The sequence below is a fragment of the Phyllobates terribilis genome, unplaced genomic scaffold (genome assembly GCF_046119375.1).
Source record: "Phyllobates terribilis strain yellow unplaced genomic scaffold, ASM4611937v1 Scaffold_1__5_contigs__length_1240528914, whole genome shotgun sequence".
NCBI classification, from domain to species: Eukaryota; Metazoa; Chordata; class Amphibia; order Anura; family Dendrobatidae; genus Phyllobates; species Phyllobates terribilis.
Genome location: NW_027362761.1, coordinates 41,234,499 through 41,306,587, shown reverse-complemented (window position 1 = coordinate 41,306,587; position 72,089 = coordinate 41,234,499).

Below are 72,089 nucleotides of genomic sequence, written 5' to 3'. Positions count from 1 at the left end.
GTTTTTGTATGTTTTATTGTGAGTCATTAAAAGTGGCGTAATACCTCTGACAATGTTGTTAATGTTGACAGAATTAACCTGGGAGTCAGAAATGCTTCCAGGGGTCTTCCCCATGCTGTTCCCATGTCATTTGAACACTGTTACCATCGATTTGGGCAATTTTTAGGCCCTCTGCAGACCGCCGGGGGGGAGCCGTCTGAAAAATGCTCGAGTTTCCCATAGATTTACATTGGGCTCGTCGCTCGGGTCGAGCACCCGAGTAGTCCAATGTGCTCGACCCGAGCATTTTAGTGCTCGCCCATCACTAGTGGTGAGTTCTTCTTCAATGGAAGTCTTCAAACAGAGGCTGGACTGACATCTGTCTGAGATGGTCTAGTGAATCCTTTAGTGAATCCATTGAGCAGGGGGTTGGACACGATGACTCTGGAGGTCTCTTCCAACTCTAACATTCTATGATTCTACTCAAACGCTTGCTGCTTAAAGAGGGAGTGTCACGCAAGGTGTGGGAAAGACTTAGTGCAACACAAAGGGAAGAGGGAAAGGGAGCCCAGATTCTAGGGAAAGGGAGAGTGGAGACCTCCTAGGCTGATCTACTATCTGTTAGAACCCTCCTGTTTGTTTTTTCCATATTGCGTTTTGCGGTCACGTGACCATCTGCCTTTATATTCCAGCTCCGCCTTTTGGCTGTGCTGGACTTCAATGTTGTTTGACTGTTTTGCTAGCCAGGTGCTTCTGTGCCTATATCTCTCAGTTCGCTTGGTCCTTTTGGGACCTCTAGTACCCTTTTGTCAGTTTATCTTCTAGTGTTCTACAACAACTTTCTCTGTTCAGGAGGTGTCCCATTTTGTTGCAGTCCTTAGTTCTTTAGGGACCCCTTCCCTTTATTCTGTAGGTCTTCGTTCAGACTAGCCTAGGACTAAGGTGGGTCTGTTCGCTAGGAACAGGCAGCCCGCTACATCGTAGGCATTCAGCTTAGTCTTACGGTAGGGAAAGCTTTCTCCTTCTTTCCTTAGTACTTGTTTTCAGATCATAACACTATCACCCTGTCTCACTAACGTCCCTATATTGGCTCTTCACCAATCACCGCACGCGAACCTTGCCCTGTCTTTCCCTGGCGTTTGGCCCTGGCTAGGGAAGGGAGGGAGATGAGCGCTAGTTGATCCCCACTGACAACTAAAGACAACATGGGGGAACAAAGACCGGAAGATAGCTTAGCTTTTAGTTGACTTCAGAGAGATGAACACCTGTCCTCATAGCTCCAGAGAGGATGAAGTAATGCACTTGCTCCGAGCCTTCACAAAGGGTAATGTGAGTATCGCTGACACCTCCCTCTAGCAGACAGCAGATATGTATGCACCCAGACCAGGGTGTTAATTAGCCAGAGGAAGGTAGCCGCTGGGTCCTAGAGAGACAGTCTCTAAGAAGGTGTCTGCAATGCCAAACGTAGAGATCTCCTGCAACCAACTGCAGGGCGACTGTCTGTCACTTCTGACACACCCGTGACAGATGCTTTGCATTCAGACCAGGTGGAGATGGAGGAAGAAAGTACACAGGGTGATACTACCCAGCCCAGCCTCAACTCATCTTCTCAGCACGTATTGGGTGATCATGATGAGGAGGTTGAGTAGGAGGAGGACAGGAGATGGTTGCCTGCGCCACAGAGGGTACTACCAACATCAGCTCCTTGTATATTTGGCGTGGATGGCCGAAGAGGAGGAGCAGGAGGAGGAAAGGGAGGAGGAGATGGAGAGTCGTGCTCCTGGTGGGGACAGGGAAGTCTTGCCTGTTGGGAGTCTGGCACACATGGCTGACTTTATGTCCTGCTGACTTTCCTATGACCCTCTCATTATACACATTTTGGCCAACACTGATTACTGGTTGTTCACCCTTCTCGACCCACGCTACAAGAAGACTTTCCATCTCTCCTTCCTGCTTTGGAGAGGGCTAGTAAAATGATGCTATACTAGAAGGCCATAGTTGAACAATTAGTCTTAAAATTCCCATCTGACAATGCTGGCGGCAGAGGTCAGAGTTCTTTGGACAACCAAGGATTAGAGACGAGAGAGACACACACCAGGTCTAACAGAGGCAGGGGAACACTGTCAAAGGTCTGGGACAGGTTCAATAAACCCTCCTAGTGCCCAGGCCCTGATGCGCAGGGTACTCTGTTAAGGAGGAAAAGGTTTTGGAAGATGGTGAAGGAGTATCTAGCTGACCCTACCAGTGTTCTCCGTGATTCCTCTGTGCCGTACAACTATTGGGTATCCAAGCTGCACACGTGGCATGAACTATCCCTCTATGCCTTCGAGGTGTTGGCCTGCCCTGCCGCCAGCGTTTTGGCTGAGCAGGTTTTTAGTGCCGCCGGGGGCTATAATTAATTTTTCCAGGGTGTATGATGCCCTACTACATCATTTTTACCAGATGTGTGTATGAGGCCTACCTCTACAATTCTCTTACTTATATATGTATACCCCCAGGGGTAAACGTCTTTCAGCCCTTGCACATAGTGCATACTCTTTACCAGTTTAGGAGTCCCACTCCTTAATAATGGGAAAAAAATGTTTTCTGAGGCCCTCCTATACGTGTCTTCCAGGGGGGTATTGCAATCCCTCCTAATTTTTGGCTGCTAACCTTCAAATCACCTTTAAACTGGACTATTTATAAAATTCCTGACAATATAGAGGACAATTATTCATGAACATCTCTGGATAATACTCTCAGATGCAATTATATGGTAATATCAAAGATTTACTGTCTTTCTGCGATCTACCATTGCTAGACATATCAGTTAATTTCTATATACACTGTGTTCCAAATTATTATGCAAATAATATTTTCTCAGATTTTCCCAAATTACCTATATGAATTGCAGTCATTGTAATTTTCCAGTCAAATAACTATTAGAGTACAATTGAAAGGTTTTTGTACAAACTGCCTATGATAACAGTATATTTTTAAAAAAAATAAAAAACTCAAACTGCACTCAAAATGCATGTTCCAAATTATTGTTGCTTAGATGTGAACTGCCTCCCGCAGTCATAGACACTCCTTTTGATGATGCTTTTTTTTTGATGATTTTTTCCAAATAATACCATTAAATTTGAAGGCATTTATTATCTAACTAATTTAAAATGCACAAGGCGTGTGGTAAGGGGAAGTGGATGTCCTTGCTCATGGTGGTGCACGCAGAGGGCCTGCTGTGGAAGCTGGTCTAGGAGTCCAACTCTTTTTAAAATTGTCAAAAAGTTTTCTGAGGCCCTCCTCTACATCTCTTCCAGGGTGTATTACAATACCTCCTTTAAATGTTTGATAGGCCTTGCACTGAGTGTATAGGCTTTAGCAGTGTAGGAGTCCCATTATTTTTAAAATTATCTCTCTGGACATGAGTCTCTGAGAAAATGGCCACAGACAGTGACTCACCACGCACTTTCTGCATAGATACTCTTCTTCCGGGGACGGTCCACTGATGCGCTGCCAGTCACTCTCTTCAACAGAACTGCTCTGGCTCTCTGCTCTTCACTAATTACAGTGAATGCAGCCTTCTCCATCCCATTGTTGTTTTGGGGTGCTTGTTCAATTTTTAATACAGCAATGGCGGTAAGATCTTCACTTTCCACGTAGTCTTCATTCATCACGTCAACAGCTTTAGTTTCATTCAAGTCAAGTTCTTGCTTTTTCCCATTTTGTTCTATTTCTCGTTGTCTCATGTCAGTATAATCTGATGGAAATGAGTGTTCCTTCTGGTCACATAAATCTGTTCCACAGTTCATAACATGATAGCTTCTTTCCATGAATTCATTCACAAATTCTGTCTCTTTGTACAATCTTTTTAAAATTCTAAAAAAATGTATTCTGAGGCCATCCTCTACGTGTCTTCCAGGGAGTATTGCAGCCCCTCCTTAATTTTTTTTCTAGGCCTTGCACTTAGCGCATAGGCTTTACCAGTGTAGCAGTCCCACTCTTTTTAAAATTCTAACAAAATTTATTCTGAGGCCATCCTCTACATGTTTTCCAGGATGTATTGAAATCCCTCCTTTAAAGTTTTGCTAGGCCTTGCACTTAGTGCATAGGCTTTACCAGTCTAAGAGTCCCACTCCTTAATAATGGGAAAAAAAGGTTTTCTGAGGCCCTCCCCTATGTGTCTTCCAGGGTGTATTGGAGTCTCTCCTTCAAATTTTTGGCAGCCCTTGCACTTAGTTACTTAGTTCATATGCTTTATGAGTCTAAGAGTCCCACTACCAAACAATTTTAACAGAATGTATATGAGGCTCTCCTTTATGTCTAATACAGAGTGTATCAGAGTTCCTCTTTCTTCTAATTTTTGGCAGTTGTTGCATTATCTACATGGGCTTTGTGAGTTTCAGAGTCCCTCCTTCATAAATTAAATAGGATGTGTCTGACCGAGTCCCACACATCACATGCCCAGATTAGGTAGTAAAATGTTAAAATTACATTTACCGGTGAATAGTTTTTAACCATTGAAAGCAATGAGAAAGTGCAAAAATGCTACTGTCACGCAAGGTGTGTGAAAGACTTAGTGCAACACAGAGGGAAGAGGGAAAGGGAGCCCAGACTCTAGGGAAAGGGGGGAGTGGAGACCTCCTAGTCTGGTTTAGTGTCATCCTGTCTCAACTACCGTCCCTATATTGGCTCTTCACCAATTGCTGCACGCGTGCCTTGCCCTGACTTTCTCTGGCGTATGGCTATGGCTAGGGAAGGAAGGAGATGAGCACTAGTCGATCTCCACTAAACTCTATAGACAACAAGGGTAGACAAACAGGGGGGAAATGCTTAGCTTTAGATGACTCCAAACAAATGCGCACATGTCCTCAAGCTCCAGAGAGGACAAAGTACTGCTCTTGCTTAAGCCTCACAAATAGTAATGAATATCGCCGGCACCTCCCTCTCAGACACAACAGGTATTTATACACCCAGGCCAGGGAGCTAATTAGCCAGAGGGAGGTAGCCACTGGGTCATAGAGACAGCCAGCCTCTAAGAAGATGTCTGTAATGCCAAATGTAGAGATCTCCTGCAACCTACTGCAGGGCGACTGTCTGTCACTTCTGACACATCCGTGACAGCTACGTATGAACATAGCCTAAGGGGTAGAGGAGGCATTTTTTTTCTCTTTTTAATTTTGCCTTATATACAAGTTGTTATACAGGACAGAATGTTTTCTTGTAAAATCCATTTTAACTTCGGTTTTGGATGTTTTATTGTCACTCCGTAAAAGTGGCATAATACTCTGACAACATTGTTCCAAGCAGAGACCTGGGAGTCAGAGATGTGTCCAGGCATATTCCCCATGCTGTTCCCATTCCATTTGAGCGTTGATTCTATCCATGTCAGCAATTTTCCTGCCCCCCAGACCTCCTGGGAGGGTCTGTCTGAAAAATGCTCAAGTTTCCCATTGACTTCTATTATACTCATTACTCAAGTCAAGCCCATCTGTGTGACCGACCTGCTCGATTCGAGTAATGAGCACTCAAGCATTTTAGTGCTTGCTCATCACTAGTGCTCAGCTTCTGTTGTGTGAAGTTGGTATAATCTCTCAGTATGAATGGTAGGTGCCACAGGTATCATTTCACAAGCTTCAAAGGTCCAGGGTGCAGGGAAAATAATCATGAATAATATGGAAAACACTAGATATTAGCATGAAAGGTTTTTTTTTGTTTGTTATTAAATAAAGTACACAAATTAGTACAAGTGATTGAAGATTGATCCACGTGTTGGCGGCCTACAATATTTATAGTTCCTAAATAGTGTTGGGCGAGTATGTTCTATTAACCCTTTCACCGAGTACGCTCGGGCCGAGCTCCGAGTATTTATAGCTGCTCGGTGATAAGGTTAAATTGCTCCCGTGTGCATTATTTGCAACTGTTTGACAGCTTTATTACATGTGAGGAATGTCTATTTCTTACACATTCCTCACATGTAATAAAGCTGTCAAACAGTCGCAAATCATGCACACGGGAGCGATTCAACCATATCACCGAGCAGCTGTAAATACTCGAAGCTCGGCCCGAGCATATGTGGCACCCCAGGGATCTGGTTTCCACAGTAACAGCAATGTTATGTCTGAGAGCAGGTGGGAGGTCTCTTGGTCAGGAATCCTGTGCATGCCACACCTCCTGCCCAGTCCTGGGAGGGGAAGAACTTCCCCTATATAAACCTAGGGCTGAGTCAGGGTTAGTGAGTAGAGAAGAAGCAGAGGAAAGAAGCAAATATAGGAACAAAACAACAGGGGCTCTGTGGGAGCAGTGTTACAAGGAGTCAGGGGCTGGCAGCTGCAGAGCTCGCCCTGACTGAGAAGTGATCACCGGACCCGGAGTCCGAGGCTGTGGGGACTAACTCCTATCCAGCAGCAGAAACCGACCGGCAGGGGATTGCAGGTCCTCTGGCCCAGAAACCCGAAGGCCCCGAGTCACCGGCCATACGGGTGAGCACCACACGGTACACTCAGGGACATGGGCTACTTATACCTGCCTCTAGCAAGGTAGCCAGAAGAGTATCGTTAGTTTGGGAGGCCTACAACTCCGCCTGGCCAGGGGAGATCCCATCTGCTCAAGGACTGACCAGGCCCCAATCGCTAGCCAGTACTCCGGGAGGGTCTATCTTTGTGACCAGTAAAGACCCTGAACTACACAGTACCGTCTCCGAGTGGTTCCTGCTACCCCCATCATCCACGTCGGCTGCCCTGAGGCCATACCCCTCCCGTTGGGGGTTATACTATCACGCTGCACAATCCTACCACCGGCCTCAGCGGTCTGCCCTGCAGCAGCAGCTCCCTGGCTGCACTCAACGGGTGGCGTAGTCGTCCAACATCTACCGCTAAAACAGCGCCACTTAGTCTGACTCCCTGGGCACGGACCGGATCACCGCCACGAGACTACAACCCTCAACAGATCCGGCTCCGGGTAAGCTCCCGCGTGCGCAACGCAGCGCGACACAGGCCCAGGGGCGCGTCAACTTTTGGCGTAGTCGGCAGGATTTCGTGCCCGCAACCACCGGGTACTGCGTGCCTGAAAAAGAGACTTTTAAAACTTACCTGTGGTGAAGATTTCCGCCATCCGGCGCCATCTTCAGCCTTCTTCCCGCCATCGGTGAAGATTCCCGCCATCCGGCGCCATCTTCAGCCTTCTTCCCGCCATCCGTGGAGTTTTCCCGCCGTTGGACGCCATCTTGGGGACGCCGCGCGGGAAGAAGAGGGGCGTGGACTCCGAAAACGCGCGAGAACTGAAGCCCCGCCTCACGTCCGGACGTTGCGTAAGGTCCTGGAAGGAGCCCAGCAGACGCCGACGTCACAGGAGCGCGACGGAAGGTCCTCAACCCTGACGATCCACTGCGGAGCCGCGGCCTACGGAAGAGGATCATCGCAAGGTAGGCCACGGTCCACTAGGGGGGAGAAGGATGTCGGATACGGAGGAGAGCTTCACCGCTCCAACCCCCGCCAGCGCCACCGCTGTTGCGGTCATGCCTTTCACCATGCCCTATATCCCGGGAGCAGCCTGGCTACCCCAGTACTCAGGGGAGTCACATACCCTGCAGGACTTTAGAGAAAAACTGGATAGCCTCTTCCAGGTGTACCCCCTCACAGAAGAGCAAAAAGTAAGCATCCTGGTGGCCCAATTAACCGGGGCAGCCCAAAGGGAGGTAAAGTCCTGGCCACCTGGGGGGAGGACTGTCGCAGGGATACTAACCCGGCTGAGGGACACCTTTGATACCCGCACCTCAGCCGAGATCAAGCTTAGATTCTACGGGTGCAAACAGCGGGCACATGAGAGTATAAGGGACTATGCCCTGAACCTACAAGAGGCCCTGAGAGCCATTAAGCAGACCGACCCTGATGGCGTGGGAGACGAGGACAGGCTGTTAACTGAACAATTTATAGAGGGTTTATATTGCAATGCCCACCGAACCCAGTTGCGGGCAATGGCCTTACAGGACCCTCATCTGGGATTTGCACAGTTCAAGGACAGAGCCATCCGGGTGCTCCGAGAACCGGCACCAGGTGGCGTTGTGACCCACAGATGCCCCACTACCACCTACCACCAGGAGGCGGCGCCCTTGTCGGCAGGGCCTGTGGGAGCTGATGCGCAGGCTTTGAACAATGACTCGGCTCCAGACCTGCACCATCAGGTCCAAGAGCTAGCTAAAAGCGTTGCTGCGCTAACCCGAACTGTGCAGTCTTTACAGGTTTCCACTCCAGGGAAGATCCAGCTGGCATCCGGACCGGAGGACATCCCGTGGCGTCGACCAAGGAGGACCCCACCGGCCAGAGGAAGACCCAGCGACCGATACAACGAGGACGGGCAACCCATCTGCCGCCGCTGCAATCAACCCGGACATATGGCAAGGTACTGTCCTTTAAACTGGCACAACCTAGGGTAGAGGGCCAACCCCTAGGAAAAAGATCATCAGGCCCATCGAACTGGCGCGACAAATATGTGGGAGGACGTCCAGTCTTACCAGTGGTACTGGATGGCATTCCTATGAGTGCACTACTGGACACCGGGTCACAGGTCACCACCATCCCGTACGTGCTCTTCAAGCAGTACTGGAATGACTCGGATATTACCCGCTACCCTGACGATGACTTGAGTATCATCGCCAGCAATGGTCAGCCCGTGCCACAGATCGGATTTAAAGAGGTGACCATTAAAATTGGTAGAGTTGAACTGGCAGCACAGGGACTGATCATTGTAGACATTGACAAACACGAGAGTCACCCAAAGATAACTCTAGGAACTAATGTAATTGAAAATTGTCTTGCAGAGGTGATTTTCCTTTTACAGCAGGTTGCCAAGAACGCCAGCTCCGGCGAGCAGCGAGTGCTCCAAAAAGAGATCCGGGCACTGATGCGACGGCAACAGGTGGAACTCTCCGGCGGTGAGATTGGTAGCGTGAGAATGTGTGACCCTTTCCCTATTGCCATGCCCCCAAAAAGTGAAATGATGATTTGGTGCCGGGCAGCTATTGGTCTGAGAGGTAGAGATTACCAGGCAATGGTAGAACCAGTTTACTCAGACAGTAGGCCCACCATCTTGACAGCACGGGGGGTGGTTAATGTACGCCATGGGAGGGTGCCCGTTCGCATAATCAATATCGGGAAGAGGGAAGTGTACCTGCCCCGGTATGCCACGCTAGCCAAATTATATACCATTAACCAAAATTCTATACAATCTGTGGAACCCTTGCCTCCATCTCACCCGGAGGAAGGTAACGGCTCTAAGAAAACAATGGAGGACTGGTGTCAGCAACTATATTTGGGTACTGACTCCACTCCCTCACACCAGAAACAGGGAGTCTATCGGGTGGTTCAAGAGTACGAGAGAGTGTTTAGTAAACACCCGATAGACTTCGGGCGAGTCAGGGGGGTAGAACACCACATCCCCACGGGAGACCATCCTCCCATAAAAGAGAGGTATCGACCCGTACCCCCTGCACACTACCAACACGCCAAGGGGATGCTTAGAGACATGAAGGAGGCTGGGGTGATCAGGGATAGCTGTAGCCCCTGGGCAGCTCCACTAGTCTTAGTCAAAAAGAAAGACAACACCATGAGGATGTGTGTAGATTACCGGAAAATCAACCGTATCACACACAAGGATGCGTACCACTTACCAAGGATAGAGGAGTCTTTGGCTGCTTTAAGATCTGCTAACTTCTTCTCTACCTTGGATCTCACTAGTGGGTACTGGCAGGTTCCTGTAGCAGAGGCGGACCGGGAGAAGACCGCATTCACCACCCCGATGGGACTTAGCGAGTTTACCTGCATGCCGTTCGGACTCTGAAACGCACCAGGAACCTTCCAACGATTAATGGAGTGCTGTCTGGGCCACAGAAACTTCGAAACGGTCCTGTTGTACCTGGACGATGTCATCGTATATTCTAAGACTTATGAGGACCACCTGAAACACCTGGCGGAAGTGTTCGAAGCTCTGGCAAGCTACGGCCTAAAGGTGAAACCCTCCAAGTGTCACCTCCTGAAACCAAAGGTGCAGTACCTGGGACACGTGGTGAGCGCTGACGGAGTGGCTCCCGACCCTGATAAGATCACCGCAATTAAGGAATGGCCAAGTCCCTCCAGTGTAAAGGAAGTGCGTCAGTTCCTCGGGTTGGTAGGCTACTACCGCAGGTTCATCCCCGGTTTCACCAAAAAGGCAGCTCCTATGCAGGACCTCCTGATAGGCCAGTCCCGGAAGGCCAAGAACCAGAAGCCGCCCTTCAGATGGGAGAAGTTGGAAGAAGAGTCCTTCCGCCAGCTGAAGATGGCCCTCACGGGGGATGAAATCCTGGCGTACCCGGATTACAACCAGCCCTTTATCCTCTACACTGACGCAAGTAACATCGGGCTAGGAGCCGTGCTGTCCCAGATCCAGCAGGGGAAAGAACGAGTAATCGCTTACGCCAGCCGAAAACTGCGACCCACCGAGAGAAACCCTGAGAATTACAGCTCATTTAAGCTAGAGTTCCTGGCAGTGGTGTGGGCAGTCACCGAACGCTTTAAGCACTACCTCGCTTCTTCCCGGTTCGTCGTGTACACGGATAACAACCCGTTGACACACCTGGACACGGCAAGACTTGGTGCCCTAGAGCAGAGATGGATGGCCCGCCTGTCCAAATACGAGTTCACCATCAAATACCGGGCAGGATGCTCCAATACCAACGCGGACGCCCTGTCCAGGATGCCAAACCTACCGGACGTAGGAGAAGATCCAGAGGGACTGGAAGAAGTCGAACTCCCCGCGTTTCACCGTCATGGGACTATCCAGTATTCCCATCGGGTAAGGAGTAAGCAAGGCGCTACGCTTAACCCCTTACCTCACTACAACTGGGCGGAAACGCAAGACAGTGACCCTGCCGTCCGGCTGGTGAAGGAGATGCTGACTCGGCCAGAGGCTCGCCTTGACCCAGACGCTCCGGAGGAAGCCAAGCAACTGTGGGCTGAGAAGAGTCGACTGTTCCTTTACAAGGGGAAGTTGTGCCGCAGAATGGTTAACTCCCGGACGCATGAACTAATCTGGCAAGTAGTGGTGCCACGAAGAGACGCAGCCATGGTGATGGAGGCATACCACGACGGGGCTGGACACTTCGGATGGAAGAAGCTGGAGTTCCTGCTGCGCGAGCGGTTCCACTGGGTAGGCATGAGGGGAACCATCGAGAGGTGGTGCAGAGACTGTGGCCCGTGCAACCTAAGAAGGAAGGACCGTGCCAGCCAGAAGACTCCCCTGCAGTCCATCGTCACCCGGCAGCCGTTGGAACTGGTAGCCTTGGATCATGTAAAACTGACCCCAAGCAGAAGTGGCTACGTCTACGCACTAACCATCGTGGATCACTACTCCCGGTTCTTGGTTGTCGTCCCCGTCAAGGACTTAACAGCTCGAACAGCAGCGAGAGCCTTCCAGCAGCATTTCTGCCGTCCACACGGGTACCCGGACCAAGTGTTGACAGACCAGGGACCTGCCTTTGAAGCGGAGGTCTTCCAAGAATTCTGCACTCTGTATGGCTGCCGGAAGATAAGGACGACACCCTATCATCCGCAAACTAATGGACTTTGTGAGAAAATGAACCAGGTGGTAATGGATCTTCTGAAAACGTTGCCCCTGGAAGAACGCGGTCTGTGGCCTGAGAAGCTGCCCAATCTGGTGGACCTATACAACCACATCCCGGTAGGTTCCACCAACTGTACCCCGGCTTACCTAATGAGGGCGAGACCTGGTAAGTTACCTGTTGACCTGGAAATGGGAGTCCTGACACCCGAGGACACTTCACCAGAAGCAGACTGGGACACAGAGAGGCAGCAGCAGTACCGGAGAGTACAGGAGAGCGTGGAGCGAAGTCTCTGTCAGGCTAGGGAAAGACAAGAGAAAACTTACAACCAGTATGCTCCCGCTGTTCCCCTGGTACCCGGAGAGCAGGTCTTGAAGAGAAAAAGACGGCTCCACAAGTTGGACGACCAGTGGGAGAAGGACCCGTACACCGTACTGCCCTCAAGCCACGACAACCCAAAGGTCTGTACCATCAGTAAAGACGGAGGGGAAACCACAACCATTGTATCCCGGGATCACTTGAAGAAGTGTCCCGAACAGCTACGGAACCCTGAAGAGGAACAAGAAGACCCTCGACCCGTAGAGGAAAGGGAAGACATGGTTAGTACTGTGCTCGGAGACTTCCCTCGGTCTTGGACTCAAGTCAATGGCGCAGTTGTGGTACCCGTACTCACCTTCCTCCAACCAGCATCCCAAGCACCTACGGAGCGACAGGTAGAGCTGGAAGAGCAGCCGGTCCAGGAGGCAGAAGACTCCACACAAGCAGAACAGGAGGATCAACCCTCTGCTTATAGTGAGCCTGCCGTACCCCTAGTGAGCCAAAGAGCCGGTAGACAGCTGCCCAGTTTACCCTTGACAGCTCCTACACCCTGTAGTTCAGGGCTAGACAGTCAGCTCCGTAGGTCCACTAGGGCCACTAGAGGCCAGTTACCCGCACGTTGGAGGATTTGAAATGTATAAATTGTTTTATTTGTGGTTACCTGTTTTTCTTGTTACTTGTAAATAATTATGTGTTTCTAGTTATTTTTAGGAGTCCTTGGTGGATTTACCGGGAATCCTTGTACAATTAGTTGGAGCGTAACCCAGGATGGACTAAAAGACTGTTAAGGACTCGGGGCAGGACAGACCCCTACCTGGTTACGTCTCCCTGTTTTGGTGAAATGGACACCTTTGTTTTCTTCAAAGACTGCACCCGGTTGCGGACACGCCGTAACCATCTTTATGTGTTTTTCTGATTGTATTATTATTGTTTTTACCTTGTTATGTTTTTCTAAAATATGTTTAGTCCCGGAGTACTAAATTTCACTAGGGGGGAATGTGGCACCCCAGGGATCTGGTTTCCACAGTAACAGCAATGTTATGTCTGAGAGCAGGTGGGAGGTCTCTTGGTCAGGAATCCTGTGCATGCCACACCTCCTGCCCAGTCCTGGGAGGGGAAGAACTTCCCCTATATAAACCTAGGGCTGAGTCAGGGTTAGTGAGTAGAGAAGAAGCAGAGGAAAGAAGCAAATATAGGAACAAAACAACAGGAGCTCTGTGGGAGCAGTGTTACAAGGAGTCAGGGGCTGGCAGCTGCAGAGCTCGCCCTGACTGAGAAGTGATCACCGGACCCGGAGTCCGAGGCTGTGGGGACTAACTCCTATCCAGCAGCAGAAACCGACCGGCAGGGGATTGCAGGTCCTCTGGCCCAGAAACCCGAAGGCCCAGAGTCACCGGCCATACGGGTGAGCACCACACGGTACACTCAGGGACATGGGCTACTTATACCTGCCTCTAGCAAGGTAGCCAGAAGAGTATCGTTAGTTTGGGAGGCCTACAACTCCGCCTGGCCAGGGGAGATCCCATCTGCTCAAGGACTGACCAGGCCCCAATCGCTAGCCAGTACTCCGGGAGGGTCTATCTTTGTGACCAGTAAAGACCCTGAACTACACAGTACCGTCTCCGAGTGGTTCCTGCTACCCCCATCATCCACGTCGGCTGCCCTGAGGCCATACCCCTCCCGTTGGGGGTTATACTATCACGCTGCACAATCCTACCACCGGCCTCAGCGGTCTGCCCTGCAGCAGCAGCTCCCTGGCTGCACTCAACGGGTGGCGTAGTCGTCCAACATCTACCGCTAAAACAGCGCCACTTAGTCTGACTCCCTGGGCACGGACCGGATCACCGCCACGAGACTACAACCCTCAACAGATCCGGCTCCGGGTAAGCTCCCGCGTGCGCAACGCAGCGCGACACAGGCCCAGGGGCGCGTCACATACTCTGACAGAACATACTCGCTCAACACTATTCCTAAACCAAATTACCAGTCATTTTATTTCTATTGGTAACTAATGGAAATGTACCATTATCATTGTCAGAAAGACTGAGGAAGGTGGCGGTATACATACAGTTCCAAATGCCAATGCCAGGGTGGCAGACACAATATATACATACATAATTTTTCTTAGGATCAGATAACATTCTTAACACACTCAAATCCTTCCTTCCTCTGACAGATAAGCACTTCCAGAGGTGTCTTAGGAGCAGTTTATCTCCTCTCTATATGGTAGCATAGTCTTGTGCGTTTATACAGTTACAGGGACAAATTTAATACTCTGAAATTTTAAAAACTTAGAAAAAGACTATTGGTGCCACATTTCACAGTTGCTCACAATACATGATAAATCTCCGGCATCTTTAGACACTATTGCCTAAGGACTAGTTTAAACTGCCAGATGGCAGGTGTTAAATGACAGCCAATCAGCTTCTTTGTTTGTGTGTTTTTACCAGTGGATGTTTAATTGCCTCTTTAGACAGACAGATCGACCTCACTTTCATTCTATTACCCATCATTCTATGCGGTCATTGTTTGCAACAGCACATGTCCTTTTTACATAGGACGTGCTGCCGAGAACAATGATCTTTAGCCCTTTCCTGACATTTGATGCATATGTAAGTCATGATTGGGTAGGTGTTTATGCAGATTATCTTACAGTTATGTCAGGTGATTATTTCGGCACAAGAGCTGTGCCCTCATGATCACTGCTGGGAGCTCAGCTTAACTGACAGATGAGCCCCTGCAGTAACAGCCTTGGCCAGTGCAGGCACCATACCTGGCTGTCTAACTCTCTAAATGCTGCAGTCAATAGCGATTGTGGCATCCGGTGGACTCTGAAAAGGCTCCTTTTCACCACATCCTCCCTCCCTTCCCACAATGTGATGACTATGAGCTTATGGTTGTAATGACACTTGGAAGTAAAAGAATAGTCTGTGGGTCTGCCAGGTGGCCAGTTAAGCCCTGCCATAAGCAGAGACTCACAGGCATCCTTTAAGTGTAACACTGACATAAGGTTTCCAGGGTATTAGACCACTGAACAAACAATTAAAAGTATAAATGTAAAAGAAAGGTGTAAAAAGAAAAAAGAAACACAAATAAAGAACAAAAAAATGAAAAAATGTTTCGCCAATTACATCACATGTTTAATGTAAAAACAGAAGTCAACAAAAGAAATTACACATGAAGAAATAAAGCTGTTACAAAATTAAAAAAAGGCTGTTTCTTAATTATACTGACACACAAACAGTGGAATAAAACGTGATCATAAAGCCGTAAGTAAATATAAGTGATATCACTGAAAATGTCATCTTGTTCTGCAAATATCCAGCCCTCACATGGTTCTGTTGTCAGAAAAATAAGAAGTTATAGTTCTCCTAATATGGTGATGCAAAATCAAAAGATTTTTTTTTAAATATGGTTTTAGTGTGCAAAAGAAGCAAAACCTAAAAAAAACCTGATATAAATCTGGTATTGATGTAACTGTAATTGTTTTGACCTGTAATTGTTTTGTTCTGAAGAATAAAGCTGTCTCTTTCCTTTACCGAACAAATTAAGTTCTTTTACCCAATTAATGGCGTAAAAAATAAATAACCCCAAATCTTGAATTGCTATTTTTTATTCATTCTGCCTCCCAAAAATGGGTAAATAATTAAAAAAAGTTCCTCAAAATGCTATCAATGACAAGTTCAACTCATCTTGTAAAAACAAGCCCTCATATGGCTCTATTGGTTGTAAAAATAAAAAGTTATAGCTCGCAAAACATGGTGATACAAACATGAGTTTTTGTAAAAAAATAAGCAGGTTTATAAAAATTATATAAATCTGGCATCAATGTAATTCTACTAACCTGAAGAATAAAGTTATCTTCAGATTGGCCCACAGTGTGCCTAATCCCCAGTTAGCATCCACATATTTGTCATTACTGTAGCAGGGAGAGCCCACTTAACAATTTATGGTGTGCGTGCCTCAGGGCTGGACTGGGACAAAAAAAAGGAGCTGTGGCACACAAATCCCACCAGCCCACATACTATAAAACCCATCACCTCAGTGAATTTTGCTTTACTTGGTCATACCCCTCAATACTCTCTTAAAGGAGTTATTTGAAGAGCCATATGTGAATGGTGCAGCGGTGCGCATGATCAACCACCATAAACCAATAGTGGCCTTCCAGAAGTCCAATGTCGCCTCTCCAACAACAGGACAGGAGAAGTGGTACTGTGCAGCGTATATGACGCGCCCCCAGGGCCGTGGGATTTACCTGTCTGTAATCTACACACATTCTCATGCTTCCATCCTTTTTCCTGACTAGGACCAGGGGAGCTGCCCATGGACTACAGCTATCCCTTACTACCCCTGCCTTCTTCATGTCGTGCAACATCTCCTTCGCCTTCTGGTAGTGTGCTGGTGGTATGGGCCTGTAACGTTCCTTGATGGGTGGATGGTAACCTGTGAGTATATGGTGTTGTACCCCTTTAATCCTCCCAAAGTCAAGTGGGTGTTTACTGAATACCTGCTCGTATTCCTGAACCAACCGGTGTACAGTCATGGCCAAAAGTATTGAGAATGACACCAAAATTATATTTTCACATGATCTGCTGGCTTCTGGTTTTTATTAGTGTTTGTCTGATGTTTATATCACATACAGAAATATAATTGCAATCATATTATGAGTACCAATAGGTTATATTGACAGTTAGAATGAGTTAATGCAGCAAGTCAATATTTGCAGTGTTGCCCCTTCTTCTTCAAGACCTCTGTAATTCTCCCTGGCATGCTCTCAATCAACTTTTGGACCAAATCCTGACTGATAGCAGTCCATTCTTGCATAATCAATGCTTGCATTTTGCCAGAATTTGTTGGTTTTTGTTTGTCCACCCGTCTCTTGATGATTGACCACAAGTTCTCAATGAGATTAAGATCTGGGGAGTTTCCAGGTCATGGACCCAAAATCTCTATGTTTTGTTCCATGAGCCATTTAGTTATCACCTTTGCTTTATGGCAAGGTGCTCCATCATGCTGGAAAAGGCATTGTTGGGCGCCAAACTGCTCTTGTACTGTTGGGAGAAGTTGCTCTTGGAGGACATTCTGGTACTATTCTTTATTCATGGCTGTATTTTTAGGCAAGACTGTGAGTGAGCCGATTCGCTTGGCTGAGAAGCAACCCCACACATGAATGGTTTCAGGATGCTTTACAGTTGGCATGAGACAAGACTGGTGGTAGCGCTCACCTCTTCTTCTCCGAATAAGCTGTTTTCCAGATGTCCCAAACAATCGAAAAGGGGATTCATCAGAGAAAATGACTTTGCCCCAGTCCTCAGCAGTCCACTCCCTGTACCTTTTGCAGAATATCAGTTGGTCTCTGATGTTTTTTCTGGAGAGACGTGGCTTCTTTGCTGCCCTCCTTGAAACCAGCCCTTGCTCAAAGAGTCTCCGCCTCACAGTGCGTGCAGAAGCACTCACACCAGCCTGCTGCCATTCCTGAGCAAGCTCGGCACTGCTGGTAGTCCGATCCCGCAGCTGAAACAGTTTTAAGATACGGTCCTGGCGCTTGCTGGTCTTTCTTGGGCGCCCTGGAGCCTTTTTGACAACAATGGAAGCTCTCTCCTTGAAGTTCTTGATGATGCGATAGATTGTTGACTGAGGTGCAATCTTTGTAGCTGCGATACTCTTCCCTATTAGGCCATTTTTGTGCAGTGCAATGATGGCTGCACGTGTTTCTTTAGAGATAACCATGGTTAACTGAAGAGAAACAATGATACCAAGAACCAGCCTCCTTTTAAAGTGTCCAGTGATGTCATTCTTACTTAATCATGACTAATTGATCGCCAGCCCTGTCCTCATCAACACCCACACCTGTGTTAATGGATCAATCACTAAAACGATGTTAGCTGCTCCTTTTAAGGCAGGACTGCAATGATGTTGAAATGTGTTTTGGGGGTTAAAGTTCATTTTCTGGGCAAATATTGACTTTGCAAGTACAGTAATTGCTGTTAAGCTGATCACTCTTTGACATTCAGGAGTATATGCAAATTGCCATTACAAAAAATGAAGCAGTAAACTTTGGAAAAATTACTATTTGTCTCATTCTCAATACTTTTGGCCATGACTGTACACCCTGCTTCTGATGGGCAGGAGTGGTGTCTGTCCCAACATGGAGCTGTTGACACCAATCCTCAACCTGGGTTCCCGGGTCATTATCCTCCACTTCGTCTGGTGAGGCTAAGGACTCCGCCGTGTGTATGGAGTTGTTACTGTGTACAGTTTGGCAACAGTGGCTTAGCGTGGTAATCTAACCTCGTCCTCCCCATAGTTTAGGAGGCGTACGGGCACCCTCCCATTGCATACATCCACTACCCCTCTGGCAGTCAAGAGTGTAGGTCTATGCTACGAGCTAAGGGACTCTACTACCGCCTGGTACCTCAGTCCTTTGAGACCTATTGCTGCTCTACACCAAATCAGCATCTCACTCATCGGGGGAATCACAATGAGTATCGGGTCTGTCACCCGTACATTACCGATTTCACCACCTGTTAGCTTTACCTGTTGCTGGTACATAAGGGCTCGGATCTCTTTCTGGAGCACCCTCCTCTGCCCTGTTCTGGCGGTGTCAGCCATCTGTTGGAGCAAGAACAACACTTCTCCCAAACAGTTACTAACAATATTTGTGCCAAGTACCATGTAACGGGTCTGGGAGGCGGAACCTCTGAGCTACTATACAAGGGGGCGGCCCTTGTAAGGGAGCGGGTGGCAGTCTCTGGATGAACGGACAGGGAGATACGGCAAATGATCAGGGCAGTCTCTGGGTAAAGGGTAGGTACGACCTGTGATGGCAGAGCCTCCGGGTAGGCTAGCAGGCAGATGGTAGATGTGTGCTCCCAGGTGAGCAAGCGAGAGTCTCTGGAATAACAGGTGGTCACGGCACGTGACGGCGGAACCTCCGGGCTGGCAAGCAGGCAGGTAACGGAGAAGCGCTCCCAGGTGAGCGGGCAAGCTGGTCCATAGACAGACTGACCGGAGTTGTAAGGTAGACCGTCGGACCTCAGGAAAGTAGGCAGGTAGCTGATGTGCGCTCCCAGGTGAGCGGACAGGCTGGTCCTTTAGACAGACTGACAGGAGTAGTAAGGCAGACCGTCGGACCTCAGACTGGCAGACAGGTAACAAGTATTCAGGCAGGAATCAGGCAGGTAACTGGCAGGAAACTGGCAGGTAACTGGCAGGTAACTGGCAACGGGACCTGAGGGCTGAAGCACAGGTGAGACACAGGTGCAAACAACATTGCTCGGGCACCTCCATTTTGGAGGAGGTGCCTTATATATGATGAAGTCCTCCGGCCATTGGCCGGGGACTCCTTAGGACGGCGCGCGCGGCCCCTTTAAGAGGAGGGGAGCGCGCGCGCGCGCGCCCTAAGCACAGGGGCCGGGAAGGAGCGCGCGCTGAGAGCAGAGCGGGAGGAAGACGCCGGGAAGGAGCGCGCGCTGACAGCAGAGCGGGGAGAGGACGCCGGGCACGGAGCAGAGCGGTGAGGGGAGCAGCGTCCCTGCCTAGCAGAGGGCAGGGACGCCAGCGCTACAGTACCCCCCCCTTTAGGCCCCCCCTTTTTTAGGCCAGACAGAAATTTAGCTAGGATGAGAGGGGCATGGATGTTCTCCCGGGGCTCCCACGTTCTCTCCTCAGGACCAAACCCCTTCCAATCTACCAGAAAAAAGGTCTTTCCTCTTACCCTTTTGGTGGCAAGAATGTTCTCTACCTCAAACTCGTCCTCAGCAGAAACCGGAGCAGGAGGCGTACCTGTAGACTTGGAAAAAGAGTTAAGTACCACAGGTTTGAGGAGAGATACATGGAAGGAGTTAGGGATCCGTAAGTTGGCCGGGAGTTTCAATTTATAGGCCACCGGGTTGATCTGACTGATGACCTCCAGTGGGCCGATGAACCGAGGCCCTAACTTATAGGAAGGGATCTTGAGTCGGACATATTTGGACGAGAGCCAGACTTTATCCCCAGGACGGAATTGAGGAGGGTCCAGACGTTTTTTGTCAGCGTGTCTTTTCATACGCTCGGAAGACTGAAGGAGTGCGGATCGGGTACTCTCCCAAATGGAGGAAAATTTGCTAACGAGAGATTCCGCAGCCGGGTTGTCCACCGAGGTGGAGACAGGAAAAGGAATCCGAGGATGCTGACCAAAGACTACAAAAAACGGGGATTTGGAGGAGGATTCGCTCTCGTGATTATTGTAAGAGAACTCGGCCCATGGTAGGAGATCCACCCAGTCAGAATGGTGGGCATTAACGAAGTGCCGGAGGTAACTGGTCAGGTTCTGATTGATCCGCTCCACTTGACCATTGGACTGTGGGTGGTAAGCGGAAGAGAAGTCCAGGGTGACGTCTAGTAGTTTACAAGTGGCTCTCCAGAAGCGTGAGGTGAACTGTACCCCACGATCCGACACGATGTGGAGGGGCAGGCCATGAAGACGGAAGATGTGACGAATAAAGTCTCTAGCTAGCTCGGGTGCAGACGGGAGGCCTGGCAGGGGAACGAAATGAGCCATCTTGGAGAAGCGGTCAGCGACCACCCAAATGACCGTACAACCGGCAGAGAGTGGGAGGTCAGTTATGAAGTCCATTGCAATATGCTGCCAGGGGGCAGCAGGTACTGGGAGCGGAAGGAGGCGACCGGCTGGCAGATGTCTCGGAACCTTGTTGCGGGCGCAGGACACACAGGCAGAAACAAAGTCTATTACATCCTTGTGCAGGGTAGGCCACCAGTAGTGCCGGGAAATAAGCTGGAGGGTCTTCTTCTGACCAGCGTGACCAGCCAGTTTAGACGAGTGACCCCAGTGAAGGATCTTCTCCCGATCAGGTACTGATACGAACGTCTTTCCGGGAGGGAGACGATTTAGACTCACGGGAGCCACCTGTATTACTCTGGCGGGATCGATGATGTGTTTCGGATCTTCCTCGAGATCAGATACCAGAAAGGATCGAGACAAGGCGTCCGCCTTGACGTTTTTGTCAGCCGGGCGAAAATGAAGGACAAAATCAAAACGAGCAAAAAACAAGGACCACCGGGCTTGGCGCGGGTTAAGTCTCTGGGCATGCTGGAGGTAAGCCAAGTTCTTGTGGTCAGTGTAAATTATTACCGGGTGAAGAGCCCCCTCAAGCAGGTAACGCCACTCCTCCAATGCCAGTTTGATGGCCAATAACTCTCGATCTCCTATGGAATAATTGCGCTCTGAGGAGGAGAAGAGTTTAGAGAAGAAGCCGCAAGTTACCATTCTCCCGGAAGAAGATTTTTGAGTAAGTACCGCTCCAGCTCCAGAGGAGGAGGCGTCCACTTCCAGGAAGAACTGCTTGTTGCCGTCCGGGCGATGCAGCACCGGGGCGGAAGAGAAGGTCTGTTTTAAGGAAAGAAAGGCTTCTTCTGCTTCGGGCGGCCACTCTTTGGGATTAGTGCCCTTACGGGTGAGCGCGGAAATTGGGGCAGTCCGGGAAGAGAAGTGTGGTATGAAGAGGCGGTAGTAGTTGGCGAAGCCCAGGAACCGCTGAATGGCCTTCAGCCCCTCCGGTCGAGGCCATTTCTCGATGGCAGACAGTTTCTCTGGATCCATTCGTAGGCCGGTCTGAGAAATAATGTAGCCCAAAAACGGAAGCGAGGTCTGCTCAAAGAGGCACTTCTCGTATTTAGCGAAGAGGTGATTCTGCCTGAGCCTGAGCAGAACCTGACGAACGTCCCTCCGGTGAGTCTGGAGATCCGGAGAGAAGACCAAGATGTCGTCCAGGTACACCACTACGCAGGAGTAGAGAAGGTCCCGGAAGATGTCATTGACCAACTCTTGAAAAACGGCAGGAGCGTTACAGAGACCAAAGGGCATTACCAGGTATTCATAGTGGCCGTCCCGGGTGTTGAATGCCGTCTTCCATTCATCCCCTTGACGGATACGAACCAGGTTGTACGCCCCACGGAGGTCTAGTTTGGTGAAGATTCTAGCCACCCTCAGACGATCAAATAATTCTGGAATGAGCGGAAGGGGGTACTTATTCTTCACCGTGATCTGGTTTAGGCCTCTATAGTCTATACAGGGACGGAGAGAGCCGTCCTTCTTTTTGACGAAAAAGAAGCCCGCTCCCGCCGGGGAAGTAGATTTCCGGATGAATCCCCTGGCCAGATTCTCCTCAATATATTCGGACATCGACCGGGTCTCAGCAGCGGATAAAGGATAAATACGCCCACGGGGAGGAGTAGTACCGGGTAACAGGTCGATGGGACAGTCGTATGGTCTATGAGGGGGTAATGTCTCTGCCTCCTTTTTATTAAAGACATCAGCATAAGACCAATAAGGAATTGGAAGTCCAGGTAGATTAGCTGGGGTAGGAGAGGGACGGACGGGATGGACGGGAACCAGGCAGGTCTTATGACAGTCTTGTCCCCAGCGAAGGACTTCTCCGGTTTGCCAGTCAAGCACGGGTGCATGTTTCTGGAGCCAAGGCAGACCTAGCAAGAGGGCGTGAGAGAGTCCAGGCAGAACATGAAAGGAGATACTCTCAGAATGTAGCATTCCCACCTGCAGAGTAATGGATTCGGTGATGAGTTGGATGGGGCGTGGTAAGAGCCCCCCATCCACGGCAGCCACAGACAAAGGTACAGCCAGAGGTTTGGTGGGGATGCGGTATTTCTCTACCAGGGACTGTGAAATAAGATTCCCGGCTGCTCCAGAGTCCAGTTGGGCTAGTTCGAAATAACGGTTCTCCCCATAGACGATTGAAACTGACAACAGCAGGGATGGAGAGGATTTATTCTTGTCTAGGTGGACCTCTCTGAGCAAACCTAGACACAGGCGTTTCCCGACCTCTCCGGGCAGGCACGGATCCGGTGCTCCTTACTGCCACAGTAGAAGCAGGTCCCCTCGGCACGGCGTAAGTCCTGACGGGTCTTGACCATCTTGGTCTGGTCGACCTGCATAGGCTCAGGAGGGTGTACCTGGTTAGAGACAGAAGGAGTGACGGGTTTCTGAAAAGTAGGAGCTAGACGTGGTAACCTCCTCTCACGGGTGACCTCTCTGGCACGCTCCTGGAACCGTAGGTCAATCCGGGTGGCAAGAGTTATTAAGTCATCGAGAGTGGTAGGAATGTCCCGACCGGCAAGTTCATCTTTAATACGGCCGGACAGACCCTCCCAGAAGACGGAAACCAGAGCGTCGTTATCCCAGGCCAGCTCCGAGGCAAGGGTACGGAACCGTATGGCATATTGGCCCACGGTGAGACTCCCCTGACGGAGGCGTAGCAACGATGATGCAGATGAGGTCTTCCGTCCGGGTTCGTCGAAGACTTTCCGGAAAGCCGTGAGAAAAGCAGGCAAGTTGGACACCAGGGGGTCTCCTCTCTCCCATAGAGGATTCAGCCAGGCCAGGGCCTCCCCGGTGAGATGGGACATGATGAAGGCAATCTTGGCCCGGTCGGAGTTAAACTGGTAGGACAAAAGTTCAAAATGCAGGGTGCACTGATTTAAGAAGCCCCGAGCCTGGACGGGGTCGCCTCCGAAGCGAGGAGGTGCAGAAAGCCGGGGTCCGGGGTAGGATACCATAGTATTAGTGGGCAGCGGAGCTGCCGGATTGCAAGATATGGCACTGGCGGAGGTTGTTGGTGGATCAGACAGAGTGTTCAGGCGAGTATTAACATTCCGCAGGTGACCCAGGATGGCCTCTTGTTGGGACCTCTGACGGGACAGTTCAAGACAGAGGTCCGAGAGCGAGGGAGCTTGGGTGCCACCGGGTTCCATGGCCCGAGCAAACTGTAACTGGTCTGGGAGGCGGAACCTCTGAGCTACTATACAAGGGGGCGGCCCTTGTAAGGGAGCGGGTGGCAGTCTCTGGATGAACGGACAGGGAGATACGGCAAATGATCAGGGCAGTCTCTGGGTAAAGGGTAGGTACGACCTGTGATGGCAGAGCCTCCGGGTAGGCTAGCAGGCAGATGGTAGATGTGTGCTCCCAGGTGAGCAAGCGAGAGTCTCTGGAATAACAGGTGGTCACGGCACGTGACGGCGGAACCTCCGGGCTGGCAAGCAGGCAGGTAACGGAGAAGCGCTCCCAGGTGAGCGGGCAAGCTGGTCCATAGACAGACTGACCGGAGTTGTAAGGTAGACCGTCGGACCTCAGGAAAGTAGGCAGGTAGCTGATGTGCGCTCCCAGGTGAGCGGACAGGCTGGTCCTTTAGACAGACTGACAGGAGTAGTAAGGCAGACCGTCGGACCTCAGACTGGCAGACAGGTAACAAGTATTCAGGCAGGAATCAGGCAGGTAACTGGCAGGAAACTGGCAGGTAACTGGCAGGTAACTGGCAACGGGACCTGAGGGCTGAAGCACAGGTGAGACACAGGTGCAAACAACATTGCTCGGGCACCTCCATTTTGGAGGAGGTGCCTTATATATGATGAAGTCCTCCGGCCATTGGCCGGGGACTCCTTAGGACGGCGCGCGCGGCCCCTTTAAGAGGAGGGGAGCGCGCGCGCGCGCGCCCTAAGCACAGGGGCCGGGAAGGAGCGCGCGCTGAGAGCAGAGCGGGAGGAAGACGCCGGGAAGGAGCGCGCGCTGACAGCAGAGCGGGGAGAGGACGCCGGGCACGGAGCAGAGCGGTGAGGGGAGCAGCGTCCCTGCCTAGCAGAGGGCAGGGACGCCAGCGCTACATACCATATACAAGTCTGTATCATCAGGATTAGTCTCTACTACAATTAGTCCTTGGTCCTTCAGTTCCACTCTTCCCCTCTTTACTGCCACATCCTTAACCCCGACTAGGTTAAGGGCAAGGCCATTGGAGGCATACACGGAAAGGTTTGGAGCTGGTGGGTGAAGTTCGTCTATGGACCAGAACCTTTTGTAGAGGACATCAGGCAGGATGGTTACCTGAGATCCTGTGTCCAGCAGGGCAGGTGTCGCAATGCCGTCCAGCATAATGGACAGGAAAGGTCTTCCTCCCACGAACCGGCGGTACCAGTTTGATGGTCCTGGTTGGTCTACTGCTGGGTGTCGGCCCTCGGCCCCAGGGTTTCTTCGTTTAAATGGCAGGTCCGCGTGGTGTGGCCTGCTTTCTGGCAGCGATAGCAGATGAACTCTCCTGGAGGGCAACGTTGGTCGTGGGTCCTCCCACGGGGTGGCATTGTACTCCTACGGGGTGGCGTTGTCCTCCTTCTTCTTCTCATCCAGGGGACATCCTCAGGGCTGTCGGCTACCAGGATCCTTCCTTCCGGCTCAGGCTCCGTCTGTAGCTGCAGGGTGCTCATGACAGTGGCCAGGGTTTTACTTAGCTGGCGCACTTCAGAGCGTAGGCTGTCCAGCTCGCTAGGGGGCACTGTTTCCATCCTTGTTTCGGCCGTTCGTGAAGGAGCAGTGGGTGCTGCAGGCACTGGGGTGGCCCCACCCTGGTAACGCTGGATAGCAGTGTCTGTGGTTTCCAGGGGCTGCAGGCCCTTTATAGCCATGTCCTTAAGGGTGTCGAAGGTAGCATCTGGATGGTCTAGGTCCCACCACCGTACAGTTCTTCTCTCCTCCTGGGACTTCAACCCCCGGATGAATTGTTCCGTCAGCATTTTATTTCCTCATGGATGCTGGCTAGATTAACCTGTTTCAGGGCCCGCAGGGCCTCCTGTAAGCGCCAGGCATAGTCCCGGATACTGTCCTCGGGTTTCTGGACAAACTGGTAGAGCCTCATCCGGAGATCTGTCTCAGTGCGGTTTTCAAACGCTGTTTGCAATCTTTTAAAGATGATGGACACTGATTCTTGGTCTGCGGCTGGCCAGGTTTCAACTTCTCGCTCAGCAGCACCAGTCAATTGTCCTAACACTACAGCGGCTCTCTGCTTGCCAGTCATAGAATACATATCCAGAATGCTGCATATTTTCCTCTTGAATCCGGACAGTGTGTCCGGTTTACCATTATACTGGGGGAACCACTTTGCTCCAGGGATATACGGCAGGGCCATAGGTATCAACGGAGTTACGACTCCTGCCAGTGGAGCAGCCGCTCCGGCCTGTGCGGCGCCGGGCGCAGATTGGGCATCAGGAGCGTTAACCGAGGCTCCGGCGGCTTGCTGGTCGTCGGCCATTGTATGCATGGTACCCCTCATCCCTATCCTGGTATACATGGTACCCCTCATCCCTATCCTGGTATACATGGCCCGTCATCCGAATCCTGGTATGCATGGCATCCCCAGATCCCTATCCTGGTATGCATGGTACCCCTCATCCCTATCCTGGTATGCATGGCACCCCTCATCCCCAATCCTGGTATGCATGGCACCCCTCATCCCCAATCCTGGTATGCATGGCACCCCTCATCCCCAATCCTGGTTTGCATGGCACCCCTCATCCCCAATCCTGGTATGCATGGCACCCCTCATCCCCAATCCTGGTATGCATGGCACTCCTCATTCCAAATCTGGTATGTATGCCACCCCTCATCCCACATCCTGGTATGCATGGGTTCCTCATCCCCAATCTTGGTATGCATGGCACCACATCCCTTATCCTGGTATGTATGGTACCCCATCCCTTATCCTGGTATGCATTGCACCTCATCCTGGTATGCATGGTACCCTGCATCCCTATCCTGGTATGTATGGTACCCCTCATCCTGGTATGCATGGCACCCCATCCCTCATCCTGGTATGCATGGTACCCCACATCCCTATCCTGGTATGTATGGTACCCCTCATCCTGGTATGCATGGCACCCCATCCCTCATCCTGGTATACATGGCACCCCTCATCCCAATTCTGGTATGTATGGCCTCCTCATCCCTCAATCCTGGTATACATGGCACTCCATCCCTCATCCTGGTATGCATGGTACCCCGCATTCCTATCCTGGTATGCATGGTACCCCTCATCCCTATTCTGGTATGCATGGTACCCCTCATCCTGGTATGCATGTCACCCCATCCCTCATCCTGGCATGCATGGCACCCCATCCCTCATCCTGGTATGCATGGTACCCCACATCCCTATTCTGGTATGTATGGTACCCCTCATCCTGGTATACATGGCACCCCTCATCCCAATTCTGGTATGTATGCCATCCCTCATCCCCCAATCCTGGTATGCATGGCACCCAATCTCTCATCCTGGTATGCATGGCTCCCTCATCCCCAATCCTGGTATCTTTGGCCCTCTCATCCCTATCCTGGTATGCATGGCACTCCTCATACCCCAATACTGGCATGCATGGCACCACATATTCCTATTCTGGTATGCATGGTACCCCTCATCCCTATTCTGGTATGCATGGTACCCCTCATCCTGGTATGCATGGCAACCCATCCATGATCCTGATATGCATGGTACCCCGCATTCCTATCCTGGTATGCAGGGTACACCTCATCCCCAATGCTGGTATGCATGGTACCCCTCATCCCCAATCCTAGTATGCATGGCCCCCCTCACCCCTAAATCCTGGTATGCATGGCACCCCTCACCCTCCAATCCTGGTATGCATGGCACCCCTCATCCCCAATCCTGGTATGCATGGCCCCCCTCACCCCTGGTATGTGTGGCCCCCTCATCCTCAATCCTGGTATGTGTGGCCCCCTCACCCCCCAATCCTGGTATGTGTGGCCCACCTCGCCCCCCAATCCTGGTATGTATAAAACCCCTCATCCCTTTCACGCTGCACACATACAAAAAAAGAACACTTATACTCACCTTTTTTCCCTGTGCTCCAGCTCTGCTGTGTCCTGTTCTGCAGGAGGCCGGGGGAGCAGTGCCACGCCGGAGTACGCACAAGCCCATACCTTGCTGTCTGGCACCATTTTGCTGAAGACACACTGCAAATGTGTCTTCAGTAAAATGGCGCCGGATAGAGCTATGCACATGCGCTGATTCCAACACCTTCACTCCTGCCCCGGTCTGTGGCGAGAAGAGAGGTGCCGCGGCAACGCTCCTCCTGGTCAGGTAAGTATGGCGCCGGAGTCGTGGTATGCATTCAGTGCCTATGCATACTGCGATTTCCGGCGCCACACACACTCCTCTTACCTGTAACGGCTCCATGCGTTCTTCTGTCTGGAGCCAGACTGCGCAGGTGTGTCGCGCTTGCACAGTCTATAAAGGCTTCAGACAGAGGGACGCTTGTACGATTATATTATAGATATATATATATATATATATAGATATGTATACTGTATATATACAGTGGTGGCCAAAAGTATTGGCACCCCTGCAATTCTGTCAGATAATACTCAGTTTCTTCCTGAAAATGATTGCAATCACAAATTCTTTGATATTATTATCTTCATTTAATTTGCTTGCAAGGAAAAAACACAAAAGAGAATGAAGCAAAAATCAAATCATTGATCATTTCACACAAAACTCCAAAAAAGGGCCGGACAAAAATATTGGCACCCTCAGCCTAATACTTGGTTGCACAACCATTAGCCAAAATAACTGCAAACAACTGCTTCCGGTAACCATCAATGAGTTTCTTACAATGCTCTGCTGGAATTGTAGACCATTCTTCTTTGGCAAACTGCTCCAGGTCCCTGATATTTGAAGGGTGCCTTCTCCAAACTGCCATTTTGAGATCTCTCCACAGGTGTTCTATGGGATTCAGGTCTGGACTCATTGCTGGCCACCTTAGAAGTCTCCAGTGCTTTCTCTCAAACCATTTTATAGTGCTTTTGGAAGTGTGTTTTGGGTCATTGTCCTGTTGGAAGACCCATGACCTCTGAGGGAGACCCAACTTTCTCACACTGGGCCCTACATTATGCTGCAAAATTTGTTGGTAGTCTTCAGACTTCATAATGCCATGCACACGGTCAAGCAGTCCAGTGCCAGAGGCAGCAAAGCAACCTCAAAACATCAGGGAACCTCCGCCATGTTTGACTGTAGGGACCGTGTTCTTTTCTTTGAATGACTCTTTTTTTTACCTGTACACTCTATGTTGATGCTTTTTGCCAAAAAGCTCTACTTTTGTCTCATCTGACCAGAGAACATTCTTCCAAAACGTTTTAGGCTTTCTCAGGTATGTTTTGGCAAACTCCAGCCTGGCTTTTTTATGTCTCAGGGTAAGAAGTGGGGTCTTCCTGGGTATCCTACCATACAGTCCCTTTTTATTCAGACGCCGACGGATAGTACGGATTGACACTGTTGTACCCTTGGACTGCAGGGCAGCTTGAACTTGTTTGGATGTTAGTCGAGGTCCTTTATCCACCATCCGCACAATCTTGCGTTGAAATCTCTCGTCAATTTTTCTTTTCCGTCCACATCTAGGGAGGTTAGCCACAGTGCCATGGGCTTTAAACTTCTTGATGACACTGCGCACGGAAAACACAGGAGCATTCCGGTCTTTGGAGATGGACTTGTAGCCTTGAGAATTTGTGATTGCAATAATTTTCAGGAAGAAACTGAATATTATCTGACAGAATTGCAGGGGTGCCAATGCTTTTGGTCACCACTGTACACATACACACACAGAATAATAAATTCACTGAGAATTACACCCAATATACAGGACAGGAGAAGTGGTACTGTTCAGTATATATACAGAATAATACAGGCACTGAGAATTACACCCAGCACATAGGACAGGAGAAGTGGTACTGTGCAGTGTACAGTAGCATGTAAAAGTTTGTGCACCACTGGTCAAAATTACTGTTACTGTGAACAGTTAAGCAAGTTTAAGATGAAATGATCTCTAAAAGCCCTAAAGTTAAAGATAACATATTTCCTTTGTATTTTAAGCAAGAATATATATATATACAGTACAGACCAAAAGTTTGGACACACCTTCTCATTTAAAGATTTTTCTGTATTTTCATGACTTTGAAAATTGTACATTCACACTGAAGGCATCAAAACTATGAATAAACTCTTGTGGAATTATATACTTAACAAAAAAGTGTGAAACAACTGAAAATATGTCTTATATTCTAGGTTCTTCAAAGTAGCCACCTTTTGCTTTGATGACTGCTTTGCACACTCTTGGCATTCTCTTGATGAGCTTCAAGAGGTAGTCACCGGAAATGGTTTTCACTTCACAGGTGTGCCCTGCCAGGTTTAATAAGTGGGATTTCTTGCCTTATAAATGGGGTTGGGACCATCAGTTGTGTTGTGCAGAAGTCAGGTGGATGCACAGCTGATAGTCCTACTGAATAGACTGTTAGAATTTGTATTATGGGAAGAAAAAAGCAGCTAAGTAAAGAAAAACGAGTGGCCATCATTACTTTAAGAAATGAAGGTCAGTCAGTGCGAAAAATTGGGCAAACTTTGAAAGTGTCCCAAAGTGCAGTTGCAAAAACCATCAAGAACTACAAAGTAACTGGCTCACATGAGGACTGCCCCAGGAAAGGAAGACCAAGAGTCACCTCTGCTTCTGAGGATAAGTTTATCCGAGTCACCAGCCTCAGAAATCATAGGTTAACAGCAGCTCAGTTTAGAGACCAGGTCAATGCAACACAGAGTTCTAGCAGCAGACACATCTCTACAACAACTGTTAAGAGGAGACTTTGTGCAGCAGGCCTTCATGGTAAAATAGCTGCTAGGAAACCACTGCTAAGGACAGGCAACAAGTAGAAGAGACTTGTTTGGGCTAAAGAACACAAGGAATGGACATTAGACCAGTGGAAATCTGTGCTTTGGTCTGATGAGTCCAAATTTGAGATCTTTGGTTCCAACCTCCGTGTCTTTGTGCGACGCAGAAAAGGTGAACGGATGGACTCTACATGCCTGGTTCCCACCGTGAAGCATGGAGGAGGAGGTGTGATGGTGTGGGGGAGCCTTGCTGGTGGCACTGTTGGGGATTTATTCAAAATTGAAGGCTTACTGAACCAGCATGGCTACCACAGCATCTTGCAGCGGCATGCTATTCCATCCTGTTTGCGTTTAGTTGGACCATCATTTATTTTTCAACAGGACAATGACCCCAAACACACCTCCAGGCTGTGTAAGGGCTATTTGACCAAGAAGGAGAGTGATGGAGTGCTACGCCAGATGACCTGGCCTCCACAGTCACCAGACCTGAACCCAATCGAGATGGTTTGGGGTGAGCTGGACCGCAGAGTGAAGGCAAAAGGGCCAACAAGTGCTAAACATCTCTGGGAACTGCTTCAAGATTGTTGGAAGACCATTTCCAGTGACTACCTCTTGAAGCTCATCAAGAGAATGCCAAGAGTGTGCAAAGCAGTCATCAAAGCAAAAGGAGGCTACTTTGAAGAACCTAGAATATAAGACATATTTTCAGTTGTTTCACACTTTTTTGTTAAGTATATAATTCCACATGTGTTAATTCATAGTTTTGATGCCTTCAGTGTGAATATACAATTTTCATAGTCATGAAAATACAGAAAAATCTTTAAATGAGAAGGTGTGTCCAAACTTTTGGTCTGTACTGTATATAATTTCATCTTTTACATTTTAAAAATGTCAAAAACGAATATGAGCTGATGCAAAAGTTTGGGCATCTTGCATGGTTATCACCTAGTAGCACCCCCTTTTGCAAGTATCACAGCTTGTAAACGCTTTTTGCAGCCAGACAAGAGTCTTTCAATTCTTCTTTCAGGGATTTTAATCCATTTTTCCTTGGAAAATTCTTCCAGTTCTGTGAGATTCCTAGGTCGTCTTGCATGCACTGCTATTTTGAGGTCTAGCCACTGTAGGGATTGTACTCACTCAGGTGCAATGAGAGGCAAAAGGGAGGCATGTTTCTTTAAATGTCCATAGCGGTTTATTGGCTTCATAAAACGTGAAAAGAAAAAGGCAAACGAACAGCCTTTAGTCCAGGCAAAAGCAAAAGTAAAACAGTCCTTTTAGCAAGGCCTTTGGTAAAGTGGACCTGTGGGCACACAGGCTGGTAAGCGTCCAGCACACAGCTCAGTCTGGAGACAACACACGGGAAGCCTTCTCCCTCCAAACACAGACCATGTACCAAACAACAGCCTCCATTATATAGGCTGGTAACCACGTCCAGAGGTGAGGTATGTGGGTTGCTGGACCTGTCCAGTCTCTCCTAGCAACCCTTACCCCAGCTCCTAGGTGCAACAATTAGTCCTCTTAGTGCATGCGTGCACTAGAGAAAATACACCGGGCTACATCACAGAGACCAGCCATCTCTGTGATACATACCTCCCATAGACTACACGACCATTAGCCATCTTACATACCTCCCCCTCTGCCTAAAGCCGTGGGGAACCTTCTTCCACTAGACAAGGGATTCTCGAGAGGGCATCAGCATTAACATGTAGCTTCCCTGCTCTAAGTTCTACATGGAAGTTGAAATCCTGTAGGGGTAAAAACCAGCGGGTGACCCTGGCATTTTTCCCTTTGTTTCACTCATCTGAGTGGAGCATGGTCGGATATTAGTCTAAATTTTCGACGTTAGTACCGTAACGTGTCCACCGCCCACTTTATGGCCAAGCATTCCTTCTCTATGACTGAATAATTTCTCTCGCAGGAGGACAGCTTCCTACTCAGGTAGAGAACAGGGTGCTGCTCCCCATGTATCTCCTGGGAAAGGACTGCTCCCAAACCAACAACCAAGGCATCCGTTTGGAGTTTGAACACTTTCTTAAAGTCGGGGGCCACCAGGACCGGTTGCTTACACAGCGCCCCCTTCATTTCTTGAAAGGCCGATTCCACCTCTGCAGTCCACTTGGCCATAGCCAATTTCGTCCCCTTAAGGAGGTCAGTCAGAGGTGCGGCCATCATGGCGAAGTTTGGGATGAACCTCCTGTAGTATCTCATGATCCCCAGGAAGGCTCTAACCTGCTTTTTTGACAGCGGTCTCTGCCAGGTTTGGATTGCCTCCACTTTACTGATTTAGGGTTTGATCTCGCCTCTACCAACCACATAACCCAGGTATTTGGCTTCTTCTTTCCCCATGGCACATTTCTTTGGGTTTATTGAAAACCCCACCTTTCTGAGAGCATCAAACACCACCTGACTTTATCCAGATGACTCTCCCAGTCCGGACTGAAGATAACAATATCGTCCAGGTATGCCACGGCGTATTGCTTATGGGGTGCAAGAATTCGATCCATAACTCTCTGGAAGGTTGCAGGGCCCCCCTGCAGTCCAAACGGCATCCGGACATACTGGAAGCATCCATCCGGAGTAGAAAATACAGTCTTCTCCTTGGCTTCCTGTGCCATGGGGATCTGTCTATATCCCTTCGTCATATCCAAGGTGGTTGTGACTTCGGCTTCCCAGGTTTCATTTACTACATCCAGGAGACCCCGCGGATGTCTGCCATATAGGAGTTTGACTGGCGAGAACCCCGTAGAGGCCTGTGAAACCTCTCGGATAGAGAACAACAGATACGGCAGGAGACAGTTCCAGTCTTTCTCATCTTTTTCTATGGCCTTCCTCAGCATACTCTTCAGAGTTTTGTTGAACCTCCCCACAAGGCCATCTGTCTGAGGATGGTATACTGAAGTCCTCAGTTGAGAAATTTTCAGGACTTTGCATAGCTCTCTCATTAGCTTACTCATAAAGGGAGTTCGCTAGTCAGTCAGGATCTCCTTTGGTAAGCCTGTTTGAGAAAAAACATGGACCAACTTGTGGGCGATACTCTTTGCGGAGGAGTTTCTCAGTGGAATCGCTTCAGGATAGTGTGTGGCATAGTCCAGGATAACCAATATATATTGATGCCCATGAGCAGATTTAACCAGGGGACCGACCAGGTCCATAGCAATTCTCTCCAACGGCACTTCAATAATGGCAATGGCACAAAGGGACTTCAAAAGTGAGAGGTGGGGGTGGTTAACTGACACGTAGGGGAAGACTTGCAGATGTCCCCTCAAGACATGTGAATGGGCCATGTCCAACACCTTCTGTCTATAGGGCCCCGGCACTATTAACTGCTCCACACGCTCCTCCCTTACTTTCGTGACCCGGTACAACAACTCCCCACTCATCATAAAATGGGGAAACCTTGTGTCAGCCCCCGGCTCCTGTGCAACCCCATTTAAGACAGTGACATTATTAAAAGCTTCCTTCAGAGTTAGGTCCCCATGTTGTGCAGACCCAAAATTTTCACTGGTCACCCCTAACTCTGGAATGTCAGGCTCAGGGGACACTACATCCTCATTCCCTGCAAGAACAAAAAAGGGAAACCCGTCTGATTCTGGGTGTGGTGATTCCTCTTCAGGGTTACCTGGTTTCTCAACCGCGCCAGCGAACCCTGAGCCCTTCCCCCACAGACCCCAAAATAAACAAAAGTCCCAGCCTATAATGATAGGGTGCAACAAGTCCTGAATGATGCCGACCTCGTGGGACTCGGTACCGTGGGCTGTTTCAATGTTCATTCTGGCCATCGGATAGTCCTTAGCATCGCCATGAATGCACCGCACACGGACTTTTTTTCCCGTGATCAGTTGGAGAGGAAGAGTAGCCCTCACAAGGGTCACTAGACTCCTGGAGTCTAGCAGCTCCATTACCTGCCGCCCGTTCACTTTCACGGGCTTGTGGCCCCTCGCTGGGTGGGCAGTTCACACTGCAGGCCGGATACGCATAATACGAGCAGCGGCGTCCTATGCTGCAGTCCATCTGCTCGGGGGTCAGGGGACAACAGACAGCAATATAACCTGGGCCATGGTACCTCCAGCAAATAATATCACCCGTAGGGACCTTGGGCAACCCAAGTCTGTATTGGCCTCGGCAGGGAATTCACAATTCGGTCCATTACCACTTGCTCCACCATCTGCGCAGGTGTAGAGGACTCCGGCTGCAGCCATTTTTGGACCAGGTGCAAAAGGTCAAACATTTGGGAGCGAGGAGGTTTTTCCCAGTGATACGCCCAGCGGTGGACCTGCTGTGCCCTGACAGTCATTGTCACCCCCAAGCGCGCCAGAATCTCGGGTGGCGTGCTCAGTCAAAGATATAGAAATAGAAAAAACTGACAGCACTTCCAATACAAGAAACTCCACCCTGATGCCGTAGGTGGTTTTAATTGCAGTAGGATCTTACTTTCACACACATAAGCAGACGGATGTCCCTTAGAGGGGTATTCACATTGGTAGGGTCCTGACTAGTGTTGAGCCACCCCCGTAGTGTTCGAGTTCGGTTCGGTTCGTCGAACACCCGTGTGTTCGCCGAACTGTTCGTCGAACTGTTCGTCGAACACCTTCGAACACCGTTAAAACCAATGGCAGGCAAACAAAAACACATAGAAACACATAGAAAACACCTTCAAAGGTGTCCAAAAGCTGACAAACTGCTCAGAAGACACAACTAACACATGGAAAAGTGACAAGTACATATAGTCATGCGAAAAGAAAAGAGGTGGAGGAGTAAAAGGAGGGGGAGACACAGATATAGGCATGTCATGCCCTTCTAAAATCGAAAAAGTGAGAAGCCGAGACGGCCAGTCCGCTCCTGCCCGTGCCACCTCCGTGTCGCCGGGTTTGTGCCAGAGCCGCGGTGAACCCTGACGGCCAGCCCCCCTCTCCCAATACTGGTGCCTGTCCGCTGGTGGGTCGAGAGAGCCCCCCTGTGGTGGAGGCAGCTCTAAGCTTTTTAATTTAAATTGTCCCTCTAATTTGAATGAATACACTTTAAATCCATTTACAAGGATCTATTGGAGGGCAAGTCTCATGCCAGCAGCCGCGTAATTCCAGCTCCAGTAGCGTCCACTAAAGCTGCTGCAGTTAAAAAGCTTTTATAAGGATCGAGCTCGGCTGTCCACCGCAAGGCATCCTAGTGCCAGTCCCAGCCCCTATGCCTTGGGGTGCCTCCTGATGCTCTTCACTAAGTATCCCGTGGTCCCGAAGCATTTCCTTTGAAAAAATTAAGTGTCCAAACTACAGGTGGTGTAGCTTGCTTAACAGCCGGGATAATCCGCTGACTAGCAGACACTGCTACTAGGCACAAAGTATTTCCTGGGCTAGATGCAGTTAAAAATTTGTAAGTAGATACTCTCGTTGGATGCTGAGAAAGCATTCCATAGAGTCTCCTGGCACGCCATATATGATTCTCTTAAAAAGCTTGGGGTAGGGGTCTAGGGGACCCTTTTATAGCCAAAATCACGGCCCTGTATCACAATACGTCACCTAGGCTGAAGATAAATGGAACTGTAGCACCGAGGGCTCAGTTGCTACAGACGTATTGCACCTCACCCAGAGGTGTGATATCTCACTCTCAGATAAGGATGGAGTGTGGATCAGGACCCGACACCTGCATGCATTACACCACATTGCCGTGGGGCAGGGCGACCAATATGCCCCTGAGATGGGCACGACAGTCCCTGTCCCTGGCTGGAGTGGGGGGAGGGAACACTGAGGAAGGGGAACCCTGCAGTGCAGGAGCAGGGAGGAAGCAGTTCCTGGGTGCATTGAGAAGGGAGTATAAAAGGTGGGCACCATCTTAGTTCAGTGCAGAGAAGTCTGAGCAGAAGTGGCAGGGAGCAGGGGCTCTGCATGAGCTCTGCTCCGGAGGCGGGCCTAGTAATAGAGGCCCAGGCCTGCAAGAGGGAGAAGGAAGGAAGAGGAGCGGAGAAGGCTCCAGGAACGAGGAATGAAGGGATCCCAGGGGTGCGGACGGGCGAGTCGCCACCGCACGCCCGAATCCACCTGCGTGGAGGGGTCAGGCCAAAGGGGGAGACCGGTCCCCGAACTAGTGGAGGCAGGAAACGACCCTCAGCTAGAAACCGGAGGCTTTGACATTTTATGTGGCGCAGCCCCTTGCTCCACCCGCTAGGAAGGCACCACATAGGGTCAGGGAAACTGGCGCCAAGTTTACCAAGAGGAGGCCCGAGGCAGCCGGACAGAAGTGTTGGTAAGAAAGGCCAGACAAAGGACACACAAAGGGGGTCCTGTGAAGCGCTCCAAAGTTATCTGGGAGTTGTCTGAGCCCCTCACCTGGTGAGCACAGTACGACGTGGGCAGCCGTTACCTGCAGACGTGGTCTGGATAATAAGAACTGTGAGTAAAGGCCCTGAACTGCATCACTGACTCCGTGTCGTTACTGCTGCTGCCCTGCACCATCACCCCCATCCTCCGCATACACTGCCCTGAGGCTATACTCCTCCCGTGGGGAGTTATGCTACGCTCTGCTGCACCCACAACACCAGCCTTAGCGGTCTGCCCTGTAGCGGCGGTTCACTCTGACCGCAATCCACGGGTGGCGTAGTCGGACATTTAAACATCAAAACCACATAAATAGTTCCGCCACTGGTTTGACCGCCCTGAGCCACGGAACCGGATCGCCGCCACGAAGACTACAACCACCAGCATCCACCCAAAAGGGTCCGGCTCCGGGTGTCCCAAGGCCCAGGGGGTGCGTCAGAACATTTTCATCACCTTTCACAATCACCAATGGGACAAGGCAGGGATGTCCTCTGTCCCCTCTCTTATACACCCTAGTGACGGAGCACCTGCTCTCATCAATTCTGCAAATTTACTTTTGTACCGGGGATCTAACAGTGTGGCAACCCAGTAGTCAGGATTATTTCTAATTCTCACAATTCGAGGGTCATGTTGCAGGTAGTGCAGCAAGAAGGCACTCATGTATGTTGCGCATCCAGGAGCACCAAGTCCCTGTTGTGTTGGTGGCGAGGTAACAATCATGCTTCCTTCCTCTGTCCTCTCCCCCCAACCTCGCACAACAGAAATGTGATCAAGGTCTCCCTCATCTGATGAGTCTTCCATCAGTTCGTCCTCCACTTCTTCCTGGGCTCCTGCACCTTCCTCACTAGTTTGGCTGCTACCATGCGCCCTGGTAAAATCATCTCCCCCACCCTCACATGCCTGCCGCCCTGGTGCTGCCGACCGTCTGGACCTTGCAGATGTTAGCCCTTCCGCATACAACTCCTCCTCCTCTACTTCCTCCACCTCCTCTTGTGCCACCACCTGACTCCGAATTCTGTTTAACATGTGCTCCAGCATGTAAATCACCGGAATAGTCATGCTGATAATGGCATCGTCAGCACTAAACATCTTCGTCGCCATTTCAAAACTGTGCAGAAGGGTGCATAGGTCCCTGATCTGAGACCACTCCTCCAGCGTGATTTGCCCCACCTCTGAATCTCGTTGGCCCAGGCTATACGTCAGAACGTATTGCACCAGGGCTTGTCGGTGCTGCCACAGTCGCTGCAACATGTGCAGAGTTGAATTCCACCGGGTAGGCACATCGCATTTTAGCCGGTGAAGTGGCAGGCCCAACGACTTCTGTAGAGATGTAAGTCGCTGAGCTGCGGGATGCAAACGGCGGAAGTGAGCACACAGCGACCGTGCCCTCTGCAGAAGGCCATCTAGTCTGGGATAGTGGGCTAAAAATTGCTGGACAACCAGGTTCAACACGTGAGCCATACAAGGCACGTGTGTGACATTGCCCCGGCGAAGGGCCGCACCCAGGTTTGCAGCATTGTCGCACACGGCCTTCCCTGGTTTCAGGTCCAGTGGAGACAACCATTCATGAAATTGGTTCTCCAGAGCTGACCACAACTCCTCAGCTGTGTGACTCACATTTCCCAGACATTTCAATGTAAAAACCGCCTGATGACGTTGAGCCCTACTGCCAGCATAGTAAGGAGGTGTGCAGGATCCCTTCTGCGCAGTTAGAAAGCTTGTGGCATGACCAGACAGGCTTTGGGTGCAGGTGGAAGACCGAGAGGAGGTTGAGGAGGCAGAAGCAGTGGAGGAAAAATGACATAAAGAGGATTGACGCACAACTCGTGGGGACGGCAAGACTTGGACAGCAGCCCCTTGTCCTGCTGTCACCATAGTTACCCAGTGCCCAGTCAGCGACATGTAACGCCCCTGTCCATGCCTACTTGTCCAAGTGTCTGTGGTGAAATGCACCCTGTCACACACAGAGTTTCTCAAAGAAGCGGTGATGTTGTGTGCGACATGCTGGTGGAGCGCAGGCACACCTTTCTTTGAGAAGTAGTGCCGACTGGGCATCTGGTACTGGGGCACTGCGACGGACATAAGGTCTCGAAAATCCTCTGTGTCCACCAGGCGGAAAGGCAGCATTTCTGTAGCCAAGAGCTTGCAGATGGTGAAATTCAACCTCTTAGCTTTCTCATGGCTAGGAGGAAATGGTCTTTTACTTGTCCACATCTGAGGGACCGAGGGCTGGCTATTGTGCTTAGACGGGGTTGATAAGGGTGTCCCCGGCAAACTGCCGGTCTGTGAGGAAGATGCAGGCGGACATGTTAGGTTGCCTTGATCCAAAGGTGGTGCTATCGATGTCGGACAGCGCTCAAGACCAGCTGGTGTTACCACCTCCAAAGAAAATGATGACCTGCCAATCACGCTGGCTGTTGCGGGTAAAGAGGTGGCAGGTCTGCGCCCCAAAACAGGTGTGACTGCTGTCCCCCCAGTCACAGAGGATGAAGAGGCCGCGGATGCACAAGATATGGCAGACGGTGGTTGGCCCGGCCGGCTAGACCGCATTGTAGCACACTGAGCTTCCCACTGCAACTTATGCTTCATGTCCATGTGCCGGTTCATGCATGAAGTACTCAAACTATGTATTTTTTGGCCTCTACTTAGCTTTTGCTGACAAATGTTACAGATAACACGAGTTGGGTCATCTTTATCGATCTGAAAAAATGCCCAGGCTATGCAAGGCTTAGCACCCATGCGACCTGAAGAGCCACCACGACTTGTGGTGAGAGGCAGAGTTGTGTTTGAGGATGCAGTTGTTGACGTGCTTCCAGTACTACGTCTCTGTCCAGGAAGGCGCAACCTGACCTCGTCGTCACTAGCATCTTCCTCCACCTCCTCTGCTGACCTCATCTCTTGGCTGACTGTGGGTTGACAGTAAGTGGGATCTCCGACCTCATCATCATCACCCTGTGCGTTATCACACCCGTCGTCCTCAGAGCCAACCTGTTCCTGCCCTGACAAAAAACTAAAGTTGTCGCTCCAATCAGGTATTTGAGTCTTATCATCGTCTTCCTCATTGTCTCCACCAACAGGAGTTACAGTTTGGGAATGAGGGTCTACATTATGGTCAGAACCTTCTGCGTCTGGTCCTGGATCCGACTCATAAAGATTCTGGGCATCAGTGCAGATCATTTCCTCGTCTGGATTCACAGAAGCGCTGGAGTCGACCTCTGATTCCCAGGCTATAGTATGAGTAAACAGCTCTGCAGACTCAACCATCTGTTCTACCTCATACTCAGACGGGCAGCTGGAGATTTGGGAGCTGTGAGGAAGCAAGTGCGATTTGGGTGACACCTTTGAGGACTGGAGTATTTGTGATGTTGAAGTTGATGTGGAGGAGAGCCCACTTAAAGGAGCACTTGATATCCGTTGAAGCACCTGCTGTTTTTGTGCCTCATCTGGAATTTGTAGCGATTGGCGTGGCCGTAAGAAAGGGATCTTATCACATTGTCCGCTAAAAGAAGTAGACATTTTAGTTTGGCTGGAAGATGGTCTTTCTTCTGCACCTACCCCACGGACACAACCTTTTTTCCCCTTCCCAACACGCCTATTCCCCTTTCCACCAGCAGCAGGCCTTTTTCCACTCATTTTGGTGGTTAACTAATTCACAACTCTGGAGTTGTTTGCACAAAAATACAATGGATGGTAACCGAGCAGAGCTGAGTGGCCAAACTGTGGTATTAGGCCAAAACTATTGGCTGGGTTAGATGCAGAAAAAAATTATTTTTAATTTGCAACCTGATGGAGGTCAGTATAGATGGACTAATAGACCAAGTCCCACACACCGCTAGAAGCCCAAATATTTTTTCAGAGCTAGATGCAGAAAATTTTTTTATTCAATTTGCAACCTGATGGAGGTCAGTATAGATGGACTAATAGACCAAGTCCCACACACTGCTAGAAGCCCAAATATTTTTTCAGAGCTAGATGCAGAAAAAAATTATTTTTAATTTGCAACCTGATGGAGGTCAGTATAGATGGACTAATAGACCAAGTCCCACACACTGCTAGAAGCCCAAATATTTTTTCAGAGCTAGATGCAGAAAAAAAATATTTTTAATTTGCAACCTGATGGAGGTCAGTATAGATGGACTAATAGAACAAGTCCCACACGCTGCTAGAAGCCCAAATATTTTTTCAGAGATAAATGAAGAAAAAAATTATTTTTAATTTGCAACCTGATGGAGGTCAGTATAGATGGACTAATAGACCAAGTCCCACACACTGCTAGAAGCCCAAATATTTTTTCAGAGCTAGATGCAGAAAAAAATTATTTTTAATTTGCAACCTGATGGAGGTCAGTATAGATGGACTAATAGACCAAGTCCCACACACCGCTAGAAGCCCAAATATTTTTTCAGAGCTAGATGCAGAAAAAAATTATATTCAATTTGCAACCTGCTGGAGGTCAGTATAGAAGGACTAATAGAACAAGTCCCACACACTGCTAGAAGCCCAAATATTTTTTCAGAGCTAAATGAAGAAAAAAATTATTTTTAATTTGCAACCTGATGGAGGTCAGTATAGATGGACTAATAGACCAAGTCCCACACACTGCTAGAAGCCCAAATATTTTTTCAGAGCTAGATGCAGAAAAAAATTATATTCAGTTTGCAACCTGATGGAGGTCAGTATAGATGGACTAATAGAATGATGCTATGCCCAAAAGATTTTACTTCACTAGGTGCAGTAAAAAAATTGGTATTCTATACACAGGTGGTATATCTTGCAACACAGATAGGCTACTCCACTGACTAACACACTCTGCAATAGGCCAAAAAGGATTAGCTTTGCTAGATTCAGCCAAATGCTGTGAAAAAAACTTGCACAGCACTGGCACAGACCTGCCTGGCAAAAACTGATAGGAACTGATGTAACCTAGTCCTGAAAAGGACTGCAATTACAATTAGTCTTTACTCCCACAATCTATCTATTTAAGAGCACAGACCTGCCTGATAAAAGTCGTAGGAAATGCTGTAACCTAGTCCTTAAAAGGACTGCAATCACAACTATTCCCTACTCCCAAGCTATCTGTATATTTGTGCGAAAATTGGCTTGAAATTAACAAGGTATAGCGCACACAGCAACAGCGGTGCCGTCTAACACGCAGCTGCAGCAGTGAGAAAATGGTGGCGACGGGGAAAATGGCTTGGTCTTATAGGGCAAGGACATGTGACATACACTGCCAATCACACATGCCCTTGCTTGTGTGAAAAAAAGCACTTCGCTCCGTGTGTGCGCTGCTGATAGGCTGACAGATTGCACCTCCCCACTGCAAATGCGGGAAAGAGAAAAAAAAATGGAGATCTTCATTGTTCCTGCAGAGATCCATCCCCTGCCCCTCCCCCCACCCCGCTGTACACTCAAACTGCGTATTAACATTAATTTTCATCATTACTGAGAAAAAATCCAGTTATGATTTTGGTGCACGAACAGTTATCGAACATAACCTCGAACAGCCGAATTTTTCTCAAATTGTTCGTGTTCGCCGACCGGCTCGAACACCGCCCAAAACAGCTCGAATTTGAGATTGGCGAACAGTTCGAGTAGAACAACGCTCATCTCTAGTCCTGACATCGAGAAACGCCTTATCGCGTCTGTCAGGTACACCTGAATTGGCCAATTTATGCGCTAAGATTTCTCATTGATTTCTATATTCGACAGCAGTAATGCTATTCATATTTCATACTTCATAATTATATACTAAGCGTTACAGAGTGCTACTTTGTTTGTTAATTGTATATGGAGGTAGCTCCCCCTAGTAAGCACCTGTTCACACCTATTTCTTGTATTGGAAGTGCCGTCAGTTTTTTCTACTTGCTGGCTTATGGCAGACTTCACTCAGGACATGCGGTTCTTCTTATAGCAGTCACACGTGTCTGCTGGGAACGCTGCCCGCACGTCTAACACCAATTGTAGGGATTGTACTCACTCAAGCATGATGAGAGGCAAAAAGGAGGCATGTTTCTTTAAATGTCCATAGCGGTTCACTGGCTTCATAAACCGTGAAAATATAAAGGCAAACAAACAGCCTTTAGTCCAGGCAAAAGCAAAAGTAAAACAGTCCTTTTAGCTAGGTCTCTGGTAAAGCAGACCTGTGGGCACACAAGCTGGTAAGAGTCCAGCACACAGCTCAGTCTGGAGACAACACACAGGAGGCCTTCTCCCTCCAAACACAGACCATGTACCAAACAACAGCCTCCATTATATAGGCTGGTAACCACGTCCAGAGGTGAGGTATGTGGGTTGCTGGACCCACCCATTCTCTCCTAGCAACCTGTACCCCGGCTCCCAGGTGCAACAATTAGTCCTTTTAGTGCATGCATGCACTAGAGAAAATACACCGGGCTACATCACAGAGACCAGCCATCTTTGTACATACCTCCCATCGACTACACGACCATTAGCCACCTTACACCACAGATTTTCAATGATGTTCAGATCAGGGGACTGTGAGGAACATTGTAAAACCTTTAGGTAGTCTATTGTGGATTTTGACGTGTGTTTAGGATCATTATCCATTTGCAGAAGCCATCCTCTTTTCAACTTCAGCTTTTTTACAGATGGTGTTATGTTTGCCTTAAGAATTTGTTGAAATTTTATTGAATTTATTTAATGAAGAATAATATAGATACTGAGAATTACAGCCAGTATACAGGACAGTAGAAGTGGTACTGTGCAGCGTGTATATACAAATACTGAGAATTTCACCCAGTATACAGGACAGGACAAGTGGTATTGTGCCGTGTATATATACAGAATAATACAGATACTGAGAATTACAACCATTATACTGCACAGGAGAAATGGTACTGTGCAGTGTGTATATACAGAATAATACAGATTCTGTGCTTACACCTGGTATACAGGACAGGAGAATTGGTACTGTACAGTGTGTATATACAGAATAATACAGACACTGAGAATTACCCAGTATATAGGAGAGGAGTAGTGGTACTGGTCAGTGTATATATACAGAACAATACAGATACTGAGAATTACACCCATATACAGGACAGGAAAAATGGTACTGTGCAGTGTATACATATAGAATACATATACTGTACATCATATAGGATACTCTAGGGAAAGTGTATATACCTCATATAGAACACACTGGGGCCAATGTAGTGTATAATGTATATACTTCACATGGGATACGCTGGGGCTGATGATATACAGTGAAGGAAATAATTATTTGATCCTTTGCTGTTTTTGTAAGTTTGCCCAATATCCCCCAAAAAATCAAAAAATCACATTGTATAAATTAAATACATTTATTGCATTTTGCAGTGAGAAATAAGTATTTGATCCCCTACAAACCATTATGAGTTCTGGCTCCTACAGACCAGTTAGACACGCCTAATCAACTCGTTATCTGCATTAAAGACAGCTGTCTTGCATAGTCACCTGTATAAAAGACTCCTGTCCACAGACTCAATTAATCAGTCAGACTCTAACCTCTACAACATGGGCAAGACCAAAGAGCTTTCTAAGGATGTCAGGGACAAGATCATAGACCTGCACAAAGCTGGAATGGGCTACAAAACCTTAAGTAAGACGCTGGGTGAGAAGGAGACAACTGTTGTTGCAATAGTAAGAAAATGGAAGAAATACAAAATGACTGTCAATCGACATCAGGGCACCATTCAAAATCTCACCTCGTGGGGTATCCTTGATCATGAAGAAGGTGAGAGATCAGCCTAAAACTACATGGGGGGAACTTGTTAATGATCTCAAGACAGCTGGGACCACAGTCACCAATAAAACCATTGGTAACACATTAAGCCTTAAAGGTTTAAAATCCTGCAGTGCCCGCAAGGTCCCCCTGCTCAAGAAGGCACATGTGCAGGCCCATCTGAAGTTTGCCAATGAACACCTGGATGTTTCTGTGAGTTATTGGGAGAAGGTGCTGTGGTCAGATGAGACAAAAATTGAGCTCTTTGGCATTAACTCACCTCGCCGTGTTTGGAGGAAGAGAAATAATGCTGCCTATGACCCAAAGAACACCGTCCCCACTGTCAAGCATGGAGGTGGAAACATTATGCTTTGGGGGTGTTTCTCTGCTAAGGGCACAGGACTACTTCACCTCATCAATAGGATAATGGATTAAGCCATGTACTGTAAAATCCTGAGTGACAACCTCCTTCCCTCTGCCAGAACATTAAAAATGGGTCGTGGCTGGGTCTTCCAGCAAGACAATTACCCAAAATATACAGCCAAGGCAACAAAGGAGTGGCTCTAAAAGAAGCACATTAAGGTCCCGGAGTGGCCTAGCCAGTCTCCAGACCTTAATCCCATAGAAAGCTTATGGAGGGAGTTGAAGCTCTGAGTTGCCAAGCGACAGCCTCAAAATCTGAATGATTTAGAGATGATCTGCAAAGAGGAGTGGACCAAAATTCCTCCTGTCATGTGCTCAACCCTCATCATCAACTACAAAAAAAGTCTGACTGCTGTGCTTGCCAACAAGGGTTTTGCCACCAAGTATTAAGTATTGTTTGCCAGAGGAATCAAATACTTATTTTTCACTGCAAAATGCAAATAAATTTACCTAATTTATACAATGTGATTTTCTTGATTTTTTTGGATATTCTATCTCTCAATGTTAAAATTAACCTACCCTTAAAATTATAGACTGTTCATGTCTTTGTCAGTGGGCAAACTTACAAAAACAGCAAGGGATCAAATAATTATTTCCTTCACTGTATGTCACATAAGATTCACTGGGGTTGGTGTAAATACATTACATGGCCCCATCTTATTAACTCACCCAAAGCCAGGAGCTGGATCAGTGCATTGTGTAACCCGCCCAAAGCCCGCAGGAGACAATTCAAGTATTGGAGCCGTAGTGCAGAGGGTGGTAATGTTATTTTTTTGTGATTTAATGCTATAAACTTTTGTGAATCACCTGTTGGTGCAAAATGGTCACTACAACCTTATATGAATTCCTTGAGGGGATAAGTTTCTAAAATGTGGTTCAGTGTAGGGGGGTTTCTGCTGTTTTGGCACTTCAGGGACTCTTCAGATGCAACATGGCATCAGCAATCTGTTCTAGCCAAAATTGTCTAGCCAAAATTGCGCTTCAATGGTAAAATAGTGCGTCCTTTCCGATTCCTGCCGTATGCCCAAACAGTAGCTTGAAATTGTACAACAGATTGTTAGGTCCATTTTATCCTGTTACTGTTGTGAAAATTAAAAATTTGGGGCTAAAGTCATATTTTCATAGAGAAAAAATTTTTTTTTTGTATTTTCTAACTTCATTTTGCGTTTATGCCTGTGAAGCTGTGAAGCACCTCAAGGGTTAACCAACTTTCTCAATCGCTTTTGAATGCCTTGAGGGGTGCAAGTTTAAAAATAATTTCATCTGACGAATAAGTGTTTTTCTTATTTGTTGGTTATGGGCAGCCTGTTTACACTGACCGATTATCATTATTATTATTATTATTATTATTACTTAGCCAATTATGTCCTTAATGACCGGGCCAAAGTTTACAAGTCTGACCAGTGTCACTTTATGAGGTAATAACTCTGGACGAATCCCACTGATTCTGAGAATGTTTCTCCGTGACATATTGTACTTCATGATAGTGGTAAAATTTCTTCGATAAGACTTGCGTTTACTTGTGAAAAAAAACGAAAATTTGGAGAAAATTTGGAAAATTTTGCCATTTTCAAACTTTGAATTTTCATGCCCTTAAATTAGAGAAATATGTCACACAAAATAGTTAATAAATAACATTTCCCACATGTCTACTTTACATTAGCACAATTTTGGAACCAAAATTTTTTTTTGTTCGGAAGGTATAAGGGTTAAAAGTCGACCAGCAATTTCTCATTTTTCCAACAAAATTTACAAAACCATTTTTTTAGGGACCACATCTCATTTGAAGTGACTTTGAGGGATCTATATGACAGAAAATACCCAAAAGTGACACCATTCTAAAAACTACACCCCTCAGGATGCTCAAAACCACATTCAAGAAGTTTATTAACCCTTCACGTGCTTCACAGGAATTGAAGCAACGTGGAAGGAAAAAATTAACATTTAACTTTTTTTCACAAAATGTTTACTTCAGACACAATTATTTTATTTTCACAAGAGTAACGAGAGAAAATGGACCACAAAATTTGTTGTGCAATTTCTCCTGAACATGGCGACATCCCATATGTGGGGGAAAACCACTGTTTGGGCGCACAGCAGGGTTCGGAAGGGAAGGAGCACCATTTGACTATTTTAATGTCAAATTTGCTTGAATAATTAGCAGACGCCATGTCGTGTTTGGGGAGCCTCTGATATACCTAAACAGTGGAAACCCCCCACAAGTGACACCATTTTGGAAACTAGACCCCTCATGGAACTTATCTAGATGTTAGGTGAACACCTTGAAGCCCCAGGTGCTTCACAGAAGTTTATAACATTGAGCCATAAAAATAAAATGTTCACATTTTTCCCACAAAAATGTTTTTCAGCCCATAATTTTGCATGTTCATAAGGGTAACAGGAGAAACTGCCCATACCATTTGTTGTGCAATTCCTCCTGAGTAAGCTGATACCCCATATGTGAGGAAAAAACACTGTTTGGGTACACGGCAGGTTTCGGAATGGAAGGAGCACCATTTAACTTTTTGAATGTAAAATTTGCTTGAATAATTAGCGGATGCCATATGGTGTTTGGAGAGCCCCTGATTTGCCTAAACAGTGGAAACCCCTCACAAGTGACCCCATTTTGGAAACTAGACCCCTCAGGGAACTTATCTAGATGTGTGGTGAGCACTTTGAACCGCCAGGTGCTTCACAGAAGTTTATAAAGTAGAGCCGTGAAATTAAGAAATCAATTTTTTTCCACAAAAATGTACTTTTAGCTCCAATTTTTTATTTTCACAAGGGTAACAGGAGAAAATGGACCCCAAAATTTGTTGTGCAATTGCTCCTGAGTATGGACATACCCTATATGTAGGGGAAAACTATTGTTTGGGTGCACGGCAGGGCTTGGAAAGGAAGGAGTGACGTTTGGAACGCAGACTTTGATGGAATGGTCTGTGGGCGTCATGTCGCATTTGGAGAGCCCCTGATGTGCCTAAACAGTGGAAAACCCCAACAAGTTACCCCATTTTGGAAATTAAACTCCTCAAGGATTTTATTCAGGGGTATAGTGAGCATTTTGAACCCACAGGTACTACACAGAATTTGATAACATTAGGTCATCATACTGAAAATGTTCATTTTTTTCACGAAAATGTAGTTTTAGCCCCAAATTTGTAATTTTTGCAATGGATAATAGAAGAAAACAGACCCCATAATTTGGTTTGCTATTTCTTCCAAAGTTCCGAATGCAATGATGCCCCATGTGTCAACAGAAATTACTGTTAGGCCACACATCAGGGCTGAGAAGGAAGGAGCACTATTTGGCTTTTGGAGCATAGATTTTGGTAGAATAATTTGTGGGCGACATTTGCGGAGCCCCTAAGGTGCCAGAACTGCAAAAAAAAAACAAAAGTGACCCTATTGTAGAAATTACACATCTCAATGATTTTCATCTACTGCTGCAGTGACTATTGTGTAACATCCATGCCAGGCTTTATTCTGGAGAATTCCAAATATGCCAGTTTAGTGCCCATACATTGTGCCCCCATAAAGTGTAGTGCCCCCATACATTTCTCCTTGTGACACACACCCCATAAATGAAGTGCTCTCCCCGCTACAATAATGGCAAATATGTGGCCGCTTACTGCGGTTTAGGCACAGTGGAGCTCAGAAGGAGGGGGCATTTGGATTTGGGAGCGCAGAATTCACTGGATTTTATTTGAGGGGGATGGAGCCATGTTGCTTTTCCAGAGTCTTTGTTCTACCAGTAACGTGGGACCCCCTATAGTGCCAGTGACAGATGATGCAACTGAGAGGGGGCTGGTTTTGTGTGGGATAAATTAGGGGTTTTATTGGTAACATTTTGGGGTACATAATTTTTGATTGATTCCAGAATAAGACTGGATCACCAGTCTGCGCTGGAGTTTCCGTGTTAATCCCACAAAAATGCGATTCAGACGAAACCCTCAACGGAACCACCCACCACAAAGAGGCAGAAGGAGATGTCTGCTTCGGTGCTCTTCATCTTTTTAGGCGCGCACAGATCTGTAGTCATCCACACTTGTGCGCTAAAAAAAAAGCCTAAAAGGATGGGACTCCGCCGGAACAGAGACCAGTCCAAAGGGACTCCATCAGCCTCATAAGTGAGTGGCTCCATCTGGGTTTTTTGTCTGAATTGCGGTTTTGGTGAATTTACATGGAAACCCCAACGTAAGCGAGAATGAACAAAAAACAGCAATTTAGTTATTGTTTTTAATTTTTATTTTTTGCGCCGTTCGACCTGCGGTAAAAGTGATAAGACCAATTTGTTCGTCGGGTTGGTACGATTACAGCGATACCAGATTTATATATTTTTTTTAATGCTTTAATATTTTTACAGACTAAAAACAGTATTTTACAAAAAAGAATTTGATTTTGCATTATTACATTCTGCAACGAGAGCTGTAACTTTTTAATTTTTTTTGCCGAATGAGCCATATTATGGCTTGTTTTTTGCAGGACGGTTTGGCGTTTTTATTTATGTATTTATTTATTTCATACGACTTTTTGATCGCTTTTATTCACTTTTTTGTAAGTCAGTATGATGAAAAAGCATCATTTTTGGCTTGTTTTTTATTTTTTATTTTTTACGGCATTCGACAAACGGAGTAAATAACGTGACAGTTTTATAGAGCGGGTCATTCCAGATGCGACAATATCAATTATGTGTACCTTTTTTTGTATTATCACAAACGCTGCGTTTTGAGCGGCGAAACGGATTTTAGTGATTTGTGTGCACTTTTTGTGTATCTTTTTTTTACCTTTTTCTACATTTTATTAAACTGTTTTTACTTCTTCACCAAGTCCCACTGTGGGACATGTGTGATTGTCACTTTGATTGCTGATCTCATACACTGCAGTACCTCTGTACTGCAGTGCATGAGATCTGTCAGTGAGTCATGTCTGACTCACTGACTCTGCCTCTGAGACCCAGCTTATTGCTGGATCTCACAGGCCATCATACCCTGGGATCATCTCATGATCTCAGGGTACCATGGTAACCATCGGGACCAGCGATTCTCATCGCGGGGGTCCGATGGTTACTAAGGGGGTCTTGCGACTCCCTGGTAAGCACTTAAACACTGCTGTCACGATTGACAGCGGTATTTAAGGGGTTAATCGGCCCCGATCGTCATAGAAACCGGCCGGGGCTGATACTGTAGGGTGTCAGCTGTCACACACAGCTGACACATGCAGGAATCGCTGCCGCCGGGCGGCTCTATTCACTTATTCCACAGCAACGCATTTTAACGGCGCTGTGGAATAAGTACCCTTAATGACTGCAGTAAAAATACGTTACAGCGGTCGTTAAGGGGTTAATGAGTACTTCTAGTAACAATATAAATAATCTTATAGTAAGCAACACATTATGCCATATCTTGGCTGGTTTACTTCAGACCACTTTTCTGACAAACTACACCCCCTTCTCTTACAAGGTACAGAAATTGTTTAAAATACTGAGCGGAAACACACAGCACATGATTACCATTGTGGAAAAAAATGCAGCATGTCCATTGTTCGGGCGTTTCCGCGCCCATTGACTTGAATTGAACCTCAGCAAATCTGCATGTATAATATTTATACCTGCGGATTTGCTGCGTTTCAATTAAAGCCAATACCTGTGAATTTGCGTTGCAAACGCGGTGCGGGTGGTACCCGGGTCGGGAGAGGAGGACTACTACTCCTCTCATCTGACCACCACTCCTCCTGATAACAGGGAGAGCGGGTCGGATGGGGGGGAGCAGTAGTCTGCTTTGCCAAGCCGGCATGACCGCGGTAGTAAAAAAAAGAATAAAAAAAGTTAAAGTAAAAAAAATATATATACTCACCTGTCCGGCACCCCCCGGTGTCCTCCTCGTCCCCGACGATGTTCTCCTCCCGGCGGTACACTGCGGGGCACGCTTGCTCCCAGCAGTGTACTACACTGTCAGGACCTGCGGTCACATGAGCAATCAGCTGATCGCTCACGTGACCTCACCGTTGGAACATTCTGAAGAATATTTCCATGGTGGTGAGCCCACCGGGGCTGATCAGCTGATCTTCAGCTGATGAACACCAGTGACCTCCTGCAGCAGCATGTATACTGACAGGTAGGATTTTACACCCCTGTGAGTGTACATTGCTGTCTTCTACAACAGTGACATCAGTGATTGCTGAAGTCACTGCTGTAGAAGTGACACGGATCGCCGAGGGACAATCGTTTGCGTAATTGTGGACTGCGTCGTGACGGCAGACAGGTGAGGGATATGGTTGTTTGTTTTTTTACTTTATTTTTTCAGACGATCGAGGTCTTCGTGGACAGAGTACAATAAAATTTTTTTTTAAAACCGTGTGTTTTTTATTTCATTAAAATACTTTATTCTGGCCGTGTCTTTTATGGAAAAGGCGGCAATAACTTTACTACGTAGTTAGTAATGGGGGCGTCTTATAGACGCCCTCCATTACTAACCTGGGCTTCACGTCAGCCGCCAATACAAGGCAGATGTGAACCTCAACCCCATTACCCCACTCGCAACTGCTACAGGGCAGTGGGAAGAGCAGAGGCTAAATGCCAGATTTGGCGCATCTTATGGATGCGCCATTTCTGGGACTGCTGAGGGGTAATATAGGGGGCTAGTATTCATAACCCCTTCCCTGGCTATTAATATCAGCCTGCAGCTGTCTGTTTAGCCTTTTCTGGTTAGATTTTATAGGGGGATCCTACGTCAATTTTTTTCTGGGGTCCCCCTGTAAATCTAGCCAGTAAAGGCTAAGTAAACAGCTGTGGGCAGATATTAATAGCCAGGGAACATTTTTGGCTAATGACCCCTTCCCCGGCTACTAATATCAGCCCCCAGCAGTCGGCTTTCCCTTTGCTGGTTATAAAAATGACGCAGGAGCCCAGACCATTTTTTTTTATTTTAGGCTCTGTGCACACGATCCGGACATAGCAGTGCTTTGGACGCATATTTTTTGCTGCGCCCAAAACGTTGCATTCTATTGAATGCAGGTAAACCATGCGTATATACCACATTCAATGCATTCTAGTGGTCAAATTTCTGTTGCAGAGACTAGCGACTCCGCAAGAGAATTTGACATACTGCGGTCCTGAAAGACGCGCCGCATGTCAGTGTCCTCGGGTGATCCGCAGCCTCTGATGCACGCATAGTGGACATGGGATTTCTAGAGATCCCATCCACGATGCTGTACCATTTGGAAGCTGTGGGTTTGACGCTGCATAAACACGCAGCGTCAAACCTCCAGTGGCTTCTGATCGTGGCGACGTACCCAAACTCATCCGCAGCATGTCAATTTCTGTACTGGACACACTAGTCTCCGCTACAGATTTTGACGGATTGAAGTGTCATTATATGCGGTGGATTCCCATGTACAGTGGGTACGGAAAGTATTCAGACCCGTTTACATTTTTCACTCTTTGTTTCATTGCAGCCATTTGGTAAATTCTAAAAAGTTATTTTTTTCTCATTAAAGTACACTCTGCACCCCATCTTGATTGAAAAAAAAAACAGAAACGTAGAAATTTTTGCAAATTTATTAAAAAAGAAAATATCTGTTTAATTAAACTGATAGGACTTGATTTGGAAACACACCCCTGTCTATATAAGACCTCACAGCTCACAGTGCATGTCAGACCAAATAAGAATCATGAGCTCAAAGGAACTGCCCAAGGAGCTCAGAGACAGAATTGTGGCAAGGCACAGATCTGGCCAAGGGTACAAAAGAATTTATGCTTTACTCAAGGTTTCTAAGAGCACAGTGGCCTCCATAATCCTTAAAGAGAAGAAGTTTTGGACCACCAGAAGTCTTCCTAGACCCGGCCATCCAAACTGAGCAATCGTGGGAGAAGAGCCTTGGTGAGAGAGGTAAAGAAGAACCTCAAGATCACTGTGGCTGAGCTCCAGAGATGCAGTAGGGAGATGGGCGATAGTTCCACAAAGTCAACTATCACTGCAGCCCTCCACCAGTCGGGCCTTTATGGCAGAGTGGCCCGATGGAAGCCTCTTGCCAGTGCAAGACATATGAAAGCCCACATAGAGTTTGCTCAAAAACACATGAAGGACTCCCAGACTATGAGAAATAAGATTCTCTGGTCTGATGAGACAAAGATAGAACTTTTTGGTGATAATTCTAAGCAGTATGTGTGGAGAAAAGCAGGCACTGCTCATCACCTGCCCAATACAATCCCAACAGTGAAACATGGTGCTGTCAGCATCATGCTGTGGGGGTGTTTTTCAGCTGCAGGGACAGGACGACTGGTTGCAATTGAAGGAAACATGAATGCGGTTAAGTACATAGATATCCTGGATTAAAATCTCTTCCAGAGTGCTCTGGACTTCAGACTTGGCCAAAGGTTCACCTTCCAACAAGACAATGACCCTAAGCACACAGCTAAAATAACAAAGGAGTGGCTTCAGAACAACTCTGTGACCATTCTTGAGTGGCCCAGCCAGAGCCCTGACCTAAACCCAATTGAGCATCTCTGGAGAGACCTTAAAATGGCTGTCCACCAACGTTCACCATCCAACCTGACGGAACTGGAGAGGATTGGCAAGGAAGAATGGCAGAGGATCCCCAAATCCAGGTGTGAAGAACTTGTTGCATCATTCCCAAGAAGACTCATGGCTGTACTAGCTCAAAAGGGTGCTTCTACTCAATATTGAGCGAAGGGTCTGAATACTTATGACCATGTGACATTTCAGTTTTTCTTTTTCAATAAATTAGCAAAAATTTCTACATTTCTGTTTTTTTTTCAGTCATGATGGGGCGCAGAGTGTACTTTAATGAGGAAAAAAATGAACTGTTTAGAATTTACCAAATGGCTGCAATGAAACAAAGAGTGAAAAATTTAAAGGGGTCTGAATACTTTCTGTACCCACTGTACCGACAACAAAAGTGCGGCATTAGAACACCGCGTTTTGGATGCAGCAAAAATATGCTGCGTCCAAAGCGTTGCTGAGTGCTAATCGGGGGGACATAGTGGCTAACGAAACAGCTGTGAGCTGTTAATAATGGCCAGGGACCATGTTTGCAAATGGTACCTTCCTAGGCTAAAAATAGCAGCTCACAGCTGACGAATAAATTACATGAATGGAAATGCTAATGAGATTGGGCGAATGGGATTAGCTGGCACCTAGCTTTTTTGTTTGGTGATGACAAGGTGTCAATCAGACCATTTCATCACCAAACCTAATTAAAGTAAAGTAAAGTAAAGATGTAAATAAACACACAGACAAAGAGCAAACACTTTATTTGAAAAACAACAGACACATTCTTTAATCATTTAAATTAACCAATATACTCACTCCAGTTCTGATGGTAATCCAAGGGTTTAAGCAATGTCCCACCAAATAACTTTACTTAGCTCAAAAAAGCATTCATTGATGTACAAAAATGCTTCAAAAACCGCATAAAAAAGCGTCAAAAACGTGTCAAAACCACTTGTTTTTTCCGCAGCATTTTTCGTGCCAAAGAGATGCAGAAATGATCAGGAAATTTCTGCTTCAAATCCTGACCGTGCGCACATAGCCTCAAGCATGTACGGCAGGGTTTTTTTTGACAAAAATAGTGCCAAAATTCAATAAATGAGAGGGAAAACGCGCGGTGGATGCTGGGCTGCGACAAGCAGTGAAACCCCGCCCACAGCCCATCAATCAGGGGGGAGCCGGCTGCAGCCGGGTCATGTGATGCCTGGTGAGCGGTCAGCAATAGCGCCGCTCACAGGGAAGAATCACAACACAAGATACTTACGAAAAATCTTATTTCCACCTTTTAAATCGATGGGGGCATTCTCTATAGTAGTGGACAATCTCTTTAACTGCTGATCCTACCCTGTGGTAGTCGCATCTCATAACCCACTGTGACTTTCACACTATGTCTTCCATTTAGTGGCAAAAGGTAGTAGTCTAAGGGTTAGTGATGAGCGAATATGTTCGAAATCTGATCTCAAATGTTAAGTTCGACACGAATGTGGCACATTCGGATTCGTGATCGGAAAGGCGAGCAAAATTTGTTAAATTTGGAAAAATCTGTAACGTTTGGCAAATTTATGTGGTCACGTGATTGCGGGGCAACTACTGCGTTTTTTACAGTTTTGCTACCATAGTGCTTGCGTATCATGAGCGGGGAGATGTGGCAGATGAGTGGGGGAGGGGTTCTGGTGACAGCTCAGAACAGGTCAGATCAGAGGCGCGCTGTTTTTTTTTTTTTTCCTTCCTGTAGGCGGTAACTTTAAGTCAGGAAAGCACGGCTAGCCAACCAGAGCGCAGGAACCATCCACAGTGTCCCAGACGCAAGGGCTTCTGCAATTGGCTGCTGAAAAAACGTCCTCTCCGTATAAAAACCGGCCATGTTCCGTCAGCGCCATTTTATGCATGTCACTTGTGTTAGATGCTGCTCCTGCACCCAGCTCCTGTGTAATGAGAGATATTAGCTAGATAGATGGGCGCTTCTGTGGCAGTCAGATAGTGTAGATAAGTCCTGTGCTGTGTACCTGTTCAATCGACCTTGCAGCCCTTTTTTTGTGCAATTACTGACATTCTCACAGAAAGAGCAGGGTCTATGACTCAGAACAGTGTTGTGCATCAGTTGTACTGTGCTCCATGCAGACCTTCAATCTATTTCTGCACTTGCTAATGTAATAAAGCAAGCAAGCCCTTGTAGGCCACTTTGTGATTTTGTCGGGTTGAAATTCAGCTATCTGCAGAGCTTGTCAGTGCAGAGCTTCTGAGTGCAGAGCACAAAAACCTTTCTTTTTCATTTGCTAATATGATAGTGCAAGCTGTGTTAGCCCAGTTTGTCATTTTTTTAGTGGATGAACTTCAGCTTTATGCACAGTAAAACAGATATTTTTTTGCTGTTGCTATCCACTGTCCAACAAAGATTTTTTTGTGTCACAGACGTGTTACACTCTGCTATAAGCCTCCTAGTGCTTTTAGTGGCGGTGAAATTCAACTGTTTTCAGAGTAAAAAAATATATATTTTCTGTTGCTAGCCACAGTCCACCAAAGATTTTTTTGTGTCGCAGACGTGTTACCCTCTGCTATGAGCCACCTAGTGGTTTTAGTGGCTTTGAAACTCAACTGTTTTCAGAGTAAAAAAATAGATTTTTTTGTTGCTAGCCACAGTCCACCAAAGATTTTTTTTGTGTCGCAGACGTGTCACAGTCTGCTATAAACCACCTAGTGCTTTTTGTGGCGGTGAAATTCAGCTGTTTTCAGAGTAAAAAAATAGATATTTTCTGTTGCTAGCCACAGTCCACCAAAGAATTTTTGTGTCACAGACGTGTTACACTCTGCTATAAGCCGCCTAGTGCTTTTAGTGGCGGTGAAATTCGGCTGTATTTAGAGCTTGTGCAGAGTCAAAAAATCTATTTTTTTACTGTTGCTAATGTTATACAGCAGCCTAGATCTGAGTTTGAAATAGTTTGGAGAATATCTCCTATGTTATACAGGCGTCATCCACAGTCAAAAAATACTTTATTCGATTCCTAACGTTATATAGCAGGGACATCTCAGTTTGAAATAGTTTGGAGAATATCTCCTATGTTATACAGTCCTCATCCACAGTAAAAAAATACTTTAGTTCCTAACGTTATACAGCAGGGACATCTCAGTTTGAAATAGTTTGGAGAATATCTCCCATGTTATACTGGCCTCATCCACAGTAAAAAAAATACTTTGTTTGGTTCATAACGTTATACAGCAGGGACATCTCAGTTTGAAATACTTTGGAGAATATCTCCTATGTTATACAGGCGTCATCTCCAGTAAAAAAACACTTTGTACTGTTTTTAACACTATACAGCAGGAACATCTCAGTTTGAAATAGTTTGGAGGAAATCTACTATGTTATTTAGGCGTCATCCACAGTAAAAAATATACTTTGTTTGGTTAGTAACGTTATACAGCAAGCCATATCTTACCTTGTCATTTAGTGCCGCTGAAATTCAGGTGTGTGCAGATCTGTTGCAGATGAAAAAATCTATATTTGTTTTGCTAAAAGCTTGCTTCTACTACAGTATCTGAGCAACATGAGTGGGAAAAAGAGAGGTCGTGGTGGAAGGGGGAATAGGCTTGGTGTTCAAGGTATAATTGGGGTAGGTGGTAATGTTAGTGAAAGCACTAGTGAACCAACACCGTCATGTCCTATCCAAAGACAACTGACAACTTCTGTTACTGGACGGGCTACTCCATTCCCTTTCTTTGGCAGCTGCACAGCGATTCGCCTTGTTGATAAGGGCCAGAAAGAGCAGGTGCTCCAGTGGATGGCAAATGCTACTTCAAGTAGCTTCTCCTCTTCTTCCTCCACCTCAACATCACACACAGTACAGTCCACAGAGGTGGCATCCCAATTACCCTTGCTTCCCCCCATGTCACTGACGCGCCCCCTGGGCCTGTGTTGTGCAGGGAATACCCGGAGCTGGATCGCTGGGGGTCGTAGTCTCCGTGGCGCTGACCCGGTCCGTGCCCAGGGTGGTCAATTCAGTGGCAGTCTTAGTGTAATAACAAGTGTCCGACTACGCCACCCGTGGATTGCGGTCAGTGAGGACCGCCGCTGCGCTGCAGACCGCTGAGGCTGATGCTGTATGCGCAGCCAAGTATGGGATAACTCCCCACGGGAGAAGTATTGCCTCAGGGCAGCTAATGTGGATGATGAGAGTGATGGAGTGAGCGTCCCAGTACTGATGGTGCGGCGATGAAACACAGAGACGTGTGGTTGCAGTTTCCAATGCTTTACTCACAGTTTTTTACTGGTCCTAGTCACCTCGGTACCGGCGGTGACTGCCCAAGCCGTGCTGCGTCCACCAGGCAAGGGGCTCGACCAACTCCCAGGCAATTCCAGAGCGTGGCACAGGGCTCCCTTCTCTTCCTTTCTCTGGCCGTCCCCACCAGTGACCCACCTTTGTCCAGCTTCCTCGGGCCTTCTCTTGGCGAAACTTATCTCCGGTTTCCCTGACCCTATGTGGTATGCCTTCCTGGTGGATGTAGTGAGGGGTCGCACCAAGTTGTGGTCACAACCTCCGGTCTTTGGCTGAGGAATTTATTGCCTCCACCAATTTGGGTTCCGGTACCCTGTTCTGCCAACCCGTCACCCGCAATCTCCTGGGCCTATGGGGTTCCTTCTGTCCTCGTGTCTCTGGGCCTTTCTCCGTGTTCCTGTTCCTTTCTTACTTTCCTTTCTGTTTCTGTTCCTTCCTTCTGGCTCCGGCCTTCACCCTAGGCCTGCGTCGTGGAGCTGGGCCCAGACTGAGCCACAGCTCCCTGTCAGCCCTCTCTGGCTGAACTCCTTCTCTCACTGAACTGAACCTTGTCCTAAGATGGTGCCCACCTTGACCTGTCCCTCGGAAATGGGGTGTGTGTGGTGCATGCAGCTACTGAGTCCTGGTCCACACTCCATCCTTACCCGGGAGTGGAATATCACACCTCTGGTTTGAGGTGCAATACCCCTGTAGCAGCCGAGCCCTCGGGGTGCTACATCACAACTGTCCAAGCACCCAACTGACTGTAGCGAACCACAGATGAGCCTGTGTTATGATCTGCAACATAAACTTAGGAAAGAATGGGAAAAGCTGTCCCTACAGTAAGACTAAGCTGAATCCCTATGATGTAGCGGGCAGCCTGTTCCTTGTGAACAGACCCGCCTTCGTCCTCGGCTAGTCTGAACGGAGACCTATAGAATAAAGGGAGGGGTCCCTAAAAGAACTAAGGACTGGGACAAAAATGGGACGCCTCCTAACAGAAGTTGTTGCAGAGCAAAAATACAAACTGACAAAAAGTACTAGAGGTCCCAGAGGACCAAGCAAACTAGACAGAGATATGCTCCGAAGCACCTGGCTAGAGACACAGGCAAAAAACACTGAAGTCCAGCAAAGCCAGAAGGGCGGAGCTGGAATATATAGGCAGCTGGTCACGTGACCGCAAAACACAAGATAGCAAAAACTAACAGGAGGGTTCTAACAGTACCCCCTCTTCTATGAGGATCCTCCAGATCCTCCAGGCCCAGGCCTATCAGGAAACCTCCTGTGGAAAGCTTTAACAAGCCTAGAAGCAGAGACATCATCCGTCCTTACCCAGGAGTTGTCTTCGGGACCGAAACCCTTCCAGGAGACAAGATACTGTAATATCCCTCTATGCCATCTTGAATTCAAAATTTCATATTCACCATCTTCCACCACAGGAGGAACTGTGACAGTGGCGTCCCTATTAGAAACGTCAGCCTTTTTCAACAAGGAAACATGAAACACAGAATTAATCTTCCAGGAAGTAGGGACATCCAACCTGACAGCAGATGGGTTAACAACCTGAAGCACTTTAAATGGACCCACAAACTTAGGACCCAGTTTTTTAGAGGGAATCCTCAACTGCAAGTTCTTCGAGGACAACCAAACCATGTCACCCACAGTAAACAAAACCTCTTTACGTTTCCTGTCAAAATACTTCTTGGACTTCTTGTTAGCCTCTTGCAGGTTACAACGTACATTAGTCCAAACTCTCTCCAAATCACCGGAAAAATTCTCCTCCTCCGGCACCGCCGACCTCAATTTGGAGAACGAACCAAAAGACGGATGTCTCCCAGTGTAATAAAAAAAAGGAGAACACCCAGCAGAGGAGGATGTATGATTGTTAAGAGCAAATTCTGCGAGAGGCAGAAACTCAGACCACACCTCTTGATTGTCCGCCACAAAACAACGCAAAAACTGTTCAACATCCTGGTTCTTTCTTTCAGTCTGTCCATTAGACTCAGGATGATAACCAGACGAAAATGACAAATGAACTCCCAACCTGTCACAAAAAGCACGCCAAAAGCGAGCGACAAACTGAGGTCCTCTATCAGAAACAATATCCGTGGGAACGCCATGGAGCTTGACAATCTCCTTAACAAACGCCTTAGCGAGTGTCTTGGCGCAGGGCAACTTAATGAATGGAACCAAATGACACATCTTACTAAAACGGTCTACGACCACCCAGATGACAGTAAAACCCTCAGACACAGGAAGATCAGTAATAAAATCCATAGAGAGATGCGTCCAAGGTGCACTAGGAACCTCCAGAGGGCAAAGCAAGAGTATGTGAAGCCTTTGACCTAGCACACACAGTACACTGATGCACCCACTTGATGACTTCTTTCTGCCATCTAGGCCACCAAAAACTGCGACTGATAAGTCTCTTGGTCTCCGAAACTCCTGGATGACCTGCCAACCGAGACTCATGACACTTCACAAACAAATCTCTCTTAAAGGCTCTAGGCACGAACAACCTCCCATGGGGAGTGTTAGATGGAGCATCATCTTGAGCATTCAGAATCCCATTCTTCAAATCGGAGTCCAATGCTGCCACCACAACTCTTTTCTGCAAAATGCTCTCCTCCTCCTCGGCACCGACCGTAGGAGAGAATCTGCGAGATAAAGCATCAGCTTTAACATTCTTAGTACCAGGGATATAGGTAACAGAAAAATGAAACCGAGAAAAAAAAAGTGCCCACCTAGCTTGACGGGCATTCAAGCGTTTGGCAGCATCCAGATAGATCAAATTCTTATGATCTATGAAAACCTGAATAGGAAATCTAGCACCTTCCAAAAAATGACGCCAGTGTTCAAATGCAAGTTTAATAGCCAGCAACTCCCGATTTCCAACATCATAATTCAATTCGGTTTCCGAAAAGAAGGCACAAGGATGTACTCCACCCTTGTTCTCCTGAGACAAAACTGCTCCGACCCCACCGATGAAGCATCGACCTCGACCAAAAAAGGTTTGGTCTCATCAGGCTGTATAAGGATAGGGGCAGAACTGAATCACTCTTTGAGATACTCAAACGCTTCAATGGCTTCAGTATTCCACTGGGTTGTATTCGCACCTTTCCTGGTGAGATCGGTTAGAGGTTTAACAATTACAGAAAAATTCTTAATGAATTTCCTGTAATAATTGGCAAAACCCAAAAACCTCTGTATAGATTTCAAACCAATAGGCCTAGGCCATTCCTGCACAGCCTGAACCTTCACCGGGTCCATCTCAAAGCCCTCGCTGGAGACAATGTAGCCCAAAAACTAATTTTCTGCACAGCGAACTCACATTTCTCCAGCTTAGCAAAGAGTGCATTATCACTCAATAACTGCAAAACTTCACGTACACTCTGCCAATGGGACTCTAAATCTGGTGAATAAATCAAAATGTCATCCAAATACACAACCACATTCTTACCAATCAAAGGTCTCAGGATGTCATTAATAAGGTTCTGAAAAAATGCAGGTGTATTGGTAAGACCAAAGGGCATCACCAGATTCTCAAAATGACCTACCGGAGTGTTAAAAGCAGTTTTCCATTCATCACCCTCCTTCACTCGTAATAAATTGTATGCCCCTCGGAGATCAATTTTTGAGAACCACTTGGCCCCCACTAACAAGTCAGGAATTAACGGCAATGGGTAGGAATTGCGTACAGTAATCTTATTAAATTCACGAAAATCCAGACATGGACTTAAATTCCCGTCCTTTTTTTTAACAAAGAAGAATCCGACTGCCACAGGCGACTTAGAAGGTCTAATGTGACCAGCAGCCAGACTAGTCTCTATGTACTCCTCCAAGGCCTTTCTTTCAGGGATAGTAAGATTAAACAAGCGACTGTTGGGAAGAGTAGCACCTGGAAAAAACTCAATGGCGCAATCATAATCCCTATGAGGAGGTAAAACTTGCGACTCCTCCGAAAAAACCCTCCAAAAATCTTGAATAGGTACTGGTGATTCCACTTTTTCCACAGCCGCAATGCGACCATTACAACATTTATCATAGCACTTCGGACTCCAAGACTTAATCACATTAGTAGACCAGTCCAACAAAGGATTGTGCAGTTTTAACCAAGGCAATCCTAGAACAACTGGAGAGGGCAAATTATCCAAAACAACCAAGTCGAAAATTTCTTGGTGAACACTATTGATAGTGGGAGGAAATGCAGCAGTTTTGTGAGTAATACATTTCAAAGGAGTGTTATCAATTGCAACCACAGAAATAGGAGATGACAAAGGTTTGGATTTCAATTTAAGTTTTTCCAAAAACCCTTTATCAATCACATTAAGTGTTGAACCACAATCCACAAATACCTGAAATTCAATCAAATCTCCCTGCAGAGTAGTACACCCAGAAAGGAACACTCCTGCAGAGCGTAAACAAGCTATACGGGCGTAACTGACCTTTTTTTTTTTCTTTACTTAAACGACGCTCACAATACTTAATCAAATGATCAGCTTTACCACAATAAAGACACAAACCTTCGGCGAATCTCCGATCTCTTTCTTGAGAGCGGAGTGACATCGCCCCAACCTCCATTGGTTCTCCGCTGTCAGAGCAGATTTTCTGGAAACTAGGACCTGAAGTTACAGGAGTTTTTACATCATTGACCCTGGACCTTATTCTCCTGTCCACACAAACAGCTAATTGCATAGCTTCCTGGAGAGTCTCAGGTGCAGGGAATGCAATTAGCAAATCCTTAACCCTTTCACTCAGACCAGCAAGAAATAAACTTTTCAGCGCCGAATCATTCTACTTAACTTCTGAAGCCCATCTCCTAAAGTGTGTGCAATAAATTTCAACATCATCTGACCCCTGATTCAAACGTCTAAGTTCTGATTCGATCAGGATCGTCATATAATAGCCCCATAGCAGAAAAAAATTGCTCAACAGAACTTAAACACGGATCATTAGGTTGGAGAGAAAAGGCCCACCCTTGTGGTTCTTTGTGCAAAAGTGACATAATAAAACCAATGCGCTGTGATTCATTCCCAGAGGACCTCGGTCTCAAATGAAAATATAACAAACAAGCATTTTTAAAGGAAAAAAAATCTTGCTGTTTACGATAAAAAATATCAGGCAGTCCTACCTTCGGTTCCGCAAAATGCGCTCCAGGACAGCTACTCACGTGTTGCTGAAGCTCGGCCACCTCCAGAGACAATCCCTGCAGGCGTTGAGCCAACTCCTGGACGGAAACCATATTGATCCCCGAATTTATTTCCTTTTAGTTTTTTTTTTGGGCTGGACTTACTGTTATGATCTGCAACATAAACTAAGGAAAGAATGGGAAAAGCTGTCCCTACAGTAAGACTAAGCTGAATCCCTATGATGTAGCGGGCAGCCTGTTCCTTGTGAACAGACCCGCCTTCGTCCTCGGCTAGTCTGAACGGAGACCTATAGAATAAAGGGAGGGGTCCCTGAAAGAACTAAGGACTGGGAAAAAAATGGGACACCTCCTAATAGAAGTTGTTGCAGAGCAAAAAGACAAACTGACAAAAAGTACTAGAGGTCCCAGAGGACCAAGCAAACTAGACAGAGATATGCACCGAAGCACCTGGCTAGAGACACAGGCAATAAACACTGAAGTCCAGCAAAGCCAGAAGGGCGGAGCTGGAATATATAGGCAGCTGGTCACGTGACCGCAAAACACAAGATAGCAAAAACTAACAGGAGCGTTCTGACACCTGTAGAACTGTTCACCCATTCTATACTATGGGCATCAGATGTGTACTCCAAACATTCACAGAGTCAAGAAGAGGAGGAAAGCCTCTGCACCGATGCCCAAATTTTTTTTACGCTAGATTCGGGGCAGGACAGAGTAGGATCCGAGCAGATTCCTGATGTTAGAACTCACCTGTTAGTTTTTTTCTAGTTTGCTGGTCACATGACCATTTTTGCCTATTTAATCCGGCTCCGCCCTCCTGGCCTTGCTGGACTTCATTGTATTTTCTACTCTTGAGCTAGCTTGGTACTCTGTTACCTTTCTCTGTTAGTTTTGCTAGGTCTTCTGATCTCTATGTTCTATGTTGTGTGTTTGTCTTTACTGCTACAATTTCTGCTAGGAGGTGTCCAACTTTATCCCAGTCCCTAGTTCTTGTAGGGATCCCTCCCTTGCATCTATAGGTCTTCGTACAGACTAGCCGAGGACTTTAGCGGGTCTGATCGCAGGATCAGTTTCCCTGTTACATCGTAGGGATCCAGTTTAGTTCTATTGTAGGGACCGATCTCCTGTCTTTCCTTAGTGCTTGTAGCAGATCATAACAGTAAGTCCAGCCCAAAAAATTTCTCTAAGGAAAGACCTCCAGTTTCCATCATGGTCTCAGTTCAAGATTTGGCTCAACTCTTGCAGGGACTCTCTCTGGAGGTGGCCGAGCTCCAACAACACGTGAGTAGCTGCCCTGGAGCACATTGTGTAGAGCCAAAGGTACGTCTGCCTGATCTATTTTTTGGTGAACAACAAGATTTTTTTTATTTTAAAAATGCTTGTTTATTGTATTTTCGTTTAAGACCCGGATCCTCTGGTGATGAATCACAGCGCATAGGGTTCATAATGTCACTTTTGCGCAAGGATCCTCAGGGATGGGCTTTTTCTCTCCAACCTAGTGATCCGTGCTTTAGATCAGTGGATAGTTTTTTTTTCTGCTTTGGGTTTGTTGTATGATGATCCTGATCGTGTCTCATCTGCTGAGTCTGAATTGAGACGTTTGAGGCAGGGATCAGGTAATGTGGAAAAATATTGTTCTCACTTCCGTCGGTGGTCTGCCCAGGTGGGGTGGAACGATTCAGCTTTGAAAAGTTTGTTTCTTGCGGGGCTAGGTGAAAGGGTTAAAGATTTGCTGATTGCTTATCCCACACCTGGAAACTTGCAGGAGGCTATGCAATTAGCTATACGGGTGGACAGGAGACTGCGTGCAAGGGTTAATGAGAGTAAATCCTCTGCCATGTCAGCTCCAAGTCTTGAGAGGGTCTGTGCTGACAAAGGAGAGCCGATGGAGATTGGGGCGATGACACCCCGCTCTCAGGAAAAAGACCGCAGGCTTTCTGAAGGTTTGTGCTTCTATTGCGGAAATTCTGGTCATTTTATTAAGAACTGTGTGCTTCATATGAACAAAGAAAAAAAAAAGGTCAGTTATGCCCGTATTGCCTGTTTAAATTCTAAGGGGGTATTCCTATCTGCTACTACCGCTGCTCAGGAAGAATTAATTGAATTTCGGGTATTTGTGGATTGTGGTTCTACTCTGAATGGGATTGATGGGGGATTCTTGGAAAAACTTACATTAAAACCTAAACCTTTGTCATCTCCTATTGCTGTGGTTTCTGTTGATGGCTCTCCCTTGAAGAGTGTTACTCACAAGGTCTGTGAGTTTCCCCTCACTATTAATGGTGTTCATCAAGAGAATTTGGATTTGGTAGTATTGAATAATTTGCCTTCTCCAGTAATATTGGGGTTGCCCAGGTTAAAATTGCATAATCCTGTACTGGATTGGTCTACCAATGAAATTAAGTCCTGGAGCCCTAAATGTTATGACAAGTGTTGTAACGGACGTATTGCTGCGGTGGAAAAAGGGGAATTACCTGTACCTATTCAGGATTTTTGGAGAGTTTTTTCTGAGGAGGAGTCACAAATTTTGCCTCCCCATAGAGACTATGATTGTACCATTGAATTTGTCCCTGGAGCGACTCTTCCTAAAAGTCATTTATTTAATCTTACTATTCCTGAGAGAAAGGCTTTGGAGGAATACATGCAGACAAGCTTGGCCACCGGTCACATTAGGCCTTCCAAGTCTCCTGTGGCTGTTGGATTTTTTTTTGTTAAAAAAAAGATGGCGGTTTACGTCCTTGTCTGGACTTTCGTGAGATTAATAAAATTACTGTACGCAATCCTTACCCACTGCCATTGATTCCTGATTTGTTTAACCAGTTAGTGGGGGCCAAGTGGTTCTCTAAAATTGATCTCCGGGGGGCATACAATTTGTTGCGCATGAAGGAGGGTGATGAATGGAAGACTGCTTTTAACACTCTTGTGGGTCATTTTGAGAATCTGGTTATGCCTTTTGGTCTCACCAATGCTCCAGCATTTTTTCAGAATCTTATTAATGACATCCTTAGACCTTTGATCGGCAAAAATGTGGTTGTGTATTTGGATGACATTCTGACTTATTCGCCTGATCTGGAGTCTCATTGGCGGAGCGTACGTGAGGTTTTACAGTTATTAATGGACAATTCGCTTTTTGCTAAGCTAGAGAAATGTGAGTTCGCTGTACAGAGAATTAGTTTTTTGGGTTACATTATCTCCAGTGAAGGTTTTGAGATGGACCCGGTTAAAGTTCAAGCTGTGCAGGAATGGCCTAGGCCTATTGGTTTGAAATCGATACAGAAGTTTTTGGGTTTCGCCAATTATTACAGAAAATTCATAACAAAATTTTCTATTATTGTCAAACCGCTGACCGATCTCACTAGGAAAGGTGCTAATGCGGTTCAGTGGACTTCTGAGGCCATTGAAGCTTTTGTGTTTCTAAAGGAGAGGTTCACCTCTGCCCCCATCCTTATGCAGCCTGATGTGACTAAGCCGTTTTTGGTTGAGGTTGATGCTTCTTCTGTGGGGGTTGGTGCGGTGTTGTCTCAGGAATGCAAGGATGGAGTACATCCCTGTGCCTTTTTTTCAAAAAATGTTTCTGAGACTGAACTTAATTACGATATTGGTAATTGGGAATTGCTGGCTATTAAACTCACATTTGAACACTGGCGTCATCTCTTGGAAGGTGCTGAATTTCCCATTCAGGTTTTCACTGATCATAAAAATCTGATCTATCTTGATGCTGCCAAGCGCTTGAATGCCCGTCAGGCTAGGTGGGCACTTTTTTTCTCGCGGTTTAATTTTTCCGTTACTTACATCCCGGGTACCAAGAATGTTAAAGCGGATGCTTTGTCTCGCAGCTTTTCTCCCATGGTCAGTGCTGAGGAGGAGGAGGAGAGCATTTTACAAGAAGGTATTGTGATTGCTGCTTTGGACTCCGTTTTGGAGGATGAGATTCTTAAAGCTCAGGAGAATGCCCCATCTAACACTCCCCATGGGAGGTTGTTTGTGCCTAAGACCTTTAGGAGAGATTTGTTTATTGAGTGTCATGAGTCTCGGTTGGCAGGCCATCCAGGAATTTCTGAGACCAAGAGACTTGTGGGTCGCAGTTTTTGGTGGCCTGGATGGCAGAAGGAAGTCATTAAGTGGGTGCGTCAATGTACTGTGTGTGCTAGGTCTAAGTCTTCGCATGCTCCTGCATCGGGGTTGCTTTGCCCTCTGGAGGTTCCTAGTGCACCTTGGACACATCTGGCTATGGACTTTATTACTGACCTTCCCCCCTCTGAAGGTTTCACGGTCATCTGGGTGGTCGTGGACCGTTTTAGCAAGATGTGTCACTTGGTTCCCTTCATCAAACTGCCTTGCGCTAAGACACTCGCTAAGGCCTTTGTCAAGGAAATTGTCAGACTACATGGCGTTCCTACTGACATTGTTTCTGATAGGGGACCTCAGTTCGTGGCTCGTTTTTGGCGTGCCTTTTGTGACAGGTTGGGAGTTCATTTGTCGTTTTCATCCGGATATCATCCTGAGTCTAATGGCCAGACAGAAAGAAAGAACCAGGATGTTGAGCAGTTCTTGCGTTGCTTTGTGGCAGACAATCAAGAGGGGTGGTCTGAGTTTCTGCCACTTGCTGAATTTGCTCTTAACAACCATACATCCTCTTCTGCTGGGTGTTCGCCTTTTTTTTGTTGTTCTGGGAGACATCCGTCTTTTGGGTCATTCTCCAAATTGGTATCGGCTGTGCCTGAGGAGGAGAGTTTTTCCGGTGATTTGGAGAGAGTTTGGACGGATGTGCGTGATAATCTTCAGGAGGCTAACAAAAAATCTAAGAGGTACTTTGATAGGAAACGGCAAGAGGTTTCGTTTGCTATTGGTGACATGATTTGGTTGTCCTCTAAGAATCTGCGATTGAGGATTCCTTCGAAAAAATTGGGTCCCAAGTTTGTAGGGCCCTTTAAGGTGCTTCAGATAGTTAACCAATCTGCTGTTAGGTTGGAGGTTCCTACCTCCTGGAAGATTAATCCGGTGTTTCATGTTGGTGACGCCTCTGCCACTGTTCCTCCGGTGGTGGAGGACGGGGAATATGAAATTTCCCGCATCCTAAATTCTAGATGGTATAGAGGGAGTTTGCAGTATCTCGTCGCTTGGAAGGGTTTCGGACCCGAGGATAACTCATGGGTGAGGGCGGATGATGTTTCTGCTTCCAGACTTGTCAGAGCGTTTCACAGGAGGTTTCCTGATAAGCCCGGTCCTAGGGGATCCGGAGGATCCTCTTAGAAGAGGGGGTACTGTTAGAACTCACCTGTTAGTTTTTTTCTAGTTTGCTGGTCACATGACCATTTTTGCCTATTTAATCCGGCTCCGCCCTCCTGGCCTTGCTGGACTTCATTGTATTTTCTACTCTTGAGCTAGCTTGGTACTCTGTTACCTTTCTCTGTTAGTTTTGCTAGGTCTTCTGACCTCTATGTTCTATGTTGTGTGTTTGTCTTTACTGCTACAATTTCTGCTAGGAGGTGTCCAACTTTATCCCAGTCCCTAGTTCTTGTAGGGATCCCTCCCTTGCATCTATAGGTCTTCGTACAGACTAGCCGAGGACTTTAGCGGGTCTGATCGCAGGATCAGTTTCCCTGTTACATCGTAGGGATCCAGTTTAGTTCTATTGTAGGGACAGATCTCCTGTCTTTCCTTAGTGCTTGTAGCAGATCATAACACCTGACTCTCATCACCAGACATTAACCACTGGGGAGGGAGGTGATCCTGATAAGACTCAGATACCTGAGGCTCATGCGGACTGTACTGTGCTGTCAAGGCAACAAGAGGAAAAGGGTCACTCTGAGGGCGAGAAATGGGATAGCATATTGGATGATAAGGTTGGTGTGAACCCACCTACTTGGTGTGAACCCAAAGTCACGCAGCCGAGTAGGTCATCTGAGGAGGTGGAGGAGGAAGACGAGGAGGTTACCTTCTGCCCAATGGTGCAGACACGGAGTGATACAAGCACGAGGAGCACTGCATTCTTAGCCACAACTGTCGCTGTGGCCACCAGCGGTCGCGGGTCTGCAGCTCGCAGGGGTGGCAAGGGTTGCCTAGCCTAGGCCTTTTTGAGACCACAAAGGATGAGCCAACTCACGTTATCTGCAAACTTTGCAAGAAAAAACTCAGTAGAGGGGAAAAGTGCAATAATTTGACTACTACATGCATGAACCTTCGCAGAGAGAGCCCGTCAACTATAACGGAAGCGGACATGCCTGCTATGTTTGTTTCACCGAGCCCACCACACGTTTCTCAATCCACCGTAACATCTGCACCTGCACCTCACTCACAGTCCAGCAGTTTGTCCGTTTCACCGTACTCCGTCCTCTCTCAGCACCGTAGCCAGCCCTCGGTCCCGCAGTTGTGGTAACGTAAAAGATTGTTTCATCCTACTCATAGCAAAGCTAAGAGGTTGAACTCCACCATCTCAAATCTTTTGGCCACGGAAATGCTGCCTTTCCGCCGGTAGATACAGACGGTTTCCAAAAGATGATGGCCGTCGCAGTCCCCCAGTACCAGTTGCCCAGTCGCCATTACTTCTCTAACAAAGCTGTGCCTGCGCTACACCAGCATGTCACAGACAACATCACCCGCTCCTTGACTTAATCTATATCTGCCAGGGTGCATTTCACCACAGACACCTGGACGAGTAAGCATGGCCAAGGGCGTTACATCTCGCTGACTGGGCACTGGGTGACTCTGGTGGCAGTGGGGACAGACGGGGAAGGGGCTGCTCCAAAAATCTTGGAATCCCCAAGGCTTGCAGAACAAACCTCTGTATTTCACACTTCCTCCACTGCTTCTGCGTCCTCCACCTCCTCTAGGGCCTCCACCTGCACCCTCAACCTCTGCCTTAATGAAACACGCGTTCCAACAGTGCAGAGCGAATCCACACCACCTCCGTACTGCGCAGCCAGGGCTCACCGCAATCAGGCAGTCTTTAAATTAATATGCCTTGGAGATCGCAGTCATACAGCTGAAGAGTTGTGGACAGCTCTCCAGGCTCAGTTTCAGCAATGGTTATCTCTGCTGAACCTGGGGCCAGGGAAGGCCGTGAGTGATATCGGTGCGAACCTGTTGGCGGCCCTGCGCCGAGGTGAACTCACACACATGCCTTGCATGGCTCACGTCCTCAGCCTGGTGGTACAGTGATTTCTCTGCCACTATCCCGGCCTGGATGAGCTGATTCAGAAAGTACGGAAGCTGTGTACTCACTTCCGCCGTTCGCATCCCTCATGTCATCGACTTGCATCGATACAGAGGTCTTTCTCCATGCCAGTTAACTGGTTGATATGTTGACGCACAAGTTGCAGCGACTGTGTCAGCAGCAACGAGCTCTGACGCAGTATGTCATGTCGTATAGCCTAAGCCAACGCAGTACGGACGTGGGGCATATCACGTTTACGGAGTGGGAACAGATTAAGGACCTCTGCAGCCTTCGGCACAGTTTTGAAATGGCTACTAAACTGGTTAGTGCTGACAATGCCATCATCAGCATCACTATTCCAATCATCTACATGCTGGAGAAGACTTTGAATAGCATGTGGCAGGAGGTGGTTGTCCCAGAAGATGCGGGATAAGAATGTCTCAAAGTTCCAGACTGTCGTTACACAGGCGGATGTCAAGTGACGGTGGCTTCCTGGGAACGACGGGGTTTGGTGATATCAGACATACTGTTAGTGAAGGTGCAAGAGCCGAGGAACAAATGGAGGAGGAAGAGGTGATGGGCGAGCAACAGTCAGAAGACGAAGAGGATAATCATTCCCTCTCTGTTGAACATGGTTGGCAGGAGAGGACGGAGGAAACATGCATCAGTGTTATGCAGCCAACAATAGAGTCTGGCTTTGGACCACCTGGAAAAGCCCGACATATGAGTGCCTTCTTGCTGCACTTTCTGCAACATGATCCCCGTATAGTTAGGATTTGAAATAATGCTGACTACTAGGTTGCCACGCTGTTAGATCCATGTTATAAGAGTAAATTTTGCCAGATGCTTCCCGCCCTGGAAAGGGACATGCTAATGTTGGAGTATCAAAACAAGCTTTTGAGCAACCTTAATAGAGCTTTTCCCGAAGATAGGGTGAGGTACACAGTGTGCATCGCAGTTGTAGTCTTTCAACCTCCAGCACGTCAGTTTGTCAACGCCAAAACATAACCAACAGCAGCAGAGAAAGTTGCAGAAGCAATTTCTGTGAGTTCTTTCACACATTTTTTAGACCAACCCGTGCACTAGCACAACAGAGTACAAGTCTGACACGTGGAGAACGACTGGAGAGGATGGCGGAGGACTATCTAGAGCTCAATATGAATACCATCAGTGAGGATTTTGACATTTTGGTCTTGAAAAATGGATGAATGGCCTGAGCTCGCCTGTCACTCCTTGGAGGTTTTATGATGCCCAGCAGCCAGCATTCTCTCAGAACGTGTATTCAGCGCTGCTGGTGGTGTCCTGATGGATAAGAGCACCCGGCTGTCCCATGAAAATGTTGACCGCCTCACTTTCATCAAGATGACCAAGTCATGGATCTCAAAGGACTTTTTCACCCCAATTGCAGACTGTACAGAGTAGGCGATGTTGTAGTTTTTAGTGTGCTGCATTGATCTTGCGGAATTGCTGTCTGTGATATGCCTTGTGTGCCTGCTCTTGCTTCGGCTGCAGGTTTTAGGCCCTAATTTTTGGAAATGTGGGGAATCCTGATTGGGTCTCCATTAGTGATGAGCAAACGCGCTCGCCACTCCTTGGTACTCGCCCGAGCATCACTGTGCTCGATGAGCTCAGCGCTCGACGAGTACCAAGCTCTGGCGGGAACTTGGGTCCTCTCCCTGCATGTTTATATGTGTATGTATATATATATATATATATATATATATATATATATATATATACAGTGCCTTGTGAAAGTATTTGGCCCCCTTGAACTTTTCTACCTTTTGCCACATTTCTGGCTTCAAACATAAAGATATAAAATTCTATTTTTTTGGGGAAGAATCAACAACAAGTGGGACTAGTGTTGAGCATTTCGATACTGAAATATCGGGTATCGACCAATATTCGCAGTATCGGAGTTCCAATACTGAGTTCCGATACTTTTAGAATATCGAATACCGGAATCGGAAGTTCCCATAATGCCTGCGCTCTGCAGTGTCTCTGAAGGATGACAAGCTGGATGGCGACGCTCAGCTTACTGTACTTGTCATTTAGTGTTAAAGGATTTATTAAAAAAAATAATAGTGTTTTCATGCACCGTCTCTTTAAAAAAGCCGGCCGGCAATTCAGCATGGGTACCCGACAATTTAGAATAGAAAGAATAGAGCATCACACATAGATTAGATACATAGAAACAT